Below are 72,089 nucleotides of genomic sequence, written 5' to 3'. Positions count from 1 at the left end.
AACCATACAGCCCCAATCCTACACAGTTAAAAAAAGAACATTTTGGATTTAAATCTTGGATCTTTTGTTGAAGCAGAGCTGTCTGTGTCTTGGTTAAAAACCTCCATTCTCCAGCCAGCATCTGTAAAAGCGGTCAATATGTGCAGAGGTGTGAATTGCATGTTCAATCTCTCCCTGCAGAGTGACGGATGCCAAATTGGGGGTGCTGGCGGCAGATGGTGTGGGGTGTGAGATTAGACTAGGCATTGACACATTGCAGGAGGTGGTGCTGGCATGAAGCTGCTGGGGGTGAGAGTGGAGTTCAGAGATCTTCTCCATGGGAACTGGCACGGGGGTTGAAGAGGAGTAGATTTACATACATGTCTGCATCACCAGCTCAGTTTCAGACAGTGTTTCTCCAGGTCCTCGGGAGACAAGAATGTTAAATGCAACTTTTTTTTTCATCTCTTAAAATAATCCAAACAGTCAGCAGAGAGAATACTGTATGCTTTGTATGCTCCATTTCTCCCTCTGGTCTCAACTGTGTGCCAAAAGTTTATATATAACAGGATGAATTACTAAGTAATCACTGACCGGCCCTACTTTGCATACGGCTGCAGTGGGAAAAATAGACTTCTTTATGTTATTGCCACCATAAAGCAGGAAGATACTGCCGCTGGAAGTTCATTAATAAGAATCTGAGCCCATAACTCTTGAAGAAATATGATGTGTTTTATACATACAGGAGCGCATTGGAACAACTGTATTTTTACTGGTGCAATTAAGGACAAGAACCTTGCTCAAGGGCATAAATACGAGTGGCTCTTTAGATTCATCTCCCTGGTGTTAAATCACTAGGTTATTGACCCTATGTAATACCCCCTGCTGACGCAGTAGAAAGGGGGACTTTAATTATATATTCAACAGAAAATGGTGGTGGGGGGGGGGGGGGGGGGGGGTAATAGGATACCCCAGTGGCAAGGGGAGCTCAAAGTCAAGAGGAACTTAAAAAGAATATTGAATTAAAAAGCATCACTTTTTTGATGGTGAGTCCCTTATTCCCTCTGCGGGCAAGTGTTAATAAATTATGATGCTTGATCATTTTCAGGCGTTTGACCACACAGACACAAAGAGATCTGGATATTAAAACGAACTGAAAAAGTACAACTCCGTGAGCACGCATGAATTTCAAAAGGGCCTTTGAGGGCACGGGATTTAGAGGACGGCTGGGTTCAAGAGTGTAGGTACAAATATAGCCAGAAGAGGGTGTCAGAGACCCCAATGAGGATTAATTTTTTTTTTTGTGCATCAGAATTGTAATTCTTAAACCTGCCAACAGAGAGAGGCAGAGGACAATTTTTGAAAGAAGTCTCAGCTGGAGGAAAAGACGAGACTGCATCTTGGTTTGTCTCATTAGTAAACATAATAACACAAGTAATTTGTACAGGATAAATGCAATTTGTTTTTTATTAAAGTTTCAAAATAAAAGCTCAAAATTGATTTTGAATATAATTCTATGTCCTCAGCCCATAGCTATACAAAAAAAATATTCAACAACAAAAAAATATCCTGTCAAATGAACAATTGTATGAATAACTAGAACTAGGCCTGTTTTCATGTGATGGTATGAAAAGCTTTGTTCTCCTAACTGCACAAATCACAACAATAATGAGTGCAAATCCTTATTCCCAGAAGATTGTTAGCTCGATGCCTGTAATTGGCCGCTTGCTCCATTATTCAGGTTGTGGTCAGAGAAATGGATTTCATGAAGGCTGTGGATGATTTTGCATTAAAGGAACACGGTGTTAAGGTCAGTCAGCTCACACTGGCACTGTGGGTTCATGGCACTTTAATGAAGTTTCTGAAGAGGATTTCAGTTAGAGTTCACGTAGGAATGAAAACCTATGACATTGTTCTGCTTACATATAGAGGTAAACACTGTGTGCCACAAGAAATAAATATGTTCAGTGTCTTATTTGATGATGTGTTGCCTTTGTGTGTAGGGTAATGTCTGCTATTCAGATGCTTACAGATGTTTGTGAAAATGGACTGTGGTTGTGCTACAAGAGTGCAGGTCTGCCGTACTTTACAGTACATTCACAATGTTTCCAGCCTGCTGAAATAATGATGTAGGTAGTTAGTGCAGCTGTCTACCTTTGCTGGTTGGTAACAGAGAAAACTTGAATCCACATTTTAAAATTTTACATTGAAAACATTGATTAAATACACCTCGATTTTGTATACTGCCATTTCCTAGTACACTATATATTGACTTTTTAGTTTGAGTGGAGAATTTAATGGTAGCTGCTGCATTTTACAGGCTAAATAAAATCAATAGATACATTGATAATTTCATTTAACCTCCTTACCTTATTTTTTTAAGCCTAACTTTAAGATCATTAGTTTTTAATGAGCAGGTGGGACTTAGTGATGATATCACATCAACACATATAAGAAATTACAGCAACACTCTTGATTGATAGAAACATACCAAATTCCATTAGTAGAGAACATTAAAAATAATATCCTCTTAATTAATTATTTGAAAATATGAAGTCATTTACATGAAAAATCTACCCGACTGCTAACTACGATGATAAATATTCATCATGTGTACTGAAGAGAGAAATAAGAAGACACAAACATGGTTAGGGGGGCGGTATTCTATAAGGAGAAGGGGGAGAGGTATTGTGGAGGGCTGACTTCATCAGAGCTTCATCTGAACACAAAGAAGCGAGACAGAAACTCGATTACTGGGAAATGGAAGTCTGCTGTCGTGTGACTGACAGTGTGGGGGGGCCATGACTCTGAGATGATACCATCAAAGTCCTTCTTTATTTTGCTTGATGAGGAAGAGATGGCGCATCCCTGGAGCTGCCAGAGGGCATGCTGATGTCATCTGCCTGTCAGACACAATGACAGGAAGCCTCGCTGCTGGCAAGAGGCGTTTGTAAATGAATGAATGGACTTTGCTGGTGGATTCATCAGGTCCTACAATGAAACTGGTCAAGGCAGTGATAATGGACAGAGAATGCATTAGCATTTTCCTGGATATTTGTGACCTGATATGTGCTGTGATATATCCTGTGCTGCTGATAAGGTGCGCACTGCCTTTGATGAATTCATATTGCTTTTCATTAGCGCTGCTGTGTGATGCTTCCTGGAATTCGTTGCAATATCATGAGCTGCTCTCCGGTGCATCTGGGGGTTGGTTCATTGGTGGTGTTGCTCGCTGCTTATGCTCCACCCTTGATCCTAAGAGACACAATAGAGCTGCAAGACAGGAAAAGCAAGCAACTTCTTCACAGTATTTTTAGAGGCTCATGCAAATCCTGCGTGTGTGTGTGTGACTTTGTTGCACAGACAGATTTATCAGCAGGGCCTTTTGTGACCGTACCCCCAGCCTCCAGCACCTTTGGCTCCAGCACAGGGAGTGGAGACAAACACATGTGGTCAATCTAGATTATACCTCATTTGAGATCAACAATAGGAGCATTAGAGCATTTAAATGGAGCCCGAGTCGTCAACCTTCACTCTAGTGACAGGTCACAGATGCACAGATTGTTAAGTGACCGCTGCCTGTTAAAGCAAGCGGCGGGATAAGACACCCATGAATGCTTGTGAGAGTAATTCTCCCTGATAAAAATAAATCCCCACCTCAACTGCTTACCTCTGCCAGACTACACTTAATGAGATGCAGGCAGTTTGCTAATTGACTTCCTGAATTCCACATAGCCTATATCTCCATGGCAACTAAACCAGCCATCTCTTTTCATTCTTGTAAGAGAAGTGGAAAAGTTTTTGTAAAGCCTCCATTCACTCTGTTCTCCTTTCTTCTCTGCATAATACATTGATGATTACATTTCAACTCTGTACTCATTCCAGACTGTGAACTGCTAATGTTATTAGTGGAATAAAGAGGTTTAATCAATGCAACACATGATTACACAGATTATATCTGTTAGGAGCATGAGTATTAATGATTCAGATGTAGATTATGAAAGAAAGGCACCGTGAGGTGAGGCCATTAAAAAAAGACACTGTAGTGCCGGGAGGAGGAGGAGGAGGGGGAGGTGGAGGAGGCTTGTCTGGCTCCCCACTGACACCAACATGGCCCTCTCTGTTCTCTGTCAAAGTGACATAAACCACTCCTGAATCACTGCTGCCGGCCTCCCGACGGCGACTCTGTGAATCTCTCTCCCTCACTGACACACTGACCCCCCATAGATCAGATCATGTGTCTGCATCAGACGGGTAACAGGATCCAGGATGTCTCATCCTGCTGGAGGGACACAGGAAATAAGCAGTGCAGGAACATGTTGTAAATTACCCAAAAGCCGGCTGCAGACACCAGCTTCTCCAAACAAACTCTTGATTTGGTTTTAGTTTAGTCTGCATCAGTGTAAGCTTGTATTTAACAACATATATTACATTTCATGCAGACTTTCAAAGTTGATCTCCTCAACCCACGCACCTTGATCTCATTTAGGGTCAACAGATAAGCAGCTTGGGTCATGGGAGATTTGCAAATCCCTATATTTAGAGTTTTAATATCATCTCTAGCTATTTATTATTGTGCTTTGATATCGTTGAGAATAAATTAAATGATACACACACAGCAGAGGCCAAGGTGTACAGCTAAAATCATTGGATTATATATAGTGCATGTGTTCTCCCAAATCATCAGGGGTGACTTCATAGCCTTAAGGATTTCTGTTGCATCCAAACAAAGATAGTAGAACAGAAGGATTACTAATTTCTCAGCATCCTAATTGTGTCATGCAGAACATATCCTGCAGGACAAAATATTGTTGCTATAGTCTTAAGGTGAAGGCTTCAAAGGACTAAATGTTCCTCTAAAGATACAAGAACCATCTGTTAAAAAGTTGGAACAAAATCATCAAAAATTAAATAATCAAGGGCTATCAATGACATACTTTTAGTTGGGTAAATGCTAATGTGCTGACAATAGTAGAAATGAGTGCAGAATAAAATGAGTCCTGTACTGCTCTCTTGGATTTTTTTGTAACTGCAAACACAATAGAGGTACTATTGATGAAATATATATATTTCATCAATAGTACCTCTATTGTGTTTCTATTGTGTGTGTGTGTGTGTGTGTGTATACACTCAACAAAAATATAAACGCAACACTTTTGTTTTTGCTCCCATGTTTCATGAGATGGACTTGAAGATCTACACTTCATTCCAGATACACAATATTACCATTCCTCTCAAACATTGTTCACAAATCTGTCTAAATGTGTGATAGTGAGCACTTCTGCTTTGCTGAGATAATCCATCCCACCTCACAGGTGTGCCACATCAAGATGCTGATCTGACATCATGATTAGTGCACAGGTGTACCTCAAACTGCCCACAATAAAAGGCCACCCTGAAATGTGCATTTTGTTTCTGCTTTATTGGCGGTCTGGGGACTCAGAACCAGTCAGTATCTGGTGTGACCACCATTTGCCTCATGCAGTGCAACACATCTTCTTCGCATAGAGTTTATCAGATTGTCTATTGTGGCCTGTGGAATGTTGGTCCACTCCTCTTCAATGGCTGTGCGAAGTTGCTGGATATTAGTGGGAACTGGTGCACGCTGTCGTATACGCCGGTCAAGCACATCCCAAACATGTTCAATGGGTGACATGTCCGGTGAGTATGCTGGCCATGCAAGAACTGGGACATTTTCAGCTTCCAAGAATTGTGTACAGATCCTTGCAACATGGGGCCGTGCATTATCTTGCTGAAACATGAGGTGATGTTCATGGATGTATGGCACAACAATGGGCCTCAGGATCTCATCACGGTATCTCTGTGCATTCAAAATGCCATCAATAAAATGCACCTGTGTTCTTCGTCCATAACAGATGCCTGCCCATACCATGACCCCCCCACCACCATGGGCCACTCGATCCACAACATTGACATCAGCAAAGCGCTCACCCACACGACGCCACACACGCTGTCTGCCATCTGCCCTGAACAATGTAAACCGAGATTCATCCATGAAGAGAACACCTCTCCAACGTGCTAGACGCCATCGAATGTGAGCATTTGCCCACTCAAGTCTGTTACGGCGACGATCTGGAGTCAGGTTAAGACCCCGATGGGGACGACGAGCATGCAGTTGAGCTTCCCTGAGACGGTTTCTGACAGTTTGTGCAGAAATTGTTTGGTTATGCAAACCAATTGTTTCAGCAGCTGTCTGAGTGGCTGGTCTCAGACGATCTCGGAGGTGAACCTGCTGGATGTGGAGGTCCTGGGCTGGTGTGGTGACTCGTGGTCTGCGGTTGTGAGGCCGGTTGGATGTACTGCCATATTCTCTGAAACGCCTTTGGAGACGGCTTATGGTGGAGAAATGAACATTCAATGCACGAGCAACAGATCTGGTTGACATTCCTGCTGTCAGCATGCCAATTGCACGCTCCCTCAATGCTTGTGGCATCTGTGGCATTTTGCTGTGAGACAAAACTGCACATTTCAGGGTGGCCTTTTATTGTGGGCAGTTTGAGGTACACCTGTGCACTAATCATGATGTCAGATCAGCATCTTGATGTGGCACACCTGTGAGGTGGGATGGATTATCTCAGCAAAGCAGAAGTGCTCACTATCACACATTTAGACAGATTTGTGAACAATGTTTGAGAGGAATGGTAATATTGTGTATCTGGAATGAAGTTTAGATCTTCAAGTCCATCTCATGAAACATGGGAGCAAAAACAAAAGTGTTGCGTTTATATTTTTGTTGAGTGTATATATATATATATATATATATATATATATATATATATATATATATATATATATATATTATATCATCATGAACCTCCTGAGAAAAGTCCTAGCATATTGTATAGTTTATAACTCACCCACTGAATTTATAACAAGGCTTAAAGTTATGTATTTTTATGCATTTTTATGCATGTGACTGCTTTGAGTGACAAGCAGGCGCTATTACAGGTCGCTCTTGTCAGCTGCCCTAAGTCAGACCTGTCAACCTATGTGTGGTTTTCTTCCATTTAGTCCATGTCCCCTCTCCTGCTTCAACCCATGCCCACCCCACCCTCTGCCCCTTGCCAACATTTTCAAATTAATGCAGGCATCATAATTAGAGGGCAAAAACATGCTGAGGCCTCCCCGAAACCAGTCACTCATGTATAGTGAAATGAAATGCTCCTATAAACCCATGCATGTCACCAATCCATATAACAACCCTCCACACTGCTGAGCTGTAAAGAATGATGTCTTAGCTTCTGCACTAATTCTACCATTAGCTAAAAATGTTACTTGTCACACTTTAAAATGTCATGACAACAGTGATCGTCACGTTGTGTGCAATATCTGATGTGAGGCAGCTTTTAAATGTATAAAGACAATACTAGATGTGTGAATCTTCACTCAGCTTAATGCTTTAGAAAATGTGAAGGATTATTCTTATTGATTTCCATTGTTTCTTCTTAATTAGCCCCAGGGCTTAGGACTTGATTAGATGGGGTTCTGGATCTAAAGTTATTGATTTGCAGTAGGCTCCTTTAAATCCACTCTGCTGGTTATTACCTATCCCTCCCTCTCCCCTGTGGCCAAGCGTTTGCCCTGCTACCAAACATGTAGTCGCCCCCCACCTTTAGATGGCTCCCCAAGACATTTAATTGAAACAGACAAAACAACACCGCTGTTATCCTGTGGGTTCGATTCTATTAGCTGCTTATGCACCTCCCCTGAGAGAGGTGTGCAGCCACGACGCCGGAGCATCGCTCACTCCTTCAGATCTCATCACAGCATGATGGTTGTGCATGCAGGGGCAGGTCAGGTGCTCCAGAGAGTATTTCCCATTCTAATAAAGCCAGTGTATGACATCTTCCTTATCACAGAGCTGACGATGTTTATCCATTCAAACAATAATGAATTAATACACAAACATCGTTGTGTGTAAATGTGAGCTCCCGTCTGTGTTCCCGGAGATCGGATACGGCCATGCCTGGTGAACTATCTGCCGAGGAAGGCAATTATTTGCATGATCACACAGTCATTGTGTTGCATCCAAGCACACAGAAATTTAATTATCTAATGGTAAATTCTTTCACAGGAGTAGAGTGATGACCCAGCCCATCCTTTTCGATGGTTTCACTGCACGGCAGTCAGTCACATATTTAATTCTTAAGTGAAGATAATCTGCTTCATGTATGCAGTTCAGGTCTAAAACTCAGTTCATTACTTGTTTTGATTAATACTGAATACAATATGTGTTAATATTAAGGGGACAGTTCACCCCAGAATAAAATATATTCAAACTTTTCCTGTTATATGAAAAGCTTTTTATCCATCTTCATTGGAGTTCTGTGTTAACTTCAGAGATCTGGTGATTTTGTCTTTTGTTAAATATAACAGAACTGCATTAGGTGTTCAAAGCCACCTAAAGAATCCCCTCTGTCCTCAGCTGAAGGCTGAAATCTGTTAGGTCAAAAACAATAAAGAGCACTGTATGCCAATGTAAAAATTACTTGATTATTAGGGGTGATCTGTCTCCTCAATTGCTCACAAACTCCTGTGCCGATTTGCCATAGATCTTTAAAAGTAAAGGATAATAGATTTGACAAAAGATTTGGCTCCTGCTGATGTGTGCTCATAGCTCACATCTAACGATAACACTTCATCTTTATCAAGTGGCACAGCAGTTGTATTACTCCAGGAAGAGAGAAGATGCTTATTCCCCATTTCCTCCTTTGTTAAATGATTGACAGCCTTTTGGCACCTATCTCCCATCTTTGCTCAAATTTCGCCGCAGCAATATTTGGATTGCTATGGAAACAGCTTTCATACTCTGAGTTCCCTACTCCTCCTCCTCCCCCCTCCTGCCTTCATCCAGACACCACGGTATCTCTCAGCCTTTATTGGTTGAGAGGATTCTCCTTGTCGCTCTCATAAGGAGTAAATGATTCCATGAAGGCACATGATGAAGCCCTACTAGCAGAGCAACGCGCTGTCTCTGGGGAGAGCGCCTACACACTGAGCAATCTGCTACAGGAAAACGCCCTCTCCCAACCTGCTGCTGATATTAATTACGTATCGAAAGCTACGACTGTGCCTTCAGCGCTTCCTGTGCAGCAACGAAGGGGGGGCCAACAAAGAGCCGCAGGAAAGCTACAGATGTTGTTCAGACGTTCTTACAGTAGAAAATGGGAGAGGCTTTTGTACTATTGTCATCTCATTGCTGCAGGTGGATTGGTAAAAGCTGTGAGTCTGAGCCCTCATACAATAAATCATAGCTGCCCTCAATGATAATACAGCATGTGTTCAGCTAGTGATTTTTTCTCATAATGTATCCCAGGCAATATAGCCTGCAGCATACTGTAAATAAGAAAAAATATTACCCCAAACCTTCAGTGTTTACGGAAGAGGAAGGATCTTTGAGTGTGCAATAGTACTATTTTATTCAACAGTCAAACACATACAAGGTTAAAAATGATGCATTAATAAATAAAACAATATATTTGCAATAGCTGCAGCCAAACTTCTGCAATCTGTATTCTGAACCAGTTCCTTTGCTCTCAGACAACACTGTGAAACACAGAAGTGAGATGAAGAACTGACACTCAGGATGTATTTAGCATGAAGACTGAAAGTCACCTAAAGATAACGACATCTCTACATGTGGAAAAGGTTATCAACCTTCTGCAACCTTCTCTAAAAGTAAACCCACACCAAGAGGCCAGCCAAAATATCTCATGTTTTAATCATAACATTAAACTTGGAGCTTTGGACTAACACAGCTATTAGACATTTTTCTGTTTCTCAAATTGTCGACTGACTTCTTTCTGTGTAATGCCCATTTACCATCACTATTGTAGTGGGTTAGCGAAGTGTTGCTATTTGGTGTTGCAAAGCTAACATAAAGAGCAGCAAAGCCTCACAAACACATGGATACACTAATGCTATGGCACATATTGACTTGTTTCTTGACATACTAAACCTGTTATGTTTAGATTCGACAAAATATGTGATTGTATTGTCCGACATCATCCAAACATTGGACCGATAAAAGTCATAAACAAAGTGTAAGGAGGTAGGGTTGGGTACATGTTTGGGTACAAGCAACATGGTGGACTTTCACTAATGAGTTCAAGGCTCAAGTCCCCCTGACACCACCAACTGCTTTTTTTCAGTTTAGTGATCAGAATGGGCATAACAAACAACTGGCATTAAAAACAGGACATGACATTAAACACATTTTATAAGGAAAACCATCCTCATCCCATGGTTAGAATGCTTTATTCAAATCTACAATATATATACTGTTCATATAGTGTTTTATATAGTCTTTATGCTAAGGTAAGGTAACATTTTCTTAGCTAAGTTTTAGTTCCAAATGTGATTGGACTCATATGCAGACACAAGCTGGAAGCCAGGAGCTGTCTGACAGGAGAGACTGTTCCAGAGACAGAATAAAGTCAGCATTCAGTCTGCAGTGTGAGCAGACAGGCGGCGTGTGTGCAGGCAAGCTGAAGGTGCAAAGCTGGTCGAGCAGGCGGGGCCAGCAAGGAATCATAGAGCAAATGGAGCAATCTGGCAAAGGCTGGAAAATGCACTCGTGTTTGTAGGCATCGATGAGGTGTTGAACAACAGGTGTGCAAGCTGTGGGTGCAGCGGGAACCGGAGGATTGCTCTGGCACAGAAAGCCCAAGAGTAGACCATGAATATGATATGAACAATGACAGTGGCAGACAGCAAAATGGAGCTCTGCAAAAGCAACATGTTTTGATACTCAAAAATACTGTTTTATAGAAATGTATAGCCTCACAAGCCAGGACATTTATACCTGAAAAGAAAATTACCACTTTTCATCCAGAGGGAAAAAGAAAGCTCGGAACGACCATTGGAAACCACTGAAAATCAAATTATCCAATTAACCTTTAGAAAATCCTTATTCTTTCTGCCATTTGTCTGTGTGTGATTGAAGAATTCAATTTGCTGCATGTCCTCATCACAGATGTATGATTACTGCTGGACCAAAACAACTCACATCTGATAGCACAGTATTTATGAAGGAGAGTTTCTCTGAGGTGCTTTTCAATGCATCCTGTGTTTAATTCTCTGCTGAGTGAGTTTTAACCTCTGCAATGATATTTAAATTTATTATTCAGTTTGTGTTCATTATATTGGACATTAATAAACATGTTGGTTGTATTTCTGCTGAGTTAAAGGATGACTTAAAATGTGCAGTGTGGCATGTATTACATATAATAAGGCCACCAACTGAGTTTACAAGAGGCTGGGGGAGGAGCAGTTGACGGAGTTGCTGGACCACCACTGCTACATAATATGCAATGCCCTACTTCCCCCTCCTACTGTGATAAAAAAAACACATGTTAGCTGTTTGCTTGTGTAAGTGTGAAATGGCAATGCAAATGCATTTTAACTTATTGGATCATCACCATCTTACTCACTTCAAATAAATATCAGCACTGAGTATAAAGCACATGTAAACAAAATGTTCCAAATTGGAATGAATGAACATGTTAAATCCTTTGAAAAGGCCTTTGAAATTCCGCTTTAGATAAATAAAACACTGCACAGCATTGTTATAGGCTTTTGGCAACACAATCCATCTTCATTTTTGATGAAAGCCTATGGGCTGTCTGGTATAGAGCGGCAAAGCAGCACACAGCCTGCATATTTACTTCCAGCTCATTTATTCTCATTATGCAGCCCTGCAGACGTCAATGAGGGGATTTCTGCCCCACAGTGATATTCCATGATACAGAAGGAGAGCGAGAGAGAGAGAGAGAGAGAGAGAGAGAGAGAGAGAGACGGGGAAACACATCAGGAAAAACAAGACGGAAGCAGGACGATGGGGGGTGCATTCATTCATGTTCTGCCCGTGAACTTTGACACCTTTGACAGAGGTACCCTCTGTTTTCAGACTCTACGTTGACGGCACCAGCTCATTCTTTTTCCCCTCCCTCAGTCTCCATTGGAAATTTTTACATTCTGCTGTCACATAATGAGGCCCTGCCCCGTCTAGCTGGGGAGGTGCCATGATTTCATATCTTGGTTTTACTTCCCTGCTGTAATTGCAGTTTATAATGCTAACAGTGTGCCACCTGTGAAATGGTGCAGTCTGAACATGTTTTATTTCTAAAAGAAAGGAACATGGTTATTTTAAAACACCGTACAAAATATAGGTTCTTATTGGATGATGTGTGTACGTGTTATGATTTATGGTAGTCAGGATGAGCACATTTCTATATTTATCCTCAATCTTCTTCATGCAGCTATTAGAATAAACAGTGAAGTGACTACTGATTACTTGTTTACAGTGCATTTTACCATACACACTAACAGTTAGTGCCACCCTGTGAGAATTATATTGTGTTTCCTGTGACTGCCTTGCAATAAAAGCCCATTGATTAGCATGTAAACAGACCAAAGAATATAACACAAATGGCCACGTATTTTGTGTGTTTAAAGGGGTAATTTGAATCAAGCATTGTGTGACTGATGGTACTAATATACATTAGGTAACTGTGGAATGTGAATACATCGTGTGTATGATGTGTAAATGTCATCACATGGGCTGCATGTAAATTTTTTCCATACAGGGCGGGGCTTATCTCCATGGTAGCTGAGATGATGGCAGAGAAGTATTATAAAATGTGTCTAACCTAACTAAACAATTACCACAACAAAAAGTAAATACCTTGACACCAAACACCAAAAAAAAAATCTGGGAATGAACCTATTCTGTGGTGACTGTGGTGAGAGTCTGATTTTAATAAATAGGCTTGCAGGGAACCACATGGTACCATCTCAAAAACAGTGAATTATTCACATAGTGAATCATTTCCAGCTTTTAACCTGGGCCCCCTGAAAGGTCAGCTGACAACTGGGTTTTAAGCTACTGTATCACTTTAACACTTGAAAAAGAGGAAGCAGATGTTCCACCAAATCTAATTTGATTTGATAAGAGCACTCACTGTTACATGGAACACCTCACAAAGGTATCTTGTTACATTTATTGCTCAGGCAAGCCATTGTGTAATCCATTCAGCACGATTATGATACCCTAAATCAGGTTATTTGGATTTATGTCAATCTGTTCATTTCCCTCAGTCTCGTTTCACTTTGGCGCCAGTTGAATGAAGATGAATCCACTGTGGACCACGCAGGAAGAAGACCTGGCCCAGAACCCAGCAGTTACTGACTTTGTTGCCTTTTTTTCTGTGACTCATCACAGCTCAGATGCCTCTCTCTTCTTTTTTAGTGTGGAGACAGGAGAGGTTGACTTTTCATTCCTCCTTAGTGTGGCCAAACTATGAATCCGATATTTTTAAATATTGTCACTAAACATCCTCATATAATCCTTCATTTTTTATTTATTTTTTATTTATTATTCAATCCTGATAAGGAAATGTGTGGACCACAAAACAACTAAACCAACACACTAATGATAGACAAAGATCCATACAGCTACGTAAACATGATTTCACCTATACACATATAGTACAGCAGAGCTCTATGGGTGAAAAAAGACTGGACAGGCTATAGATGTTTGGTCCTGAAACTCATCACAGACCACAGCACAAGTGACAGGTGCATCCTGACACTCCATCATAAATAAGACTGGAGAAGATAGATGTGAGCAGAAAGGAGGGGCTCCCCTGAGAACAGAGGGAAAAATATATGTTTGTCCTCCATTCTGCCAATAAGTGAACATGTTTTTTTATGTCTGACCATGTATCCAGTCACTTTAACATCACACTACCTGAAAACGAGCACATTTACATCCCAGACTGATCCACTGAGTCAGAGTTGACCAAAAAGTGAATGTCTGTCTGACTGGCAGTGGTGAGAGGCTCTTCCCACCTTGTCATTTTCAGGTTAGAAATGTGCTCCATTTGTGTCTGTGGGTCTAGAGGTTATTGGATAAATTGATTTCAGGATGACCTTTCCTGCCCGCTCCGCTGATGCAAAGAGTTCTTAATGATCTAGTGCTGTCAGAGGTGCTGAAATCACAGATCCCCGCAGACGCTGTTAGTCTACAATACATGGGCTGGCATTATGATGAAAGGAGTGGAAACAGCTGATATACAGCGGGTTGACACAACAATGTGAACACCTGTTAATGAATGCAATCTGATACCAAAACAGTCACTGGATAACAAAGATGTTAGTTCAACCTAAATTTTTTGTTCATTTCAGCTTTTCCCAAAAACACCTGTATGTCAAGGTACGAATCAACACTACAGATGTGTCATCATTTCAACTTTTGTTGTATTTTTTATTGTTATTGTTGATATTGACATCATTTAATGAGTGTTTTTTGTTTTAGTTGTTGTTGTTGTTTTTAAGCTGCACATATCTTCTATCAATAACCAAATTCATGTGGTCCTTGTAAAACTGTTCACAATTCACTTTGATTTAATCTTTTAAGACGTATTTGTTTATTTACTGCATTATTTTACATTGCTAAATAATGTCTTTGTAGTTTTTATGTTTGCAATATGAATGCACACCTCATCCATGTCTAAACACTTTTTACATAACATGTATTAGTCTGTATATAGTGTTAGAAAAGTAAGAAAAGTAAAAGCAGAATATTTTTCTCTTGACAAATTATCTCTATAGTAAAATAGAGATGATTTGAGAGAAATAAAATAGAGATAATCTCTTATCTCTATGGTAAAATAACAAAAAGTGCTCAGTTGGGACCAACTGGAATAAAACTGGTTTGGTTGCTGCATTATTTAGGTACCCTAAAGCAAGATGCTGAACATATAACTGAAAACAGGAAATGGGTGAATGGCTAAAGGGCTGCTTACAGTGGCCAGTGGCAGAACCTATGGGCAGAACACGTGCCAGTCTCTTTTTCATTAGTGGAGCCGTGACATGGCTACACACCCCAGACTGACAGAAAGCAGAGGCAGATGTTACTGATATGCATATGCATGTTTGTTGTGTATGAAAAAATGTCCAGATCAGCACATTAAGATAGACCTAGCAGTCGCATATAATGTAATGTGTATAATATACAGAGAAAGTGTAAATATACGTATTATTTATTAGATTTTTAGTTGAAATAATTTAAAAAAATCATAGTGGAACAATCTCAAACAATGTGCTGTCATAGGGACTTTTTAATTATGGTTAATATAATTGTATGTGTAATCAGTATAGGCATTTGAAACACCTGCATTACTGTACACAGTAAAATGTAATTGTTATTTGAAGAGCATCCTGACCAGCAGAGTTTAGTACCCCTCTCCTCTTCCTCCTCCTCCTCCTCCTCCTCCTCCCATTAAAACCTGCTCACTCCGGAGCGGAGGAATAATGTCTGTCACTGTTCGGGGACTGGGAGGGCGCTTTAACCCGGTCACAACGTGGGGAAGTTGCGCACGGTTTTCTGCGTTGCCATGGGGTTTTGTGAAACCTATTGACTGCGATAGGGTCCCTTCTTTTCTTTGAGTCTGTCTTTGTGGAGGAGGTGGAGGAGGAGGAGGAGGAGGAAGAAAGCGCTATTACTTTTTTTCTCCTTACAGAGGCAGAGGAAAAGGAGGGGGGAGCGATAGGAGCATCCGAGGGAGGAGGAGGAGGTGCTCGCAACCAACAGAGAGTGGAAGTGGCGTTACGTTCCCAGTCAAGCCTCCCTCTGCACTGAAAATTACAACTTTGTGAACGGCTGCCACGACATGAGTTGCACCTGAGGGTGAGTTTCCTGCAAATTCTGCCTTTTATTTCTCGTCGGAATGACACATTTTCTCCTCGCTGAGTGTTGTTAGTTGTTGCACTTGTTAGAAATGTTAGCTAGCTTTGAACACGGAGCCCTCACTTATGATTAGAGGAGACACCTGCACCGACGGTGTGGCAGGTGGTTGGAAATGTAACTTTAAAAAAAATACCGTCAGAGAGGAGAATTTGCTGCGTGGAAATGCTGTCACGACTGCTGTGGGGATTTATTTTGAGTTTCCATGAGTGGAATAATAATAATTTCTAGAGTTTAGAGATAAGTCTCAACCACTGGATGGCTAACCTAGCTTAACAGGCTAAATTATTAGAAATAAAATGCTATTATGAACACGCACAGTTTCTCATATGATGCAGGGGTATTAGATGTGATTATGATTTAATGTCATCCTGAGATAAAAGTAGTTTTTTTTCCTTTTACATGTCTCCCTCTGTTCCCTGATAACCATCACTGTCAGTAAACATCACTCCATCCCTGTTATTTACCACCACACTGTTTAATACTCAGGAATGATCTCAGCCTGCTTATCACCAGCTCACATGCTCAATACTGAACCGCAGGTCTGAATCATACCTTGTCATCCAGTTGGTGAATAGCACTATCTCATCCAGTGCTGGCAATAAATGCACACATTTTGTTTTGGATGTGATGTGACAGGCACAAAGAGAGTTATGTGGAGCAGCAGATATGAACGTTTAGAAGCCGGCTGAACTCCTGTAATATGTTCTGTGCCGATTTGATTGTAGTGAAATGCATTTCAGCAGATTTATTCTTGCGCTGTGAAAAGGTAAGTGGTGTGACACGGCGCAAGAGACAGTCGAAAAAGAGCGTGAAATGTAACAATGCATTTAAAAATGCTGTGTTCACGGGCGGAATACTTTCTTTAATCCCTTTCCCCCACTTAAGGAAATTTCTCTCCATTAGGCGCGTTGATGGTGAAGTGTAAAACATGCGTGCCACAAGATTAGGATGACTGATGAGACTTAAATCTGGGTGATTAAAATCACATTACAGTGACATTTTGAATCAGAAGATTGGTATGGTGGTTGTTATCTCTAGTTATTGTAATTGATGGGGAGTTAGGAGGAACAGTTGTTGCTTGTGTGCTTGATGTGTTGCATTTATAAACCTGCTACATCTCACACAGATTCCCTCAGTATGAATATTTACAAGGTATGCAAATTTATCACACACACTGTGTGGAAGTGGTGCAAATTTAAATGTTGGTTTCACTCACTGTTGTTTTGTGGTGTCTCATAACAGATGATGCCTTTGAGGGAATCCCATGAAACAGAAATGTTTCCATAGTTTATCCATAATTTGATGTTTGTATTCTTTTTGATGCTTTTCTTGTATTGTTCACAGCACAATCCACTTGGCCCATATTATCTACAACACCGTTTGTGGTACATTTTGCAGAAAATGTGAAAAAAAGGAGAAGGCGGCCTATTACATTAACCATGCTGCTGTCACTACCACACTTGCTGGTGTTTGCACTGTAGTGCTGCTACTTGTGAAAATGGTTCTGCTGCTGCTTAATGTTAAACACAAAGACCTTGTGAAGGTCAGATGGCCATTAGTGAGTTTAATCATCTCAAGCTGCAGATCCTATTTATGTTGTCCCCAGTTCATCCCAGCAGGCTGTGCCAAAAGTGCATAGGTTCAGTATTCATAGCTAGAATTACCACACATCAGGTAAGTTGAATTTAATTTCTAGGCCAAAGACAAGAGGCTCTAATGGCACTTGTCATTACACGTGGTCTCCAGCCTCTTTGTATTCAGGGCAGTGGTGCTTTGTGTCCAGAAGTAGGTCGAATGCTTCTCACCAAACAATTTGAGCGAGAGCCAGTAATTGGACAAGCAAAGTGTCGGCCATCTCCCAACCGGTCCATGTCAGCCAGCCCTCCCAACACTTAATATGCAGCTCCGACCTGCCGCATTTCATGGACCTTTTTCATCCCTTTAATCACTTAGATTACAAAATGCAGCAAACAGGACATCCTTTGTAGCTGCAGACAGACTCATTCTTAATATGTTAGTGGTCCCTTGCACACTGCTGACTGTGAGTTCACAATGAACACCAAGATACTGTTTTGTAACTGTTTAAATCCAACTTCCGTCTTCACATCAATGAGGATCTATGCAGTACCTGCTGTTGTTGAATGAACGATAAAAACACCTGAGCTTCCAGCTTGCTTGTGTTGTTTTCATCTATTCGTTCAAACACGGCAAACTGGCAGCGCTGTCAGAGGCAGGAAGTGCACTGTAGATGTGAAAGATGCAGACAGCCTGTGATTTTCTCTTAACCTGTTCATACAGGTGTGCGTTTGCCTTGCAGCAGAGATGTTTGCACTCACAGCATGTGCATGCACTCACTGTATTGTCCAGTGTACTGCACTGAGAGAATTGGGAGTTGAGAGTGGAAAGAAGACAGAAACAGAGAACCCTTTCTTTGTGGCCAGGCTGTGTACACCTGGCCTTTTAACAGAGCAGACTGAAAGATGCATGCATAAAGATGCTTTTGGCTGAGGCACCATTCTCGGTGATACGTGGGTGTAAAATGAGCCAGGGATGACTAGGAACTAGGAACTAGGAACTTTCCATATTTGATTGAGATGATTTTGTATCCTGTTAATTTCGCATTTAAACAACTGTTTCTCTGGCTCTTATCTGTATAGTATATGCATTTATTATCAGCATCTAAAATGTATTTTGGGTTATAGTTCAGCCTGTCAAGTGGGATCTGGGCTATCAGATGGCGTTTAGAGATTAGAAAAAGCAGCCTGACAGCATTGAGCAGGAAAGAATTGTATTAAACTTAATTGTCCATTTTGGCTGCTATACTATCACCCCTTATCGCCCTTTGATGTGTAAACAAGTTCAGTAGACTGATTTTGTATACAACGCGTAATCTTAAACTGTGATCATGACAAACCTGCAGTGATACCTGGTGGAGAGGAGATGTTTAAATGTTTTCCAGAGTGGCTAGCAGACAGGTTGAGAAGGTGTGGAGCCTAGCAAGTACCCAGACCCTTATTGAGGTTCAGCTCAGGCTCCAGCACTACAAGCAATTACAGTGACGACTCATGCTCCTTATGCTGCAGGCACAGTTGAGAGTGCTGCAGTGTAGCCGTACCTGAGCCCTCGTCTTTCATGTTTGTTACCAGTGACAGCCGGAAAGGCACATTCCAGCCAGTATGTTCTGGAAGGGTGTTTGGCAACATGAAATATTCATTTCCTTCCCTGCTCTCTGGCAATGTGCATATTTATTTACCAGATTTTTTGTGATACCTGTGACTAGTTTAGAGTTATAGAGAGTAGTATTGGAAATGATTCCCTCCCCATAGCCTCCAATGGGGGATGGAAGGAGAGCAGAGGTAGGTAGATAAAAGGTGCTGATCATCAGAATCAAGGTTTATTTCTTATTTAACAGGCCACTGCATCATCAGGGCGCTGGGTGAACATGATCAATGGCTTCTTTTGCTGCACGGACAATTAATCAGTGAAGTTAATACTGAAGGACAAACCCCCAGTGAGGTCAGTGTTATCTCGCATGTTCAGTGCTTCTTTTCCCAGCAGGAGGGGATAAGAGGTTACTAGCCATTGCTGGCTATGTGCTACGCTCAAGTCACTGCCTGAGCATGTAGTTCTGTCAGTGTGCTTTCACTGTGCCACTGTGGCTGTTTTCACAGAGACAAAACATTTTACCCAGACATTGTTATTTGCTGCCAGCTACAGAGCTTGCAAGCATTTCACGTCTCTCATAACGTTTTGTGTTTACATGTCACCATTAAAAAAATGAGTGCATTGTTACGTTCAAGTTACAACACATCTTCCACTTGTTGTGTTATTATCCTTACCTCCAGGCTGTTTGTGTGCTTGTTTTTCATGGGAATTTCCTTTTCTCTGCTGCATTCAGTGCAGACAGTGATATGTAATGTTATTCCACATCATCTGGCTTTAGAATGGTAATTTTGATGTTTAATTAATCAGCGTAGATTAGGCTCACATGAAAACCATGACCAATAATGAAACCAATAAGGGGGATGTTTTATGAGAGGCTTTCTAATCCCACTGTGCTTTGCAGTCAGCTTCAAACTCATTTTCCTACCGTGCTGTCCCAATTTTTGCATGTCTGCTCATATTTATAACGCTGCTGTCGGATACATATCCTCTAAATTCAGTGTTTATGTTAAAAACCTCGGTGAAAAGGGCAACAGAGCTATAAGATTCTCCAAGGAACAACAAACATGACAGATATGCCTCAAAGAGTAAGAAGTTATTGCCCTTAAGTCACTGGGACACAAGGATGATTTCCATTTCAATGGCGGGCTCAATTTGGGATAACTCATGCATACAGAGGTAAGATGAACAAAGAGCACAGGAATAAAAGTGACAAATGTAGAGAATGGAACTGAGAAGCCTGGTATCACTGGTTTTGTGTCCCATGAAGGGTATTGTGCGTGGCTGCATGGATAAGGTTACAAGGGGACCCTTGGGACATGAAAGTGAAGGGCACCAAGGATGAGGGAGGACACATTTGACAGGCAGGGGACACAGAGGACACTCTCGGACAAAAATGTAACATGCTTTATATAATTCTCCTATGTTTGCTAATAAATTTGCTTTCACAATTTATAGTTGTTTGTAATTGTTTTGGCTCGCCTGCAAGCCAAACAAACAAAAACATTTAGTTTAAAAGAAATCAGCAGCTAAATTTGATGAATTAAGACCTAACATTTTAATCAGTTGATTCAGCAGAAAATTGTTATTCTAGGTGACAGAATTTGCACAGATAAGGGTAGAAGCTGCTTTATTTTGAAAATAATGTGCACATATGTGCAGATAAAAGACGGTAAAGCTGAAGTTGCACCTGCAATCTTAGGATACCTGTCATCCTTAACCCTGTGCTCGTCTGCTCAACCCACTAAAGTATTGAATGGTGTAGACTTGTCACACTGCAAATGTCAAACCATCCAAGATTTTTTTTTCAACTACCAGATCAACATCTGTCAGTCACACTATGGTATGTAGGCACATTCAGGTCAGCGAGGTCATTTTGTTCTCTGTTTAGTAAAGCCTCATAGCTCCAGATTGTCATTTGCATATGTATTTTTTTAAATCCACTTTCAAAAATCTAATGTTGAATGATTCAAATCTGTACTGGACTGCTTGTCTGAGATAATGTGTCCCCAAAGTGCTGTAGAAGTCTGTCTGAGAGTAGGTGAGTATGTCTCTGTATGACAAGGTCTGCTGTGAGGGCAGCAGTGCTCTGTGTCCAGAGGCTTCCCCTGGGACCTCATTACATGGCGCTGGGCTCCGTTGGGTACTGTAAGTGGACTGTCGGGAGGCCCACGCTAGTGCTGCTCCATGTATGTCGATTTGGTGTGAACATGCAAGCTCAGTGTCTGCTCTGCATGTTAAGAGGCTGTTTACTGGTCCATTAAAGAGCCCGGAGTCAAGCACAGCAGTGTCATCCAAATGGAAGATTAGAGAGCAGATCAGGCATGATTAGAATCATGAAACAAAGAGTTGAGTGGTCAATTTGCTAAGTGGTCTAACACTAAATTAATCCTGTTTGTTTTTTATTTGCAGCACTAGCATTGAGCTCATTTTTCACATCATCATTCACATTTGATTAGAAGTGGAGAATTAGCATATAGTTTTTTCATCCTAATAGAGATTTTATGGACATTGGTTATTGGCTTTTAGGCATTCTAGTATATAAGTCTAAAGCAACTCTCCTGATTTTTTTTTTCAAGATAGCTGTTATGTTTCTAAACTGTCTAACACTAAATGAATCCTGTTTGATTTACTTTATAACTAACATTTTCAGCTCTGGTTTATGAAAGTCTTTGCAGTTGTCCTTTAGGGTCTTCTACAAAGAGCCAGAACTCAGCATGTCTATTTCTTAGTGTACACTCCCCCAAATGAGCAAATGTTGAGTGAAAGACTCGTGCCAAGCTGGTACAATTCCAAATTAATTCATCAGCTTGGGGGAGTGCCGATCTTCAATTTTACAAGTGTGACCCTCAGACCACCAGCTATGAACCATAGACCTTGTTGACCTCATTATTTTTACAGCACCAGATTTTTTTTCTGGTAGAAACCAAGACTTCGTGCTGAATGTGTTTTTATGGCCTCATCGGGTTGCACCTTGTAACATTTTCTGAGGTTTACAGTGGAGTTCATGAGTATCAAGGGATGACTTTAGTAGCAAAAAGAGACCGATCATAAGGTCTTATTTTGGTCAGGCAGAGCTGTTAGACTGTTGAGGCTTAAAGTGAATAGCTTAATGCTAAATCACTAACCATTTTAGTCACAAATTAACTCATTTGGGGACACAAGAGGGCAGTGGTAGGGCTAAATACTCTTTAATTGCATTAGCTAATCAGTGTTATGCAGAATTTACTGAATGCAACTACTAGAGTGTAGTGCTCATTATGAAATGCCAGCCACATTAGGAGCCACTGTAATTGGAATTATTTTCTTTTTCAGACAACAGCATGCCAACACTGTGCTGTATCTCTTGGAAGACAGTAGAGGGAATTTGTTCTGATAATTTTTTATGTGAATTTTGACCATGGCTTTGTGTGAACCTTTGCTGAATTATAAGTAAATAAATCACAATTTTCCATACAAAGCTCTTGAACTCTTTCCAGAAATAGCATCCATGCTTTGTTCTTTTACAGAAATACAGCTGCAGGGTCTTTCTATCAGCTGTGATCCCACGAGAGAGAAAATACTGTATTTTCAGGCATTGAATGTTGCATGAACTGTGTATTTCCTTCACAACCAGGAATATCTGTAATAATCTATTGCCGTGCAGCTATATGCACATCCTTGAAGGAAATGATGACGACGTTCTGTCCCGAAAGCAATATGTTATGAACAGTGTCATGCTAATTTACTTTGATAGGGAATTACAGATAATTTTAGAAAGAAAGATGTTTTTACTAATACTTTATAGATAATAATATTGCCCTGCAGCCCAGTAATTCTTTTGGCTTGGCTTGCTTTCCTATAATTATTGGTGTTGCATTCTTCTTTTATACACATTTATTGCACTACCTAACAAATAGTTCCTTTGTGTACATATTTTGCTTAGAAGATATTAGTTCAGAGCATAAAGGTCAAAACAATATTATGAGTCTGGACTAAATGGTTTACTTTCATTACATTCTGCTGGCTCAGGTCAGGTCAAGAAGTATCCAGTCTGTCTGGGCCAGAATATTCTGTGTATGAGCAAACCCTGCACCATTTCAGTGCTCTGCCAATTTGAAATGGCTTAAAGGCTTGAAACACTGGCTTTGAGAAACAAAAACAGATCAATAGAGGCGATCCACGAAAAATCCGGCTTTGATACCCTGGGCTTCAGCCTGGAAATGCTCCCATCACTCTTCATGTGACATGCAACACAGGCTTTTTTGTCTGGATGGATGCTCATATCTCTGTGGCTTTCTGCTGACCCTTCTGGTTTCCTGTGGTGTGTCACTAACCGGGGGCAGTGTGTCATCTCTGCTGGTAAGAACATCTGGGTGTGGGTGGTCTTCAGTTGTACCGTTCACCTTCAGTACCACAACTCCTTGAGATGGAGTACCGCTGGCAGTTTGTTGTCCTACACATTTGCATTAGCATTTAAATTGACTTCATGCTGTTGTGATTTATTTTCTTGAGAGAGTGACAGAGTTTCGTCGACGGCTTTGCCTCTAATTCTCTTGCATCTGCCACAAGTATGATAACCGCAGCAGGATTATTATTCAGTGAAAACGTGGTCTTAACTTTGTTTCATAGCTTTCTATAGCTGCACACCAACCACAGACCACTTGTGTCTCACAAATTCTTATAAAACCGCAGATTTAATTCTGGTCAGTCATGCATGATTGCTTTTCTCATGAAGGAATTGTACTAAAGAAAAAAGTATTTTTTTAAAGTGAAGAGAAAATTGAACTCAGAATATTGTGCCTATGAAGTTTCTTAAATTTGTATGAGGAGCTTTGCCTCTATACGTGACTTTTCAAAATTGACTTATAATGCAAAGAGACGTGTATTTTTGTTGATTTTTATTTGCGTGTGCTAAAGCTGATTTTGTTATCCTTTGTAGCTTACCTATCTTTAAAAGGGAATAACACCTGTTTATTGTACATTTATTAATCCAAATCTCTTTTAAGTCATGCTGATGTCACCTCTTTTATTTATACACCTTATAAAAATAGGCAAACAGGAGCCTGCCAGCTCTGCAGGGGTCATGATAATTCAGGGGGGTTGTGGTGCTCATGGCATGACAGTTAGACACAGGATGTTTGCAGAGATCACCACAGAAAGCCGGTATAATTGACACTGTTAGCCTTGAGGTCTGTCAGTTTTCTGACAGCTGATGAGTTCACGTGTGTCTTCTCTTCGCTACAGATAGCAAATTAATACCTACTGTTTTTAAAGCATTTTACACCTCAGTAATCCCTCTCCAAACAGCCACTTTCCCCAGCTGAGCCACAGTTTGCTCCTTGTGTCATGGATTTATGATTATCCTTTTCAGAGTGTGAATTGCAGCCCAACACACCCTCATGAAAGACAGTCCACAGGTCTGATTCCCCCAGGGTGTGTATTCTTGTCTTTTTGTTGAACTGGTGCTATATGGGCCCCTTGGCGCTGCTTTGTGGTGTAACTTACCTGCTGTTGAAACATTTGGATTATATCCCTGAGCAGAGAGCAGCCCCCAGTTGCCCATTTGCAGCCAAACCAAAGTTACAGATGGCTTTGCTACTTCCTGTGGTTCAGGAAGAGGTGTAGAGAGTTTGAAGGTTACAGGCAGGTCTTCCTCTCTTGTTCCGTGTCGAATGTCATTACTAACACACTGAAGGCTCTTTAATACTTGAGCCGCTCTTTTTCTTCACCACCTGCAGTGTGATGGGGTTTTAGCTGGGGGTCCAAAGTGTGCCAGAAGCACTGCTATTAACCCTGTGTATTGTGTCTTTCTATGAAGGGCATTCCACTGGCAGACTCTTCCCCCTTTTCATAATAGAACAGACTGCATTCCTTCCAGTCAGCTCGGACATAGTTTGCTGGCTCTCAAAGAACTTTCATGCAGATTTTGCAACAGTAGAAGCTCTTTTCTTCCCATTTACACAACCCTCATTTTTCAACACTATTTAGACCAAAGCTGCTCCTCCTTGGGATTGGTTCTGCTATCTCAGTCATGAAGTAAACAGTCTTCCTCTCATTCACTACACAACAGTGTTTAGAACTATTGAGAAACAATGTCTTCTCCAGTGTGTGTGGGAGTGTGTCTTAACTTTACAAAGAGAGACTGATGCTCTGCTTGTAAGTTGACAGAGGCATGCTAGCATCACAGAGAAACGAGGAGGATTTTAAAGCAATCACAGCAGTCTCCATTTGATATGCTGCCTTACAGAGATGTAAAGCACTACAAAGAAGACTTCATCTGTTCTACTAATAATAATAGTGATAGTAACACTTATGAGAAAGATCTGAACTTCTCAGACACATGATTAAAATATGTTAATAGTTCTATTTTAGCTAATTACTTAGTCCAGAATATTTGCCTGTTAATTGTACACACTGATCATTGCCGGCATTAAAGCTGTAATCTAAATTATCTACATGGTACTGTAACACAGATGGTAGAACAGCTGCAATTGAATGAATTAGTCTAAAACAGATAAAATAATCTACTGTTCATGGTCCCTTCTACATCATTTTGTGACTGCATGCTTACTACCCCAGAGGGATGGAAAAGCACTGAATGTGTGGCGTGAGTAATGGATATTCATCTCCAGTGTGGAGACAGCCTGTGAGGTGATTCATATTGTATGTAGCTAGAGGACCATACTGTCAGTGGAAATGTGTGTATTGCCAGTGGAGTCACGTCTGTCTGTCTCTTTTCTTTGTGAATTGTGAAATGGGGGCCAATACTGATCAAGCCAACCGTAAGAGCAGCGCTAGGTGGGGGATTCCATTACGATGCTCAGACCCCACACTGGTTTAAAAGGAACCAGAGGGGGGATTTGTTTTGCTCAATAAGTGATGAAAATGGTTTAAAATGCTTTCTCCCCCACACACAGGCTGATTTATATGACTGCATGTCTCCAGTTTCCTGCTGCTGTGTTAAAGCAAGGGGTGGGGCCATTAAACTGATGGTGTAGATTTGCTTCTCTGTCACCATCAGTTAACAGCACCCAGGTTGAAGGCTGGAGTTGGCTCCTAAAGTCTAATGCTTTCATTTGCTTAAATTGTTGATGCCTTTTATTTTCATTATAACAAGAGCTTTTAGAGTAACTACCACTGAGAGGTATTTACATGAAAGGGGAAAGAACAGGTTTCATCAAAGCTGTTTGTGCTTTAGTATATCAAAGGGATGTTGTTCTGAGCTATTCGAGCTATTCATGTCTTGACCCAGTAAATGCAGCTGCTGTCTACAAGAACGTATGTAGGGGAATCCTTTCCTGCCTGACCAGAGCCAGGAGCTCTGGTGCCCAGAATGCAGAGCACAGCAAGTCCACAGCCATCATCATTAGAGCTGCACTGCTGTGGACACTAATGGCTGTCCCCGTTCTGCAGCCTCGGCACATTCAGAGGGCTCATCTGAGACTTGAGGGTGTGAACACATGAATTAATTCAGAGAGATGAATCCAGTCTTCCTGTTCTAGCTTTAAAGCAGGGTCTAAGATGTGCAAACCTATGTAGCATGAGTGGTGAAGTCCTCTCTGTGTGCCACCCTTGAATCATCAAAGGAGACTAATTGGGGAGTTTGTCCTCGTTTATCTTCATTTAAAGGCTGGAAAAGATGGCGCTGTTTACTTGTTTCAATATTGAGAAGGGGGGTGCAGCAAGAGGAGACAAACAGTGGTGGCAGTGTTAAACTGGGGGATGGGGCTGGTTAAATTATTGTGCAGTGGATGTGCTGTTCCTGGACTCCTAATTGTGTTTTAAGATTTGATATAAATAAGCATCTTCCCACATAAAGTACTCCAGCATCAGGGGGTGATATTGTAATTCTGCATTCATATTTTAGTGAAAAGAAGATTTATTACATACATTTCCTAAGAAAGTGTTAAAAACAAAATTTGAAAACCAATATACAGTCATGACAAGGCACATTCATCAAGATTGTTCATTACTTCATGGTAAGAAGCTTTACATGCAATTACATGCAAAGGTGGACATAGTCAAACACCCTTTGAATCAGTTTTGCACTTGGCAGTATGGATTTTCAGCCATTCAAACAAACTCTTCAGAGCCTGCAGTCAATGTGGTGCCCCTTTTTCTGGTTTTAGCAACAAAAATTCCCTCCTCCAAAACAACACTTTAGAAATCAACAAGCTGCAGTGCATTAACTGAGAGCCCTGAGAACTTGCAGTACATTTACTGTAGTATATCATACTTAGTATTAAGTCAGTGTGGTTCCCTGTTGTTCTTGCCACTTAAATGGCTTGTTAATGGATGTTGTGGCATGGATAAATAGTGCAGAATTTGTCAGGATTTTACCCCAGACAGTTTGTGATTTATGTTTTGACTTTGGAATCCAGTATGATTCTGGTAATTTAAGTAGGCCATTACTGATGGTGATTGGCTCAATGATTGTGTGTCCCTACCTAAAGATGATCAATACTCATATTGGGTGAAATCTATGTCCTATATAGAGCAGTGGCTGTGGACCCTAGTGCTGCTTTGGGGTTGGAACCTGTTAAAACTGGACTTCTGAGGCAGTAACTATTCCCAGGGACATCAGATGATTTTTTTTATGTTGCAAGTAGTGGCAGTGACTGCACTAAAACAGGGTAGTTTACAGCTGAACAGCCTATATTTTCAGTGTTCATATCAGTGATATGCTGCCCTGCTCAGTTGTATTCCGATACCAATCTGTCTTTGTTAAGCCAATATCTGCCATTTATAAATGGCTGGCTCTAATTTTTTATTTTAATCATATTACATTGATTTCTGACTAAGGCTAGTGTCATTGTCTTATCGGTACTGCGGTGTGGAAATGGCAAAACCAAAAATATGTAATTGACAACAAAACACAACAATACAGGAACAATATTTAAAAGCCTTATTGTAAATAGGGTAAATAGGAAAATATGACCAATCCAACACTCCAAAAGCAAAATCTATTGATGTCGTTTAATTGCCAGTTGGACTCCAATACTGTATCTAGTTCACTTGCATTTTGATCAATTCTGTTTTTCTATAACCTCATTCTGGATTAGCAGCTGAGCACTCAGGCAACACCGACAACTGGCGAATCAAAGCTGTGCACTGAGAGGTGTATGCATGTTGCTAAGATGCAGCGTACTGACCATTGTTCATCATCACACACAGCTGAGCAATATGCATTATGGATGAGGCAGTCTTCCTCACATAACACATAAACAGTTGAAGGTTGGCAGATGAAAGCAAGGATGCCAGACAGGGAAGAGCCTGCCTCACACTGACCACAGATCCTGCTGTGACCACAGCATGAGACAGAATCAGAGATCAATCACAGCCTTCGTTAATGGAGCCTGCAGCGTAGACGCATTCTGCTTGGTCTATTACCAGCTTCCTAAGAAGCAACACAGTACAATCCATTAAGCACTCGTGTCTTCATGACACCTTACATCTAGAGGTATGTGAACAAAGACAGAGGAGCGATTGAAGTGTAAATATGAACTTTTTGGATCTGTGAAAGGCATACATGCAGTTTGAGGTCAATTTTGGCCTCTGTCACAGATAAGGTCATAAATGGCTGCTCTTATTGAGTTGTTCTACTTAATCTAAACCCCTTTAGCAACATAGCCAGTATCACAGTAGTAGGGCAAGCAATATTATCGTATTAGTATTTTGTATGTCTACATTTATTAGTAACTTCTATCTGTCTGTATTGTCTACATACAGACAATCACAAAAGAACAGCATTGTGCTATAAAAGAAAAACAAAAAGGAGTTTTCTAAGAAAATCTACTGTCAAATGTTCTCTCTTTGCTGTCCCAACTTTAGTATGTCCAAAACAGAGCAATTCCTAAACCTCCCTTTAATAGAGTCTTTCAGGAGGCACAGGAAGAGGAACAAATGCCTCTATTCACTAGCGTCCAAAATGCTAATGCCTCTGGCCCTTAACACGTTTATAAGGGTTCCCATGTCACGACATGGAATAGTCCACCCCTAATGCTGGCTGTGGCTAGGGACTGCATGAAAAAGCCAGACACGTTACAGAACATGAGAAATATGACAACAAGCCCAATGGTTTTCTGGGGAACAGGGCATCTATTCTCCTACACGCAAACATGTTATATCACACTGGACATTCGTGTCATTCTTTTCTTCATCTTCAATCACTGAAACATCTATTAGCAAGACAGACTAGACTCGGAAATTTAAAATCTCTAAAAAGTAACTGCCGTGTGTTTTGTTACTGTAAGAGCACACAGCATTGTGGGCATGGGCTTTGTGGACTGGTTTAAAGGGAGTAAAGAGGCAGTAAAGTGACCAATAGCACAGGTGCTGTCATTAAACTGTTGGCTGTTCCAGTGGGCTATATTGAATTCCACATGTGCTTCCACAAGTGAATGATGGCTCTGCACGTTTTGTATTGGAAAAACTTTATGCAAGCAAATAAATGAAGGGCAGGCAGGGTGTAGTGATCGCTGGGGAAAGTAATTACTCCTTATCTGTATGGATGCTGGAAGGCTGCAGAGCCAGGTTCCAGCCTCCAGGACCTTTTTGGATTGATATTATGTCAACTGCTGAAAAGATATTTCTCCAGTGACTTTCTGATCAACCTGTGGAACAGTTCCAATGCGGTATTGACCAGTTTGAATGATTAGACAACAGGGCATGTCAAACTTAACTCTTAATCCCATTTTCAATATGTCATTTCGCTATCCAGAGTATACAGGCCTGTTGGCAAGACAAACATTGGATTGACACTATGGAACTGCTCAGTGTGTAAACTGTAATCTTGCAAGATTTACATAGAAAATACACGATGAACACTAATGTAAAGGGCTGTACAATGTAGGACAATGGACACACATTGGTAGAGTCAAGTGTTTTTCTTTCGGTGTGCTTTAGAAGAATATTTTGGTGTAAAAAAGAATGCTGTAAAATGCCATAAAATGCATGCAAAATGTTATGTATTTATTCTTGTTTCATAAAAGCAAAGATAAGTTTCATGATATAAATTTAAGTCAGTTGCCTGCATATTTGCCACCGTGCCCTTTGTTCACTCACATATTTGTGCATTCTGCCTTCAATAGTCTGCTATTGTGCCATGATAAAAAACATCCCTTTCATCCTTCTATTGCTTCAGGGATTGCATCCTTTTTGATAAATCACCTTTCCATCGTCCTTTTCTAATGTACTTTGTATGTATCATCATCGCTGCGTCGTTGACACTGCTTTTAATCTGTTGACATTATCGGAAGGCTCAAAAGAAATATGTTTACACTGAGGTTGCAGGTATCTTTGAATCAGTTCTTTACATTTGTGTTGTTTGCTTTGGCCTGCTGTATAGCTCATAATGCTGTGTGTTCAATCATCAGTTAACCTGATTATCCAGCCGCCACATGGAGCTAGAGGGAGATCAGCTGCATGCCCCGCTCTCGGTCTTCCAACCTGATACTGGGATTCATTCCAAACCACAAAACAAATCTATATTGCACCAGTGTTTGTAGCAGCATGCATGATTATAATACACCTCTTATCTCTATGGCTGCTCTATAGATACAGATTGCATGCCAACACTAATGATTTTAATCTCCATTTCCTTCCCTCATCCTGTACTGTAATATGTTCGATTTTATGATTAAGCAAATTGGATTTTATCCCACTCATTGCAGACCACAGCATAGTGCCTAAATGATGCTGCTTCATCAGCACTTGAACATATACTCACACACCGTCAAAGCCAGTCTCCTCTTGCTCTAACCACTTGATGCCTCTTAAGACCTGAATGAACTCCCTCTTTGCTCATTTTAAATGTAGTGCTTTTACTGCCACCTTTCAACTTCCCACAGTTTAAACCTTTATGCCACATGTAGCAATGAAAAATGAATATTCTACATGGCTTAAATAGGCTGCATAGCTATAATGTTTTTGTGTGCTCTGGATTCTCAAAACTATAATGTTTGGGAAATGAAAATGTAGCAGCCAAAGTCAACATAAAGGACACACATAATTGGCACCTCAGACTATTTAAGTGCGTCAGGTTTGGAGATGCAGTCTGAAGTTGTCTGGAAGGGCATGGTTTTAATTTGCTGTGTTATTTTGTCATTGTGTACAATAAAAGCATTGTACTTTTTTTTTTATTAGGGACATCATAGAAAGTATTTCTTCCCCAAATCCTGTTTTGGATAAGTAAATATTTAATATATTTAATTAGAAAGTAACATCAGGGTCAGTTTGAGAATTTGATTTATTTGATGATAAATACATTTCTTTGTATTGTGGTTTAATTAGAAAAGAATTAGAAACAAAACAGCATATCTTCTTACAGTAATACTGTTCAGAAAAATTTGGCTTCTAGGCTCAGCTATAGATCGTTGTGATAATACATGTCTGGGAAAAAAAAACACTTAAAAGCAGATGGTTCTCCTCTATGTGACTTGTAGTACAACAAACTGCAGACCTCCACCCACATGCAGAAAACACAAAGCGATATTCTGTCTTCAGGCAGAGCTTTTGATGTCAGACTGACAAAGGCACCAACTCAAAGTCCCTTTACTGGATTTTTTAATGCCCCATGTGTCCTTTCAAGTTGTGAAAAGATAACTTTCTGGGTGTGCCTCACGTTTCAGTTTGAAGCAGGCAATTGTTTCATTTGTTTGAGCCTCCTTTCAAGTGGCAGCAGCTCTTAGAAACACTGAGAGCTTTAAGCTCTTGATTCAGTGAGACATTCATATCTATCATTGTGGTTGGATGTTGGGGCAGATATTTCCGCAGACACATGATATTGTCCTACAGTTACAGTTCCTGTTTTATGGTTTGTTCAACAATGACATCATTCTTCTTTTGCACTGGTGCACATAAATAGCACAATAGGGATACAAACCTGCCATTTTTATTGGCAGGCTATATTACACTTAATGAGGAACCTGTGTCTGTATTGCCCCAAATCCCAGGTGCTGCTTTATGCACATCCATAAATTTCTCAGGTACTCTGTAATTTATTAAGCTGTGCGTGTCATGCACAGGGTTGTAGGCAAATGTCAGACTCTAGCACTTCCTCAGCAGGCCCCTCTAGACACAGTGAATAATTTAGATTGATTTTAAGTTTTATAAGTCACTTCTACCCTGAGTCCTAGGTATCCTGTGCTAGAACATATGTATTATAAAAATATGACACTGATAAGTACAATCCGTCAACTTAAGCCAGCAGGGATATTTGCATGTTAGTGCAGTTCGTGATGTGCTTTGTAGAATTGTGCCTGTGGGCTACTACACCTAACGTAGGCTAATTGGCTATCCAGAGAGCTTCTGAGAATGGAATAAAAGGTTTCCCACCACTGCATGCTTCCCATGGTCCAAAGTAGAGACATCTAAGAAATATGTGATACTGCTGTGTAGTTTGTTGTCCTACACTGACATATTTTAAGGTAAACATTGGAGAAATCAAGGACTTTCCTGCTGTTGCTAAGGCAAAGTATCATCTAGACAATATTGTCAGCCCACACACTGAAGGGGTGTTCTTTTTATGTGCTCAGTGAGTGGCCATGAGGATGTAGACTGAAAAGTTGTGCAGCCAGCCTATTGACGAGCATGTCTGCACAAAAAACACACATAGACGAGGCCTAGCCCTTGAAAGCCCTCACACACACACACACATCCTTTAATTCACCTCAAACATTGGTCCTGCGTCCTCATCTCTTGCTGTGCGCCCATGTGAGACGGAGCCCACCGACATTTTCCACCGCAGGATTAGCCATGTAGCGCGACGGGCTGCTCTGCTTCAGTGGTCCTAAAGGGCTGACCCTGAGGTGTGTGTGCAAAGAGGTGGCCAGCAGGACACTCCTTAAAAGGCTATTAGATCCTTGCTGCTTATTATGAGTGGGTGTGTGACTAAATTATCTGTCCCTGCTTTCCCTTGTTATAAGACTATAGGTGGAAAAAAGCCTGTTTTCCGGAAATAATTAATCCTACTTGTTGGCATAATAAATTTGAGGAGAACACATTGTGCCTTGAGTGTTTCCTGATGAACCTTTTCTCAGGCAGGTGGGCTACTGCTGATGGAGGTGATCATCTTCTCATTTGGCTTCCTCCCTTCAGGACCTTTTCATTAAATTACAGCTGAGCCGCTCTCTCTGGATAAAGGGATTCTATTCAGACTAGCATGTGAGCAGGTCTCTGCACATGTGAGTTTATGTGTGTCTGTTTGTGTGTGCACCCCTTGTGTGTATACTGATCCCTCCAACCATTTGGAAGGCTGTGTGTCCAGGGTGTATCTCAAAGCAGAGCCAAGCCTTGTTACCATGCCTACACATTTGGCTCAGAGACACTGCATTTATCTTAATGAATTCATTTTCAAGCTTATGTTTGCCTCTGTATTCTCCGTCAGCTGTGTACACACTCTAAATAGTTGTGGAGTAGAGGCCTTTTCCACTGCTAAAAGTGACCTGGGGGAAATGGCTTATTGATTCTGGGGGGGGGGGGGGCATGATTAAATTGAGTTCTAAGTGGACACTTCATCTGAACATGTCTATAGCAGTGAAGATAAGGAAGCATGAAAGCCCGTTTTTTTGTTTTTTTGTCCAGATTCTAGTTCCCTCTGTGGTGTGATAAATTGCTCCATTTTAAAACTGGTTCAAATGATCATGCTCACTTACTACTCACTACTTTTGATTTAAAAAAGACGACAATCTTCACTATGTTTGCATTGGAATAATGACAAGATAGTTGTAATTAAAGCAAGTAAATCCTAGATTACTAGAATTTTTAGAGAGATTTCATACATTGTTTTAATGTTTTCTTGCTTACGGTAGGTGTTGTGCAGTCAGAGATGGAACAGACGTTGTTGTGCACATTGTGTTCAGTAGGTGTGCTAATCAGGAGTAGAGATCCCCTGATCACTGCCATGATCGCTGCACGCACCATCTGTGCTGCTCTGATGGCCGGCAGTCTGGCTGAGAAGAGCTGGATAACAGTCTGGTACAGTGTTTCTCCTGTGCTGCTGTCAGCTCTGTATTGTTTTACTAAACTTGAAAGACATGGTACTTAATTGACAGTGATTTGCCGGCACTTCTTAGGCTACACTACTATTACAATGCTAAATATTTAATATAGTTCAGATAAACTACATGATGTGTGCAGCCCCCCTCAGATGTTCTTTTTTGATTTGTCTGTTTTAAGGTGTTGTTTGATCTGTGTCTTTGTAGTGTGCCGTGCTGAATAAACCAGCTGTCAACACAGATCTGGAAATAATTGAGGGGACCATTTAAGTGTCACAGATAATGGAGAATTGCACATAAATGTGGGTAATTTCATTGCTGGAATTTTGTCTGGTCATAAACATTAGCAGCCACATCTCTGGCAGTAATGTGCGGGTTCTTCCGGAGTTCAAATGAAGTTGCAGCTTGTTTGTGACAACATTCCCAAACTGTGAAATAATCGCAGAGGCAGGCTCATGTAACCCGCTGCAGTAAGCAGCTGCACAATGCATCAGCCCAGCAGAACTTTCAATGCCTAAGTGATGTCTATGAAGATAGGGGCACCTGTTACCATGACAACCATACACAGAAGTGCATTGGTTTTCATATTGATTCAGAGTGCAGAGAATACAGCACTTGGTATCAGCCAAAGGCAGGTTCCCCTGCTTCTATCTGTGAGTGCCAGGTTAGAGGCTTATTGACCGTTTTTGACAGACTGACTAACAGACGACTTTTTGGTGCAATGGGCCATATGCCCAAAGTTCAATTAAAAGCCTCACTCTGTGTGCAGCCAGCATATTTGCCAAATGGTTAGAAAAGTGTAAATCAGTCTTCATGCTTTCTCAGCAATCTGGTTGTCCTTCAAGGAAATTGATGGCCCAGCCTTAACTCATTTATTAAACTCTACAACATTTATCTTATCCTGACAGACAAGGAGATTTTTCTAGGTATCACACCAGTTTTTGAGTTTTTAGTGGGGCCATGAACTGCCACCTGCATTTTTCTTTCTCTGCTCTCTCTCTGCTTGCTTCTTGCTCAGCTGTGCCCAACAGGGGCAGCAGGTCAAGAGATCATTATTTTAATTCCACCAACATGATACAGCTGCAGACTTCCATCTTGTAGTGGTCAGATAACGTTTAGCGATTGCTGCTGTGGGGAGATAAGATATGTCATAAATTAAAGCTCTTGTAAACATTTTCTGTGAGGGCGCTGTGGATTATCTCAATTTAAATTGAATTTTTGAATGAGTCACAGCATATGACAATGACACATCTGGTGCAAAGGAACATGGTGACAGCAGGAATTTAAAAAAAAACACTTGAATTCATGAGGGTTTGAGTTGCCTCATCTGCTTATACTTCTTCCCTTGCTTCTTTTACAGCATTTTGCATTTAGTTCAAAGTGTGAATAAATGTTTGCCTTTTTCTCCGCTCTAAGTCATGTCCAAATCAGTGAGTCAACTGCACTGGAAGTGTGAATGAGCCAGAGTGGTGGAGAGAAAGGGGAAGAGGCTTTCCCCGGGGCAGTGTCCAGGACAATGTCAGGTTTGTCTGGCCCGGGTGCATGAACATTAAGCTTTTCGGAACTGGCAGCTCGCCCCAGTACCTACCCATCTCGCCCAACTTCCAGAGCTGTCCAGCCCCGGAGCACTAAGCATTTGTGCAAAGTTCATAAGGCTTCCTTCTGTTTGTGTGGCCATAATGGAAGCTCCATCCTGTTGTAGCTCAAAGAGTGCTTATAGCCTCTGAGGGCCTGGCGATGGTGTTGCAAAGGCGTGTGAGTGTTCTCAGTTACTGACTTTGGCTGACTGCACTCATTATGAAAAGACCAGTGTCCCCCCCTCCCCAATACCCACCCATTCACAGTTTAGAATCTCAGCATCAGTGTCAGCATTTTCTTCAACCATTTCATCGTCTGTCTAGTTTACTAAATAAAAACCTTTAGCTTCACAATATGAAATGTCACTGATAACATTATTCACTTTACAGCTACATTTGTAAGTCCAATTTAGATATATTTTCAGTAACATTTAATGCAAGCAGTGTAGGTTAAAAATGATTACAATCTTAGATTGCTGCCGACGTTTTACACATTAAAATATCTCATATGAAATGGTTGTATTACTAAATATGTCTGGCCAGCCCAATGAAAGTATACCATCTTACCATTTCCCAACTGTCAGCATTTGTGAGGCCCCTGTGATAACTACCTTGTCATTTGTGGCTGCAAGTTCCTTGGAAGCAGCCATTGCTTTGCTTGGTTTTTCGCTGCGGTTACGACCCACATCAGCATAATTCAACCATGACCCTCCTCCCCCTTTCATTTTCTGCCTTTCTCCCCGTTAAAACCCTAGTGTCTGACGAGGGTCCACATCATACATCATCCAGACTGGGGGTAGCTTCCTCCCTTCCCCCTCATGTGTCGTGGGAGAAAGACTGCCTTTTTTTTCCTGGGTTGGTGGAAGGTTCTTATCGACAGTCTCAGCACACTGAGCTTTCCCTTGACATGTCATCCAGCCTCCTCTCCATCTGTATGATTGTGGAGTCCTGCTCAACAGTGTGGAACAATCAGGTCCAGTTGAATCTAGACACAACCTTAAAAGAAATTGAAAATCATCCTGCTTACAGCAGGGCAATAAGACAGAGTAGTGCGCTTTAAAAGCTCCAACAATGCCAGACTAATGCTGGGCGACATTCTTCAGAAGTATTAGCAATTAAGGAGATTGTCACTGGCTGACAGAAGAAGATTGCAGCAGGAGCAAAACTCAACAGATTTTTACACAGCGGGTGATCTGTGCTCCCACCCAGTGTGCTGCTTTATTTTTTCCATCAGCTGATTATTGTAAATAAACACTTTTCATTGAGACTTCAGGTGCTGCAGACATCTTTTATGGCAGTGAAGAGGGGGGCGAGATGGAACTTGCATTCCTTCACTCTCCTTTGTACACACCAAGTGAATAGCCTTTAGATCGAGCTTTGTGGGAATGATTGTCAGAGGCTTAATGAGCGTCTTTGCCAAGCTTGACGCTTGGGCAACATATGTGACTACAGTGCCTCTGTACGTCTTCCATCTACAGCCTTTATGACACAACATATAACAAGCTCAGCACTTTCAATCCCCAGTTTTCACAACTTATTGTTTCCTTTCATTCTGGATGTTATTACCTGGAAGCAAACTGCTACTACTCTCATGGGGACCAGAGCATGGAGCGGTGTAAAAGCCTGTAAGTATCCAGTAGACTGTGAGGGATTCTCTTCAGCCATTATATTGTACATATTACATGTGCTGTGTTTGGACTTTTTTTTAGATATAAAAGCTATTCACTAGGCTGAAAGCTTTTGTTATTTGCATTGTAAAGTGGAATATAAAGCAGCACTGCTTCATCAGTTTGCTTCTTGCTTTTTAATTACATACACTTAACTTTAGAAAGTGATGTGTTTATCCTATTAGTGAAGTAAATTGCCATTGCATTTTTTTAATAATTAGTTTTTAATAATTAGTGAAAATTAGAGCGAATCAGGTCATCACAGCAAGCTGTTAATGTTGAAGAACGAAGCCAAATCATTTACATTTTTTCCCTGTTTAAACAGATTTCAGTTGTAGTTGTGAATGATGATAATAATTATAGAATACAAGCACACATACTGTAAGTCATGTGGACATGTGGTATTACGCAGGTGGTATTTGGAGATGTGTGTGTGTGTGTTTGTAGCCTATGATGACATCATTGCCATTATTTGAAAACATGTATAAATATTTTACTAAATCTAATACTATACTATATAAAGACTATATATTGGCTGATGCTGCATGGCATTCTGTGTAAGGCTGACTCTAACTATATAGTATCAGGCCTCACAGTTATTACATGTCATGCTTTTACACAGCATTTGACTGCAGCTACAATACAGCATGACAGAATGATTTCCAGTGCTCTCACTATACAAATACGGACTGTATCCACATTCACTTTCCTTCACTGTACCCTTTGCTTCTTGCCAAGGTAAATTGACATTTTTAGTCTGTTAAACTGACCTCCGTATGCTTCACTGCAGTCCTCCAGTTAGGGTCATTTACTATGCTATTTATCCATTCAGATGTGTTGTATTGTTATTGAAGTGCTTTGCTTTTATCAGTTTGATAAGTAAAAAAGAAAAAAAAATCATGTTAAAGGCAGACCGTAATGAAACTGTAGCAAATATTAGCTTCAAGTACAACACAGAGAACCAGGAGAGTAGAATATGACAGCTTCTTGTCTTTTGTCATATCTAATATACATTTGAATCTGTTGGCAATTATTCAGCTTTGAAACAGCGGCCATAACATTCCTGCTAGCGGTTAGCAAATCCATTACACTGCCCCTTTTTTAAATACATTAGTACTCACTCACTTCTGGCTTTTGTTTGTCAGGAGGAAAGTGTACAAACAACTTGCTCCAAGGTCATGTGAGTTTGCAGTTGTCATGGTTATCAGCTCCAGCTCTGTCTGAAAATGATGAAAACATGACATGCAAATTTTTGCTCTTTTTCTGTAGCAATGTTATGACATTCAATCAGAATTTCCATTCGTCTCTGTTCAAGTTGCAGTTAAAAATCTTTCAGCTGGCGTTGAGTGTGAAGAGAGTCCATACCCTGTGTAACATCACTTGATTTAGTGCTGCTTGTTTGTGTAACTTGTAATGACTCACAGGCAGTTAAGGGATTCACCACTGGGTTATAAATTGCATTACAAACATTTTAGGGCTTTTTCTGCTGTTGCTTATATTCTGCGTTGTCATATTGAAAAATTTTGTGTTTGGTCTCAAGCTCATTCCATCCGATGTGTCTCAACACAACCTCAGGTCGACCTTATTAAGTGATGGAGAGGCGCAGGAACTGGGCCACATATCCGACAGCTGTGTCAAACAGCTTAACCAAAGTAACGCTGTCCAGATGCTCAGCTTTAGCACGAAACAGGAAATCAAAATGCAGAGAAGCTTTCATTTCACAGATAGAAATTATCACTTAGACTGTATGTATATCAGACACCTGGAGGGATTAAAATGGATGAAGCAGCACAGTTTTTTTGAAAACATGGTTTCCAGCGGCTGAAGGAACATCAGAAATTCTTGGTTGTTGGCAGAAATAAATTGCTTCGGGGTCTGATGGAGGTAAGGATTTGGAATATAAGAGCCATCGATCATGTCTTGCTGTGGCACAGTTTCGTCTGGGGAAATTGCCAGCATCAGTCAGACATAGTGAATGAATGTGAGGAGGAACATGCTGTGTTAGTTCACACAAAATAATCTTCCAGTCCCTGCAGTCCAACTTGTGAATTCATCTCTCTGCCGGCTACTCAGTGAGGATCACACGCTAATGTGATTATTGTCCTGGGCAAGGGGACCTCCTGTGGGACTTCAAAGAGAGCAGATCAGAGGGAAAAATGAAAAAAAAAATCTGTAAGCTGTGATGCAGACAGGTGCAGTGCACTTTCTGAAGCCTTGAGCTTTAATCAGGTTCAGAGTGAGGACTGACAGCATCTGCTATGTAGTTTTAGCATCCATAGCACATACATCCTGCATGATTTATTACTGTGTCATATGACATGCACTGGTGATCAGTTTTCATTAAGCATATAAATTATGGAGCAAGCCATCATTAAAAGTCATAATATGTGTAAGAAGGGCTGAGTTTCATTCTCTACATAACATTTTTTTGATTATATAATACTGTAAAAGCAGACCTCATATTTTACTGAGACAAGCAGCTTTCAGACACACAAAGAGCAGCTAGTCAGGCTGGGGAAGGCCTTTTGTTCGTGGAATAAGTGAAGAGAGAGCTTTCAGAAAAATGCACATTACTGACAAGATGAAAACCTCTAGTGGTTGACAGCCTCTTCAGTTGTTCTTTCTTTTTAAAATGATTGAGCTTTCTGGTGAATTTAGCTTGTGACAGGATTATCCTGTTGTAGCACTGCAGGTTATATGTAGTGTATTCCCCACTCTCGCTGGCTGTGAGAGGTCATGTAGTGTCGTGAAGGTCATTCTTCATTAGTTCATACAGGACACAGAGGTCACACACCCCACAGTTCATCTGTAACGCCTCCCTATTTTTGTCCCCAACTAAGCCGCGTTCCTCCACACATCATTTTTCCGCCATTAGCCTCCTCCATCCTCATCCTGTCACTCCGTCACCCAGCTATGCTCCCCTATAGACCGCCTGAAATGTTGATAGTGTAATAATTGGAACTGTCATGCTTTCTCAAGTTCAGTAAAATCAAGCAAAATCTCAATTAAGCAAGCATATTATCTTATATTGCTTCCAATTCCTAATCTCATTTAGCATCTTGTTTCTGTTTTTTTCTTGCCACTAATATTTTAATAATGGATGAATGCATGGCCTCGCTTTTAGAAGAATACTGATAGTGCTTATCATTGCCAAAGGTTAGAATACAGTCTGTTTCATATTCACAAGAGCGAGGCGACATAAACAGAATTTGTAAACACAGAGGGAAATTAATTTGTACATTAAAAGTTTTGGCTATTTATACGTTTTTTTTCCCTCTGAGATCTAGACAGTCTGTGAGAATTATAAAACAAAAGAGCAGCATGTTGGACAAAAACAACAAAACAACTATCGAAAAAAAAAGCTATGCACTCATTAAACACATCAGAAGCAATACGAGTCAATGGCTGTTTAGTGTTAATCAGCTCGGCCGCTGTTTTAATTGTTCTTGAATGATCAAATGGGAATCAGTGTGGAGGCATTATCAGGACCGTGAGAGGAGTGTGGAGCTGTTGTCTTCCCGTCGCAGGTCTTTAGCGAAGAGAATATTTTAATCCTGCCTGACAAGACGAGGATCTGCTTAATCCTATTACAGGCTTGCACATTAAAACTACAGTAGGCCCACACTTCTCAGCCTGTTTTCTTTGTGTGAGAAAGGAGCAGATGGTGCCAAATTGACAGCCTACTGTAGTGAACTTTGAATGGCTGAGCTTGGACCCCACCCTGTTACTAAACAACACATCCACAAGTATAGAGAATGCCCTAGGAAATGAGTTGCCGATGTGGCCCTTTTTCTGGAAATACCTATACATTCTTGACAGTGTGTGATCCTTTTATGTACTGTATTTGTACATTTGTTTATGGGTAAAGTTCAAGTGTTTGGATAGACCAGATGGCTAATCTACAGGAGTGAAGAAACAGACAGAGCCTGCCAGTTATCCTGTGGAGCAGTGCCAGAATTGTTTCTTTAAGCAAAACTCAGTGGAAGCTGTGTTACCATATACATACAGTACTCTATGGAGTAAAGTTTCAAGACACACAGTGAGAGCTGAGGTGAAGAATGTGAGGATATGCAATATATGTATATATATTTCCCTTCCCTTTTGAACAAGAATATTATTCATTAATTATGTGAAAATGTTGCAATTCTGCACCATTTGTTTTTAGTTAATTAAATGTTGGGGATGATGTGCACAATTATTTTGTTACTAAATTAATCTGTCACATATGTTTTAAGACACATAACTGCTTATTTTTTTGTTAATCATATAATATGTTAATTGGGAATTAATAACTCATAATGACCTGTTTCTCTACATATTGCCCCAGAAAAGTTCAAGTTTGAGATTTAAAAATTTAAGTACCGTAGTCCTTTATCGTGGCATTTATGATGATTGTGAAATGAGGTTACAATGCCTTTGTAAGAAATTGGTCTACATTTGAAAGTGATTTGGTATTGTTGACAAGAAGAAAGTTTCGTCAGACAGTGCTCTACATCTGTCACTCAGAGAGAGCTTTAAAGTACAGAGGCAGATTTCACTTGGCCCACATCCCTTAATTTCCCTCTATGTGCCTCTTCTGCTGCAGAGCTTCTGTCCCCTCTGAGCCTTGGCTAAGTAAGGTTAGGGTTCATACTGGCCTTCCCACAGCAAGCAGCTTTTAACCTCCTGCCAGCTTCATCAATCTCAGGCTGGTGTGATCGCTCCTGAAAGGGGCGGGGATTAAGAACAGTCTTTAAATCAGGCGAGCTTGAAGAGGCTCCTCTCTCTCTCCTGTGCATCATATAGGTACCAAATAGGCACCATACCCTGTGAGCTCAATGTAGACATTATCACTCGCAGCAGTTAAGCTCTGAGTGGACCTCCCTCAGCCAGATGGCCGAGTTTGTTCTCAATAAATGTTTAACGAGGGGAGAACAAATTAAATCAGAAGGCAAATTATCAGGCACAGTTTGAACAAAGTGTAATCCATCTAAGGTGGTGCTTGGTTGGTAAAGGATTTCGGCCAGCACAATAAGACAATGAGAACACATTCCCTTGTGGGGATTGTAACCTCCCACCCTTTCCTCTTAACCAGGCCAATCTTACCAACAAAGCACAAGCCAATTAGTGCAAAGCCCTTATGTTTTGATTTTAATCTGTGTTTAGCAACATAAATCACCTTGTCTGGGAACAACAGAAACAAAGCACAGCCTGGGGCTCTAGATGACTTATAACTTCGACACACAAATCTTCTTTTGGCAGCAAAGTCAATAGGCATGAATTATGATTGAGTGGGGTGGATGTATATTATGTATAGCGCACTTAGCTTCTCAAACCATGGAGGTGATGGTGTAGCCAGGTGGGGCAGAGGTCACTAGTTGGTTGAGAAAAGCCGGTATTGAGTCATAGACAGAGTTAATACCATTACTGTGAGACATGGTTGAAAAGTTCAGAGTGCACGGTGATCTGAAAACAGGCCTGCATCCAGAGAATGAGATTGACTCTTTTGTTCTGTGGTCAATTATTCAATTACATCTCTCGAAGAGGAGTTTGACCTCAGTGTTGCCTATTGAATTTGTTAAGGCAGCAAGAAGATTAGAAAAGAGCAAGAGTTGGACTCAAGCAAGCTCTTTTAAAGACATTGCACAGCTGGCTGAGCATGTGCTAGTTATTGTACAGCTCATATCTTGCCCACTGCTGCTTAACAACACACACACGCCTTCTTTGACATTAATTGGATTTCCTATCAACGCTAATGCAGCAATTGCAATTACTGGACTTTCCGTGTGATGCCCCTTGCATGATAATCATTTCTGTTTTACATGAGTGCCACCAAGACTCCCTGTAGTCCAGCAGCTTTATGATTTTCACATTTTCCACAAACTTTAGTTTTGTGCTATTATTTCTCTGTTTTGTTATTAAGGTGGGTGTTGGCTGTTGAGCTAATTACTCCAGCATGACCTGCTGAGCTGGGTCACAGCCAACACGAGGAAGACTAATGAACTGACACCCCAGAGGGTTTACAGAGCATTGCTCCAGACATTAGAATTCCCATACATCCTTCCTTTTCATCCTTCTCTACCTCTGCACCCTGGACCGATCATGTGCTCATTACAGTCTAGACTCTGTTCTGTTATCTGGAAAATGATCCAGTGCTCTGTACTCTGCAGGCTGTCAGTGTGTGAGTACAGACAGCTTACTCTGTCTGACTGTTAACTATGTATGCTTTTTATGTCTCACACCCCTCAGGCAGCAATGTTTGCTGCAATAATATGTAGATAAAATTGTCGCTCCACTCCTAATCTTAGGGACTCATTGTTATCTGAAACATGCAGGCGCACATCAAAATAGCAGAGCGATTAAAACGGCTAAATAGTATACCAACTTTGATAGAAAATTTGATGTGATTTCAATCTCAGCTTCATTTCTGAATAAATAAACGTTTTCTTCTGTTATGTTGAACATCTGCTATGCATTAATAAATCCACAGGCTGCCTCTTTTGTTTATTTATTTTCAGTGTCAGATGAAAAATATACCTTCTGCTGCACACTTTCACAGACTACAAAACAATCTGAATCCCAGGGGGTGGGGGTGAGAGGAGACTTTCCTATGATTTTTTTCTCTGTCACAGCAAAATTTAAACTAGCGCGAAACATAGTTGATGCAAATGAAAATGCGCGGGGTGCCTGGTTATGCTTGTCTGAGCAGGGAGCACTGGGGCTCCCAGTCACGGGGGATTTGTCGTGTTTGGGGTTTGCCTTTCTGTCTGTCACTGCGTGGGTGGATTCATGACGTCTTCCCTGTCTGTGCTGTTTCCACAGGTACCGCATCTTCATCGCACCAGGGAAATGAACTGAGGAGAGCACTTTTTGTTTATTGAAAACATCAAAGATCTTCATTGAAACCATGAGGTTACAGAGGAGCCCGGGACCGCTGGCAGTTCTGGCCGTGGTCACTTGTATTTGTGCCTTTCAAATGACCGCAGCCTTCGACATCCCACTGGAAGGTGAGTCCCGAATGTTCAGCACAGCACCAGCTCATGCATAGTGTTAAAAGGTAATTTTACTCAAATTTTTGTTGAGGAGAGAAAAATACTCTAAAACGTTTGTGAAGTAGCTCTAAAACTACCTGGATAAATGGAAATTTTACCACTCATTATCAAAAGACCTTAACATTTAACTTTTTTTTTTTTTAGCCTGTTGTTTACATTCCCAGCCACAGCTGTTTCAGTTCTGTTTTACCACTTTAATAGTGTCATTTTCCTGTGCGGCAGGTCACAGTTTTGGAGGAAAAAGCTTTAAAAAATGCTGTAACACTTTCCTGCTCTGTACCAACATAGCAAAAGCACCTAAAGCACCAGATGTTTTCATAAATAGTGTCTGGAGACCGAAAACAGATCTAAAAGAGTGGGAATATTGGATTTTTTCAGGTCACCTGAAACATGACTAAGGCGCAGCTATGTGTTGTGTTTACATGCTACTTTTATGTTGTCAGAAAGCTCTTTATTATTATTTTTCTTCATCCTGTAATGCACATAGAGTCTATTAAAAGTTGTATTTATGAATGGCGTAAGTTAAGTTAAGTTTACTAAAGGAGGTTTATGGTAATTACATTTTGGATCCGGCCTCAAGAGGTCATTTGAGGAAGTTACACTACATTAGCTAAATTAAATTGGATAAATCTTAATATGATGCCTGATTGTGCTGTACACATAAAACACATATTACAATTTACTCTTAGTAAATAGAAGTAAGGAAATGTCACATGTGAATGGTTCTGTCTATCCTCCTCTACAGAAAACATGTTCATCAAGTGCTTCTATCAAAACAGTGCTGAATAATTTAGAGGGAAATAAATCACACTAAAAACTGTTACAATTGTAATGCATTTTGTAAATTGAATATATTTACAGCAATTATTATTTTGTGTCTTTTTGTGTTGGGTCTTTGTGTATCCCAGTTTCCTTGGAAACGCATATCAAACCTCTTCCTCTGAATTATCCAGAATATCTCTAAAGGGCTCGATAAAGAACACTTCTAACAGGTTCTCTGAAAAAGGCAAATGCAGTTTTGGGTTCACTGTCAAAAATGTTTTTAATTGTCTGCTGTTTGGTTTTATTATTATGTATGTGTTTAAAAGGCGTTGTGTATAAGTCTTACAAGTCGACACAAGAAGGGATTATTCTCAAACTGCTGACTGGTTTGTGTTTTGTTTGTTTTCCCCCTGCTGCCATGGATTATATAGTTTTAGGTCACGTAAACAGTAAGTTCACTCTGCTGTGGTGTAGCCAGTATTAATGACGTCCTCTGGGCTCAGTCTTAAGCTCAGCCGCATCTTTTACTTATAGCCAGATCTGTTGGATCTGAACCTCATGTGTCATCAGTCATGACTCTGGGACTTTTGGCATTTGCTTTTCCTTTACCATCAATATTAGTGCTTCAGTATGTTGGTCATTTTCCATCCACGCCTCATCTTCGTCATTAAATAATTAATTAGTCTAATAATTATTATTAGAAGAATTAATTCATTGTGAATATCTAATGTTTTGGGATAGAACTCTGCATAAAAGCTGTGTCTTAATTGAGGATCTGCATCCTTTGAAGGCTTCCTGACCTTTATATGTGTTAATGATCGTTTATAACTGTCACATAATGCCATTTTTATCTCTTAAAAGTTCTTTTTGAGCTGTAAAGCATCCACCTGTGTCATTATTTGCCCTCAGGGCAAAGCAGGTTGTATTTCTAGGCCACATTTGAATGAGACAGCTGTGTAACATGCCACTGTGACACTATCACTTTTTGGATGCAGCCCCTGCACTTAGACACAGCTGGACACACACTACAATATAATACATTATACAGTGGTTTCAACCTCCTGGTCAAGACACTCCAAATGGTCACTATTTAAAGCTGAAAAGCCACTAATTTATTTTTTAGGTGTTCTTTAGGTTTTTCCTCATTGGACTTTCTAAAATGATTTTAAATGCATGTTTGCTTTAATGTATGTATACTAGTATACTACTATACCTCAAATTAAATAATCTATTAACACCATTGTCCATTCTGAGTCTAGAAACAGTCAGAAGCCAGTCGGAAACCACTGCAGTCATATCATATGTGAGATACTGTACTCTCTGTTTCAAGGCCTCCGTGTGTCTCTCATTTTCATGCTTGTTTATTTGTGTGTTGCCCAGTTGAGCAGCTGCCCACCATCACGGCACAGTCTCCCAGCTCTCTTATCGCTTTCCCTTTTGATGAGAGCTTCCCAATGACATGCGAAGCCAAAGGGAATCCCGAACCAGAGTGAGTACTGAAGCTTGTATCACTTCAGTTAAGAGCGTGGACAGCTTGTTAGCAGCCACTAGTAACTAACACTTTACCATGCACATGTTGCATTTGGGACCTTTGAGTTTTGAACCTGGAAAAAGAAGCATGTTGTGTTAGCCAAAGAACCTAACATCTCTATACTGGCTTTCGTCATGTAGATTCAGATGGATGAAGAATGGGCAGGAATTTGACCCTTTTCTAGACCCCCGCCTGATGAAAGAAGAGAATTCTGGGACCTTTGTGATACCCAATAATGGGAACCTTACAGAGTACCAGGGAACCTATCGCTGTTATGCCTCAAACAAAGTGGGGACTGCCATATCGAGGGAGATTGAGTTCATTGTGCCCAGTGAGTAACCTTCATCAATGTTTGTGTGTGTGACTGTGTGTGTGGAGTGCTCCGTTACAGTGCTTTCATGGTGATTCAGCACCAGCAGCCCCATATAATGACTGCACCTCTCTATTGTGAGCTATTCATTGTAATGGACATGGCCGAAAGTCATTGAGGCTCCAGAGCACTCATCTATAGCCCTGTGCTGGGGAAAACACTGAACGTGATCTAACCTCTCCATCAATTTGCTTGCTACATTTTTCATTTGGTTCTCAAGCCCAGTCCATAAATTGTCAAAGAAAATCTACTCCACAGGGGACTTTGACTAAATTTGGCTAAGTTTCAACTGCTCAGCAACACTGACAGGGCAGCGCACAATAGTTGTTGTAATGTCTGTTTTCTGTCTGCAAGCCAGGAGCTGAAACAAAATGCCACAAGATTCAATTTACTGAATGATACCTGGTCCTCACATAGAAATCAAGAATGCTAATACTGCCATCATCTGGAGGAGAGAGGAACTACACAATTTCTTCTTCATCCATATTTATTTAATTCACTTCCTGTTGTGTTTGTTTGTTTCCTAGATGTTCCCAAATTCCCTAAAGAGATACTTGATCCTGTGGTGGTGGAGGAAGGCCAGCCTTTTACTCTAAAATGTGACCCACCTAAAGGCATACCTCCTCTGCAGATCTACTGGATGACTATCAGTAAGTAATACATTCTATTTAGATGAATTTAGAGTGGTTTATGTGCCTTTTAGAGGTAAGTAGGTAAGATTAGACACATGTTATTATAATAACCACCCACTGACCTTTTGTAGATGGGTCAGTTTAACAAACAAAAATGATTTTAAATATTTCACTGGAACATGTTCACACAGAATATATAGTATGGTATACCATCAGACAGTATAGTCAGATTTTTTCAAACACAAAGGCATGTCCTAGCAACAAAGAGGCATCTAGCTCATTAAAGTCATGCATAAATACATACCCAGATTTTCCTGTATAGCTTGTGGGGCTTTAACATTTTATACCAGTCTAACCAAAAAGAGGAGATCACTAATTAGGTATCAACTAACTAAATTCTGCTACACAAATTTACCTTTAGACCAGGGGTGGCCAAACTTTTTTCGGGGAGGGCCAGATTCGATAATGCGAAACTCTCCAAGGGCCAACAGTCCCCGATGTCATTATTTTAAACAATAAAAACTGTGTATGCTGTTTTGTAATATGTTATATCTTACACAACAAACAAAATAACGTCTTAGCATTCAGATGAACAGATCAGAAAATGTATATGAATATACAGCATATACGCGGGCAGGAGCGGGCAGCAGGGAGCGACACGATGGACAGGGAGAGGGACGCTCCGCTCCACTCCCCTGCGCTCCTGGAGCCCCCCAGTACTCCGGCACGTTCCCCAGAGAGGGACGCTCATTGCTGCACGGGGAGGTTGCTCTCTGGCCGGGCAGCCTGCTCCCATGCGCCCGGTCCATGAATTCTAATAGGGCTACTATACTACAACTAATAATAACAATATTTAGTGCGCACGTTATACATAATTCGTGGCCACAATTTATTTCTTTTACCATGTCACAGAGGGGCTCCGTAGTTTTGGAGAACGTCCCTTGTACAGACGCTCTCTGATAGCAGGTTGTATGCAGAAGCATGTTTAGTCTCGTAGTGAATTGTGTGGAAGTGCTGAACCGGTGTTTTGCACCTTCGGAGCCCTCTGCAGAGCTGGAACCAACAACCAAGCCCTGCAGCACCGCGTGACGCACCACGATGCAGAGAGAGAGGGATAATGTTGTGCTCAGAGAATCATGATGCAAACGTTACACAATGAGTTAAAAACAAAAATAAGAATTGCCTGTTGATTTTGTATGATTTACTCTGTTTGGCTGGCGGGCCAAAAATAACACACTTTAAGATAGAAGCCGCGGGCCATAGAAAATCCGACCCCACCCCTCCACCCCTGCTTTAGACTTTTCTCAAATACTTGCTGAAGTCTCAGAAGGTTTGAGTGGAAATGTTTAAATGCATTTAGTTCTATAGATGTGACTAATAATATAAACATTTTGTGTGTAAAGTATAGCGAGCATTATTACACCATTGCATTCTGTCACTGCTTACAGAAGATACAACTGTATGGCGTTACAACATGTGTTAAAATAGATTTCTATGTGAAATCCTCATCATTACGATATGCTCCTGTGCTCAGATCTCCAGCATATAGAACAGGATGAGAGGGTGTCTGTGGGTTTAAATGGTGACCTTTACTTCTCCCACGCGGTGGAGAAGGACAGCAGGAGAGACTACTGCTGCTTTGCCGCCTTCCCAAGAATACGAACCATCGTTCAGAAGACGGCCATGTCTGTCATCGTCAAGACAAGTAGGTGTCGCTTTAGATTCTTTGTCTTCACTCTTTACCTCTCAACCAGCATGATGCAAACTTTGATTTGTTTCCAGAAGCCACAGATCATTTCCAGCATATTCACTGATATCGCACATCCACAGCCACACTTCAAAAGCCTTCCTGGTGTCATGCTGTCTTGTTTATGTGCTTCTCCTTGGTTTTATGTTGTGGTTTTGATCTTGGTGATATTTGTCACTACACATCCACATTGTCCTCATGTTCATTGTGTCTTTTTTTTTCTTGGTCTCATCCACCTCCATTTTAGAAAAAAGTGACAGTCCTGAAAGTGGTAAGTGTGAAGAGTGCTATGTATGTGCATGTAGTAATAGCTGTGTGAACAGGCAAGTATGTGAATAGGGATGTATGCCCTTAATTTTTACTACACAGTGTAATTCTCTGTTATGGTTTCTTAGCTAATGCCATTCTGGAGAGAAGGCCCTCTCTTCTAACGCCCTCTGGTGACCGTTCTGGGACACAGCTAGTCAAAGAAGAGGACTTAAAATTGGAGTGTATTGCTGAAGGATTGTAAGTATCATCATTGTCATTGTCTATTTTTAAAGAATTTCACTTTAGATCAGTTTTTGGACATTCTGAATTATTTCTGAATTTGTAGATTTTAGAGTTGCATATCTTTTTTCTGTCAATTTTCCACTTATTATTTGTCTCCAATCTGTCAGCCCAACTCCTCAGGTGGACTGGGTGAAGATAGGTCATAAACTTCCTAGCAAAGCAAAACTGGAGAATCATGGGAAATTACTGATTATACCGAGAGCTGAACAGGAGGACAGTGGGAAGTACATGTGCAAAGCAAAGAACACACTTGGAGAGGCCGCCCATTTCTTCACAGTGACAGTCGAAGGTAACACCAGCATGCAGCCAGGCATTTAGTCCTATTACTTGACATGTCGTCACCACAAGTACATGCATTAAGCCAGGAGGTGAAAACAACATAGATAGATACTTTATTGTCATTCATGTACACATAAGAAAAAACTGTGCACTTTGAACGACATCTTATGCACATGATGACAAGTAAATAAATTGCCCATGTCCAAGGTAGTTGAATAAAGTTAAAGATAAAAACAAGTAATAAAATATATTAAAAACAAAAACTGTGTCATGTCATGTCAACAGCAGATTATTGGCAAGCCCAGCCCATCTGTGTATGCATAAATGTGAGACCAGCAGTTCCTAATTAGAGTTCAGCAGTCTTATGGCTCAGAGGATGAAGCTGTTACAAAGCTAGTTGTTCTGGTTTTCACCTCATTCTAGAGTTTAGCAGCGACAGGAGGCCATGGCATGGGTGTGTGCAGTCTCTGATAAGGCTCCTTGCTTGTGTCAGACAGCCTTTATGTCCTATGTCCTGGATGGAAGGAAGAGAAGTCCCAATAATTTTCTCTGCTGTCCCCATCACTCTCTGAAGGCACCTCCAGCCTGCAGCTGTACAGCTGCTGCAGCACACAGAGATGCAGTGATAGAGGTGGCTCTTCCTGAAGTCGACAATAACGTATTTTGTTTTGTCCACATTCAGGAGAAGATTGAGGGACTTCTTAAGTTCTTAGACAGTGTATTCCTGTGTGGAATATGCTAGCTGTATGAGAGGATGCATGTGTTGTTTTTCATCAGATATACTGTAAATAATTATTTATATAATCTTAATTCCTTTAGATTATTTCATGGCTCTCTGTCCTCTCCAAAGCATTATGTCTTCTATCTGTGGTGGTGTTTATAAAAGCTATCCCTTTGAGCAGAGTAATCCCAGTGCAGTCAGTGAGTCAAAGCAAATTACGTACAGCATATTGCCTACTTACTATATATTGTGCTGACTGGGATGACGGTGGGAGCAGGCAGCTGAAGTGTCTTTTGTGGATATGTGTCTGTATACTATGGGTACTAAATGAAACACTCATTTGTACTGAATAATACATTGCATAACTGTTCCTGTGATTGTGTCTTCCCCCTCTGTAAACGCTTGGTGTCTTCCTTACACTGACACTCGTCAGTTTGATAACATCATGCTGACTGTGTGTTCCCAGAGCCTCCAGAGTGGGTGGTGGAGCCAGAAAGTCAGCTCAGTATGATCGGCTCAGATGTGCTCATCAAGTGCTCTGCCAGCGGGACTCCTCAGCCGACTATTACATGGAGAGTGAACGGAGTACCTCTGCAGGGTCAGTCCCACAGCTCTCACTTCACTGTCTGAATCTTTTCTTTCGAGAGTTTGTCATGATGACAGGACTCACAAAAATGCTAAGTGGTGATGTTTTGTTTTGTTAAAAAAAAGCCAGAAAAGTATTTAATACTACATAATTACTAAAATGTTATTCGTACCAGATCAAATCTACTGGGGCACGGCTGTGGTATCTGTAAGCAGACATGACATATCTCTAACTACGTTGTCACTCCTGGAGATGGTTGTGACTGTGGAAGCTTTTGTCAGACAGAAATCATATTAATAGAAGCAAAAACATATGCATAAACTAGTAAATGACCAATGAAAACAGTGTTCAAAAGATCAGCACACAACCCTGGCCTGTTGAGAGCTCTTGCTTCTGCCTTGTTGTTAAGGATTCCTCCTCTAATGATCAATAAAGTCCAATAAATGTATTTCTTTTATGTAAGATTGTGAAAGAAACGTTATATGCCACATGCTCTATTAAGTACTTATATAGAATGGTATAGCTGAGTTAATTCACAGTTCTTCACTTAAGAATAATTGCTAGCTGGTGCTGCAGACTACAAGGTTGCATTAGCCTTGACTGTATTTGCTCAAACTGCATTATTAGTAATAAACACTGAAGAGTGGGATGTCAGCCATCTGCCATCAACAATTCACTTACAAATCAAATATAAATATGTTTTTCTGTGACCTTTAGTGCAGTTTGGGAGGCATTTCTTAATTCTTTCCAAAATAACGGAGCTAGTTGGTTCTTAGGCCAAAAACTATTGAAAAATATAGCAAACGACAAGTCCCAGTGGAAAATCCATAGACCTTTTTAAGAGCAGTTTCATGTAGAAGCTATTTTCTATAGTATCACTGCACAGAGGGAGTCATGCAAGTATTCATGCATCTCTCAACTTTTCTTCAAAGGGAACACAAGCCAAGCACCACCTAGAGAAGGTAGAAATCTCCACAATGTAACATGTAACTCACACCAGAACAGTGTAGATGGATAAATAGCACCAAAGGAAGCATTTGGGGTGAACTGTCTCTTAAAACTGAGATTGTGGGCCTTAACTAATTAATGGTCTATCTAAAACTTGTGTGTGTCCATTACAGAGTACCCGGCAGTCAACAGGAGGGTATTTGATGATACCATCATTCTACATAACGCAAAAGCTTCTGACAGTGCAGTCTATCAGTGCGAGGCCTCAAACAAACATGGAACACTTCTGTCCAATGCAAACATCATGATCATGAGTAAGTATGCCAGCTTTTATTTCTGTAAGGCTGCAGTTTTAATCAGCCCTCTTCATCATCATTTTTTTTCTCCGCTGGGTAGAAACTCAATCTATACAAAATATTTGTTTCACAATTTTTGTAACTAGTGTGAGACTGCACTGAGTCACTGAGAGACTGCTGACTGATGTGTCAAGCCTGAGAGCTGGCGCCGATGCTGGGATATATTCCCATAAAGCAGTGTGGAGCCCAGGGAAGGAGAGCTGTCTACAAGCTGTACTGCTTCATTCAGACTAGTGTTTCTCCCTGTGGAGCAACAAGCCCTGTTCCCTGCCATTTATATGCTAACAACTTCCTCCTCAATTCCATACTGACTTCAGTGCCATAAGACAAACACGTGCTGCTTTACAAGCACTGATAAAAAAAATCCCAAAGACAGAATGTTGCTTACTGTCATTCTGCACAAATGTAGGGAGTCTGTTGTCAGTGACACAGGAGTTAATAAAGCTGGACAGTCTCTGAATGCTAAGTCCCTGCGCTGCCTTTGTAAACAATTAGGAGAGGACAGACCATTTTAATGGGAGGCTTTGGCTACAACAGATAAGGTGCATGCGCCCGGCTAACTCATTATTCCATTGTTTTCTGCTTTGATTTCATTTTCACATTTGCACATTTGTGACAACCTGACAGCTGAATCATTTTTTCACACAAAGCAAGTACAGTTAACGCACAGGTAAGGCAAAAAATGTTGTCACCTCATTTAACTCACAATTATCTGCCTCTCATTCCAATCATGTCTGGCTTTAAAACTGCGCACCCAATCTGTTTGACTGGTAGTGAAGAGTCAAACATAGTTTACTATCCACTTTTTGCTTTGCTTCTTTTCTTTGCAGATCTTCAGCCCATGATTTTAACCAGGGAGGGGGAGGACTACTCCGCTGTGGAGGGGAAGGGAGTGACGATGCACTGCAAGGTTTTCAGCTCGCCTCCTTCCACAATCTCCTGGTAAGTCAAAGTCTCTTCCTGTCCTCTGTACACCAGCAGAGAGCAGTAGATGTCAACTGGTTGTTGTATTCAGTCCCTCTCTACACTACCTGTGTTTGTGCTCCTCCAAAACAGTGACCCTGCCACTCTGCTCTAATTAAGCATGTCTTATCTTTTTTAACATCTGACTGCTGCTGTGTTTTGATTTTGATTTGACATGTGACAACTTTACCTAAGATCTTTTGCTGAATATTTTCCAGGAGCAAAGATGAATTCTCTGATTCTGTAGAGGGCCCTAGGTTTACAGTCCACGACAACGGGTCACTGGAGATCTACAGTGTAGAGAAAAGTGACATGGGACAGTACACATGTTTGGCTAAAAACACAGAGGGGTTGTCTGCCATTGTTGCCATACTTTATGTAAAAGGTAAACAGGTTTACCAATAAAACCAATTTGCAGCAGCTCACAGTCCTTGAAATGTAACTAACTGGGTCCTGCTTGTGGAAGATCCCACTAGAATAGTCACAGCCCCGGAGGACCAGGAGATCTTAATAGGTACCACGGCCCAGCTCTCATGCCTGGCAGAGTACGACAAGTCCTTCAGCAACGACTTTGAAGTCCTGTGGGAAAAAGATGATATGGAGATAGCTCTCAACTACACTGAGAATTCAAGGTAGGAGACTTAATCCCAGCTGGAAAAGTCATTTTACTTCCTAGTTTTGTCAATCAATATTGTGTCTCCATGTTTCTGTCAACAGATACTTTGTGGAGGATGGCATTCTTCACATTACCAATGTGAGCCAAAGAGACCAGGGTGTGTACACGTGTGTGGCAAAAACTCCAGTGGACCAAGACGTGGCCTCAGCGCTCCTCACGGTGTTAGGTGAGCTAGCATATGACTGCTCTTTCTGCTCCAGGCCAAAGCCTCAGTGACCCCTGTTCCTACATTAATGTGTGACACATTCATGAAGAGATCAAAATGTCAGGAAGCCAAAGCAGAGCATGAAAAGGCAGTCCATGGCTTTATTAGTGCAGGGCTGTGTCTGACAATTGCCCTTTGGAGATATTGTTGTCATTCTAAAGTCCAAAAGAAATCAGTGGTGGCCAATTCAGCGATGCAGCTCGTTCCACATCCTCCAACTCAGGGTGATTTGATTGAACAGTTGTTCTCTTGGCCTTTTCTTGCTGTAGAGATTGATGTGTTTGGCTTTTTTCCAAAGTCATGCTGTTGTGATGATTTTCAGATGTCCCCGATGCGCCTGAGAACTTGGTGCTGTCTGAGCACAAGAGCAAAAGTGTGAAACTGAAATGGATCCCAGGGGATGATCACAACAGCACCACGACAGGTAAAAAGGGGGCATCTGTGTGCACAGGTGTCAGCGCATACATGACATACTGAATCAGTGCTTGTTACTGTGAATACTATTAATATGACACACACATTTTTGGGCATCATTCTGCATGTAAATAGATTTGATACCATCATGTACAATATCCATTATTGATTCATCCAAGCATGAATTATGATTATCTCCCTGAGGAATGTACAAGCCCAGAGCAGGGTTTAAGGAGTTTTCTGCACAGCTGGTGGTTAGATAAGCAAGAAGCATAGTGGCGAGGGGCCACTCTGATTGTCTTTATGCCTGTCAACAGAGTTTATTGTTGAATACGAGGAAAGCCAGAGGGAACCAGGCAACTGGAAGGAGCTGCTCCACATACCTGGGAACCACAACTCAGCCATCCTTAAGCTCCATGGGCACGTTGACTATCGCTTCAGAGTGTTTGGTGTGAACAGCATCGGGAGGGGTCGCCCCAGCGAACCTACAGAGAGATACAAAACCCCACCGGCAGGTCTGAGGTTTCTTCCTTTCATTGTTTATTATACTTTTTGATAAGGTTCTCCAGGCTACTTGAGCTGCCAACACTGCTGCTCAGTGAACTTTAAAACACTCAGACCTGCTTCATAATTGATTCCACTCTTGTTGAAAATCTGCTCTCTTGTGCGCTTATGTCACTGGAGACTTCTTCCACTAACAATGCTGACAAAATCTATATTCCGTCTTTTCTACAGCCCCTGACAAGAACCCTGAAAATATCAAAATCGAAGGTCATTTGCCACATGAAATGGATATCAACTGGGAGGTGAGAAATAGAGTTTGGTCTTTCATTATCTCCTTGCTGCAAAAGTGGCCTGCCTTTACATAGTGAGTCATTCAACTCACCTAAAGGTTTTGACTTTAAAAGAATTTTTTTAAGGAACCAGAACTGAAGTTTTATCCACGTTCCATAGGCCATTATCAATAGAATTTTGAGAAATAGAAATAGCCCACTTTTAATATTCATTCTTCAGTTCAGATCTTTAGGGGAGCCATTTTCTTGTATCAACGTGAATGAGTTTCTTTTGAAAGCTGCTCCTTTCTTTGATTAGAAAAAGAAAGGAAGGCTGTGAAAGGGAAAACGTTCTTTTAACACTCATTGTAATATATTGGGCTTTATTGTAGGAAGATGAATCTCTCTTTCACTTATTATCTGGGTGTCCTGTCATGGTAACATAGCTCCTGAATCCTGGATTCATGAGCTCTCCCACTGTTAATGATTTGCTTTTGTGGATAATGGTATCTCATTCTATTTCTCACAGTCTGACTTCTGTGAGAAGATGAATCTTTTCATCTGTAATGCCCTAGCAAGCCCTATATCAAAGAAAAGCCTCACTGCTAGACCAGGTCAATTGTTCCATTGTTTTATTAGATAGTGGAATCAAACATTGCCAGTGTTCGGTTCAGTGGGGTAGCTTGTCATTTTAATCCCACAGACACAGTGACATTGACCAAGGGAAATACAAGAACAATCTTATGCAACTGTGAAAGTCCCAATGACACCCTTGACACTATTGTTCTTCCTTTTTACTTTGGACATTCCTTTCTTTCCATTATTCAGCCCTTGTTACCCATTGAGCACAATGGTCCCGGTCTGGAGTACAAGGTGAGTTACCGAAGACAGGATGTAGAAGACGACTGGAAGGAACACACAGTGAAGAGACACTCCTTTGTGGTGAAAAACACACCCACCTTTGTGCCATACGAAATCAAGATCCAAGCCAGGAACCACCAGGGCTGGGCACCTGAGCCCAAGATAGTAACCGGCTACTCAGGAGAAGACTGTGAGTAGTGATATTTCTTGACCATTGTTCTGGTTGTGTCAGTTCTTGTGTCATCAATGTTTAAATGTTTATATAGTAAATCTGCCATATATCTCCCACTTAGAACCACATAGTACACAGCGTAAGCAACAAACAATCAAACATCCAGAAGGTTCCCAAATATTTCCAGCAGGAGTTTTGAGACAGCACAACAGTGCTAAAAGGAGGGGTAGTAACTGCTGCATAGCAATTAGTCACCTCAACCTGTTCTTTCATGATGTTTCTTTTACATATGTCACTATACTGCATGTTTGGCATTATCATTTAACAGTGCAAAGTAAAGTTGTCAACAAATGTCATAATAACTAGACAAGCAGTTTTAAAAAGTCAAGTAAAAGGTGCATGTACATCCAAAACACTCTTGTTTTTCAGTCAAATGATGATGATGTATTCCTGGGTAAAGTGATTACATGGCCTCCAGTGTATTGACATGAACTCAGTGTGACATGAGTATGATTTGTGGGTCTTAAAAGATAAGAGTTCACAAACTTCCCGCTCACCTCATGGTGCTATTTGGATGACGCATAGCTGTGGGACATACAGTTTGAGGTGGAAGGTCATGGTTTAAAGAACATTATTTGATTCAATTTAATTTAAATTTTTTTTATTTCAGCCACAATATTCAAGTATATATATGTATGTATACACATGTATATATGTATGCAAATGCTTTGTGATTTTTTTTGTTGACTGTTTTACTTTCCAAGCCTGCAATTGCAATCTGTGCAGAGGTGTACTGTGTTTCCTTTGTTTAGCTTTCTTCTGGACATGTCCCAAGGAGGTCACCTCAGGTCATGACACTTCCTCACTGTTGTGTCAGAAGTGGTTTTAGGGAGTGTAGTATTAACAGTACCCCTTTTAGCCCAGTGATTGTATTACTGTAGTTTTGTGACAATAGCTAGCCAATCCCCTGGAATTCAGTAGATGAAAGTATTCTATGTTTTTGTTTTGGCTGATTATTTATGAATAATTGTTGTTGTTTTCAGAATGAGTCAGACTGGTCCTGCCTCACTGCTGTTTTTCCTTGACTTTCTTGCAGTTTACTGTAGATTGTAATGTGTGTTTGCCTTTGCAGTTCCCTCTGCTGCGCCTGATGATGTAGCTGTGGAGGTGATGAACAGCTCAGTGGTCAAGGTTAGCTGGACACGAGTACACAAGGACAAGTTACATGGACATCTGGGAGGCTACAGGGTAATACCTCAAAAACAGACCTTTGCTTTTAGACACAGTTTAAAAGGAATGGCCCTGACCTTGCTCTAAACGTTTGCTTCTCTCACCCCACTCTGTCTCCTTTACATGTCCAGCTCAGTGTTTTCCTACTCCAGAAAAAAAGAAACCTTCACAATAACTCATTCAGCATTCTCTTGTGCTTATACATATGTATGATGTACACAGTTTGATGTCTTGTAGCCACTGCTGAGGATGATTCTATGTGTCTCTTGGTGACGCAGATAAACTGGTGGCGTCTGCGCAGCCTTGTGGACACAAAGAAGAGCCACGGAGACAAACACACACTGACGTTCCCAGGGGACCGGAACCGCGGCATGGTACCAGGACTAACACCCTTCTCTGAGTACAGCCTCATCGTCATGACCTTCAACGGGCGGGGCAACGGCCCAGGCAGCCATCCCGTCAACTTCAAAACCCCAGAGGGAGGTTAGGATTGTAAAAAAACAGCATGGAGTGTATTGATTCACAACTACTGAAGGGAAAATCTAATAATAGCCATGAAAACTGGGTTGCAGAATTCGAGTGCTTACTGTGTGTATTACCTTCTTTGCCCCTACAGTCCCGGAGAAAAATCCTGTTTTCAGGGTCACAGATGTACAGAGGCACACTGTGTCTCTGGTCTGGGCTCCGCCTTTGGAACCTAATGGGATTCTCACCGGGTACCTCCTTGAGTACCAGCTCAGTATGTATCCCTATGCTTCATTCTTGTATGTAATTAATCATCTCGCTGGTATAATGGTGATGCTCCTGCAAAGCTGCGAGGAGATAATGTTTTTTCCCCCTTGTGTTTAATAGCATCCCTTTGTTTCTTTTTCGCATGCACTGTCTAAAAAAGAAAACTGAAAAAATAAATTGCAAAAACTCACAGGTCATATATTTCAATTTGAAATATGTGACTGCATACAGTACATAGTAGCTTCACTGTTGTATTAACGCTCTGCAGTGGTACAGACAAGTATGTGCTGTGCTTCGAGAGTGTCTTGGGAAAGAAGGTGTATCTTTGCTGATTGTCTAACCCATGATCCTCGGCACGGATAGAAAATCTTTGTGCTGCTCTAATAAGGCCGGGGTCAGAGTGTCTGTATAGGAAACATGTCAGGATGATGTCTTCTGGCCCGCGTGTCACGATCATGGCTCAGGTAGTGCTGACCAAGGCCACTGTGTCACAGTCTGTTAAGGTCCGGTTTTACTGACCCCATCCTGTCTGCAGGGGACATCTTCAGCATAGATCACAGTCCCAGGGGATATCATCACTGAACACGTCCCATGAGTGTCCACACTTTGCTGTCCTAAAAACAAAAGTCATAACGGAGATAATGACTAACTTCCAACAGCGTCTTAGTGCCACATTTCCGGGCTAATTGAGTTTGATTTGGCGGCTGCGCAAGAGGGCCAAGCGTCACATAGTATTTCAGGAGAGGACGTTTTCATTGTGCCACTGCAATTAAGCTGATGGACTCTTTGAAGTGTGACTTTTTTTGAAGTCCCCTTGAAGGAAGTCATGTGTGAAATGTTGAGGATAATGCAGCCAGCTGTCAGTGTATCATCTGTGACACAAGTGCAGTCTCAAGCTACAGCACAGCTGTTTGAGGGCCACGCCCATCTTCACGGCAGCCGGTAATAGCATCACATCTCACAGGTTTTCATAGGAAGGGCTGTCGTAACGTGTTGTTTAACACGCGCAGCACACAGGATTACTAGAGGCTTTAAACAGGCATACTAACGTGCATTGAAATCACATGCCTTTTCTGTAAAAACCTTTCAATTATTGTGTCACATAGTCACTACAGAAGTAATGTACAGTGTGCACTGAAAGTGTGTAAATACTCAAATACTGCATATGCACATAGAAAATATATAATGTAAATGTAAATATACCTATATGGTATCCTAGAGTTGCCCTCACCAGTGGAGCAGGTGGCATACTGTAGTCACACCACCTTTAAGAGCTGTTAACCTGCCCTAAAGCCTGGGGCACAGTATGCTAGCACAGACTAAACAACTTACAGGGAGCTTGACAAGGCAAAGATAAGTGTGTCAGATGGGCTCACACTCGATCTGTTCTGTCATTTGAAAATATTTCTCCTGTTTGTTTAGAGCAGTTAGTTTCTATGCACTCAAAAGACACAATGCGTTATCCTCACTTAAAATGAAATTGTATAATTATGTGCATATTGATTTAGGCAGCTATTTGAATACTGAAGTCAATTGTAGTGAAGTCTGGACTGCACTGGATTGTAGTATTGACATGAGTGGGAAATGACCTTGGCTTCTTCCCATTCGAGATAATCTCACACTTGCTGTTGGGTCATACGCAGATTTCAGTGTTGGTCTGTTTCTCACTACATAAGGCCAGCCCTATTTGGCCCACTAGACTGGAGACTATTTGGACATATTGTTGTCTGCAGTGAGTCTGCAGGCAGCCTTCAACCAGTTCACTCCATGAGATGACATCCACCAGCTGTCAGACCCAAGTGTTTCCAGAAAAGTGTACAAGTTTTCTCAGAAACACGTAGACACATGTTGCCTCTTCTCTGCCCCAGCCTGGGTTGAAGCAAAAAAAAAATGTCCTTAGATTTTTTTGTCCCTTGAAACAAAACACAACGCAAATAATATTAAAAAAAGTCACAATGACTGATAACAGTGGGCGGTGTCCTGGCAAAAAGAGAGGCAGACCAATACATTCTTGTCATTGTTTCTGTTGCCTCCTACCACAGAGACGTAGCACCTCTTTCACAGCAAAGGTCACCTCAACACCTGCTGTGTTTGTTTTTGTTACAAAGAACATAAATGCCACCTCTCTACCTACTGCGCTGCTTTACGTAGTGAAAAATGAGATCCTATCAGAGTTTAGACACAGTTCAGACACCTACAACACAAGTACATTCTAGCTATAAGTGTGCAGGGCATATACTGTTTTTTTAATGCAAATAGCATTTTGAGGGGGATTAATTTGACATGACAAGTTGTCTTTGCTACAGCATAAAAAAAAGAATATGCAAGACAACATCACAAGTGAGATTTGCTTTCCTGGTATAGCTAAAAATGTCCCATGATTGTCACCACATACAGACATGAATCTAAATAGCAATTTGACTGGCAGGTGGAGGCACACAATCACAAGGCTGCTTTTTCTAGTTTCACCTTTAAAAGTACTTCCAGCTGAGGTAATTTCAGTCTCATTTTAGAGACATGAAAAAGTACAAGTAAAGTGTGCATTCTGTAAAATCAAGAAAATAAATCACTTCTTCATATCTTCTTGCCTATAATCAGTAATCATAGACTTGGGATGTTATTATGTGTTCGACTTCCTTTGTGTGATGATGCAGTGGCGTCAGGGAGAATTCAAAAGCTTTCAAATTATTTTGTATGTACTTCATATGTTCAATGTAACCAGGTCAGGTGGTCATCCTTATTATATAATGTAGTGGTGTAACATAAGGTCAAGACAAAAAAAGAAAACTACCTGTTGTCTGTGAATGCCCTCATTCATCCAGGTCATAGTCATTTCCAAGAGTTTAAATCGAGGCAACTGGACTCAAGGATTGTTTTTTGAAGACGTCTTGCCACTCCCCCGAGTTTAGTTCTGCTAGTGTTGTGGTGTCCTTTCATCTTTTAGAATACTTTTCCCAGCAGGTTTCACCCCCATTCAAACCCTAACAATGGGCTGTTAACTAGTCCTGCTCATGGCCCTGGCACAGTTTCTGGTTGTTAACAGACCATTAACCAACAACAGGGATCTTAGTCATATGAATCCTGCAAGATCATATGACCACAGGGGTCCTGAGCACCTAAAAGCACAGATTCCCTACCAGAACAGGAGCGAAACATCTTCAAAAAACAATCCTTGAGTCCAGCTGCCTCGATTTAAACTTATGGAAAAAAAAAACCTAGCTGTTATTACAGTGTAAGTATACAGGCGGTAATATGCTCTTTGTTTTCCCCCTTTTTCTTTACCCAGCTTCCTGGATTATTTACACTGTTATTTTTGGGCTGTAAACTAAAGCAGTATCTTTTACTTTTTTTCTCTCGCTATTCTAGTCAACGACACAGAGGAAGTTGGACCACTGCAGACAGTGGACATCAGCAAACCCGACACCACCATGTGGATCCTGCGTGACTTAGAACCTCTGAGCAAATACAAGTTCTACCTGCGTTCCTGCACCACAGTGGGCTGCGGGCCTGTTGTCACCGAGGAGTGCACTACCACACTGGAATCAAGTGAGTGATAGACAGTGCAGAGAGCCAGCTGACTAGCTGGATAAGCTTGAGTGTGTGTGTTTGAGTAAAGAAGACAATAAGAACGCATTCCTTTGGAGCAGAACTGATTCTGAACTGAAGCAAAACAGGTGACAAAGTCATTTCACTGTTACAAAATGGCATTGAACTAGCACAATATGATATATGCGTGAGCAGCCAAGCTTTTCATATCTCCATGTAAGTAATTTTTGTGGATAAACAATTTCATATGGCTGTAGTGGAGCTTTTCATTTGTCACTGTCATGAGAGAGCAAGTGCTTATTGATTGGACAGAGAGTGTGAGCTATGGAACAATCATCTAAGAAAGAAAATTGCTTTGAGCAGGGAGGGAAACTGAAGGTTTTCATACTGAATTGTGTAATCATCAAAGAGTTGGTGGGTAAGTAATCATAATGAGCCAGCTTGTAGCATGTAATCTTTTCTTTTCAATTATATATCATTTATGGAGGACTGCATGCCATACTTCAGCTGGCTCAAACTCAACTTGAGCTTTAGTGATTGCAGTCGGCGCTATGAGCGATTGGACAGGAAATGAAACGGGAAAACTATACATGGATTACCTAAATGGACTACAGCATCACAAGCCGTCCACATAAATACACCAGTGGCACTGTCATTCAGGCTGCGTTACGTAAAATTAAAATGCCCACTTTAATGTTGCAACACTCTGCAGGTGCTGAATATGTAGCCGATTACTTAGTGTTTACTGGAAGAATCCTTACAATCACAGAAAACAAAACAAAACAAAACTTAATTGGCTCTTAGGGGTTGTTTGTTTGCATTCTGAAAAGCTAGAGAAATGATTACTTGGAGAATTGCAATTTTGTAGAGATAGTACATGTGTGAGGGGGAGAGACACAACATTCGAACATAAAAGCTATCCATGGTACTGTGTGTTTACATGTCAGTGTTATTTCTTTTAATGGCCTGCTTTTTTACATGCCACTAAAACAGCTCATTGCTTTGAGAATGTGCTTTGATCATGCAGAGCATATTATATATGTGCACATGTGTGTAAATGTGTGTGTCTGCTTAGCCATGCAATGTTTGTCCCTTTTGTCTTTATCTTTCTGTTTTTTCCCTGCAGCTTCCACTTTGGCATCCACTGTTGGCCTCAGTATGTCGATATGTGTGTAGAAACTGTGGCATGTCATACTAACACCCTCACAGTGCTCTGACAAACTTTTTCTTGAGACATTTAGTCAGTCCTGAGCATTCATTTTAGATAGTGGTTGCATGCTTTAGATAATTAGAAATGTTATGAATGCTGTGGGTCTGAATTACATGATCAGGCTGGACACATCTTATTTGTCCTCTTCAAAATGAGCAGCCCTAAACACCCAGCTCCTCCACACATCATTGACCTTGTCTGCTGTTTGCCCTTGCCATCAGCAGAGAGCACTCTGATGCCTCCTTTCATTAGAAAATTGTCAACTCCTTAGATAAAGTTTGTGACTTCCTCTCTAATAGCAATGGCAATGAGTAATCTGATTATAAATTCATATTAATCTTGGCTCATTAGTGAGTGTAAACGAATATTGACTTTTATCCTAGCAACATCAGCCCCAGAGTGCAACACTCGTCTCAAGCTGAGGTAGTAAATGAAGCTTTAAGAGCAAGATGTGCATCAGACACGTCACACAGCCATCCATTTAATGATCTGCACACAGGGAATTCATTAGCTTTTGCTATATCTCACATTGTAAAGAAACATGTACGTCTGATGTAGATTTTACACTGTAGACCATGTAGTTACTAATTTTTAGCTAAAAATAGCACGTGTGCTAACAGTAGAACGAATGTAGCTCCTCCTCTCAGAGCTCTTATCCCAATTTAATGACCACAAGATCTGTCTTTCTTTTCAGGCAAGTCAGCTTCCCCCTCACCTCCAAGCACTCCCTCCAAGCCCCCAGTGACCAAACCCACTCGTTCCACCATAGGTAGAGCTGCAGCTCATTCTGACACAACACACAAAAAATGGATAAATATGAAACAAGACATTTGGACTTGTTAGCTGCTCGGTTGGCTGTTGGCTCAAAGTGAATTAATAACACCAAAACAAGAATAGCCCTTCAGGTATTTTTCTTTCATGGTTTATATGGTTTCCACTAGTAGGGAGCTGGAATGAAAGGTAACAGCTGTATTTTACTGTTAGCAGGGTTTAATTTCTCTGCTGCACCACAGGGAAATCTAGGATACTAGATCTATATCCTGATCCAATAGTGTGGCTGTAGAGTGCAGTCACTTGAACATGACAAATATGTCTAATTGTAAGTGATTGATTTGTTGGGCCCTGGTCCCCCCTCTTCTACACTGCAGTGTATTGACCCAACAGTCACCTGACATTTCCATGTAATCTTCAACTGTGTAAACAGCAACACGGCTCTGGGACACAAAGTTGTCCAGGGGCGGCATCTGAACGGAGGGAAAGCAGAAAGTAGAAACATCCTCCTGGGCCTTTGCTGGGAGGTGTGAGCTCATACTGAGAGGATGATATTTACAGGACATTGAGATAAGTGGATAAGTGGAAGCTGTTGAAATGCCCTATATCAGAATATCTTCTTGCCTCTGAATTAAAAAAAAAAAGGGAAAAAAAGCCTTCTGACTTTGAAGGGGCGTCTTCCAGGGCATCAGCTCCCTGCTGTTTGAGCAGCTGCTTTCTGCAGCACTTAATAGCAAGCTGCGGAGTGCAGCGACGACAAAACACGGCAGCCAGCCTTGGGATATTTTTAGTTTGCCGAGTCTATGTCAGACGAAGTCATCTCGCAGTTTCAATGACTGGAATTACCATAGTTGCAGACTAATCCATCAATATTAGTCAGAGAGTGTCATTTGCAGTGGTTGAGACGGACAGCACAGATGCAGGTGTCCTTGTGAACTATATTATCACCTGAGCAAATAATGCACCTGAGCTGGAGACACAGCAGAAGATTTGCATGTTTGCCATGGTGAAATGAAGTGGATTGTGCTTTGTTGACTAGCTTAGACAGCTGCTGTCAAACCGTGCCTTCCCCATACTAATGATGCACATCACTCATGCCATTAGCCCTTTTTGTCGTCCCTTTTTTAGGCATTAGATTGATTCACCTGTGTGTCAACGAACACACATAAAAGATATTTAGAACATCATTAATTCATGTATAAAATTTGAAAAAAGACAGGATACTTCTAGACATTTTCTGGTATATAAAAATTTTAGATGTGCAGTTTAATCTGATTTTTGTAAAACAGACAATTTCTTAACTGTGGAGTTGTGTAAATGTCCATCATCCAAAGGTCTTTGATGTTAAATCTCCCTTAAGGTCTTAGTAGATGTTCATTTAGCTTTGCAGGCTCCACCTGTGGTTCCATTTCCATATCCACATTACTCTTGTCATATGTGCTGTGTAGTGAGAGTGACCCGATGTCCCCTCCTGTCAGCCGTAATTGATGCCTTCTTACAGCAGAGTTAGGAAAGAGCACACTCGCCTCTTCCATAGAAAGCGACGAGCAGCATCCTTCATCACATAATGACAACGCTCCTAAACACTCCACGATGGCTTTCATCTGCTCTGTCCTTTACTAACCCTTCTTTGTCATTTCTCTCTCTTTCTTCACTTGTCTCATTTCTCTGTCAGCCCTGTTGAATGTTAGCGCAGCTGTTATTGGCAGCTTTGCAAATATCAGTTGGATGTCTGGAGGAGAGCACACAGAGTTTTACATTGCATATATGAACAAACGTAAGCTCATATGATTTTTTTTTTCTGCAGTAGCTGAAACAGCTGTAGCTTAGCTTGTCATTTGTTTTCAATTATTTCTACATTAGATCATGAGCTAGTTGGACTAACCCAGCCCTGATCATTCACCCCTCTGCACAGGTGAGGGTAACTGGAAGATAACAGAGGCCTTAAACACCTCTAACTCTTTCCACATCATTGCCGGGCTCGAACCTGAGACTGAGTACACTGTGCGCCTTATCCCTAACAGCTGGGTTGATAATTCTAGCATATATGAAGAAGTTATCAGCACGGGCTCTACAGGTGAGGAGCAAAACCAAAATAACTCCAACAATAGAAGGAGAAAAATAAGCTAATTGACCTCACTTTGAAAGAGTGCAAGTGCACCCGGCGTGTCCTTGAGCAGAGACTGAAGCCACGGTGTGTGGTCCTTTGCAGTGTCACTAGGATTTAATTTAGCTCACTAAGAGGAATTACATTTGTACAGCGTTCCTCACTTGATTAATTAGACAAGGAGGATTAGCTGTTTAATATTAATATTGGACCGTTTCCATCAGCTGTGCGCCCTGCCACCTTCTGCCTTTGCATCAGATAGGCTTTGTCGATGTAAACATTCAATCAAGTGTCCTGATGAAAAGGCCAAGGCGAGTCAAAGTCACTGGGTATTGTTCTCCATAGGTCTGGCCAGCATCCACGGAGGAATATCCACCCAGGGCTGGTTTATCGGCCTGATGTGTGCCATCGCTCTCCTCACACTCATTGTGTTGATCGCCTGCTTTGTCAACAGAAATAAAGGGGGGAAGTATTCCGGTAGGTGCTCGCTTACAAACATGTCACCTTGCTTGAATACTAATTGCTGTTTGGAGCATCATTATAATTCCATCTTGCTGTTTGTTGCTATGAAAGAAATGATCAATCATCCATTACAGCCATTACAGGAGTATGTAAAATATGTGTCTTTTTTTTTTTTTTTAGTTCACGGGCCACAAAATTATTTTAATGCAAATTCATACATAAAAAAGCCTGCTGTATTGATAGGAAAATGAGCATTGCTACTTCTATGTCCAGCATTTGAATTTTGCATTATTTAGATGGGGAGTTTTTTTCTCCCCTGCAGCACACAATCCAAACAAAGTGCAGCCCACAGCGAGACAAAATGCAAATGCTGGGCGTGAGGTGGCTGCGAGGGGGGGAATGATGACATAAGCCCTGTGGTATCTCAATGTTATTCGTCCTGTTGGGGATGTGAGAGTCCTTATCGGCTTTATTATTCACAGCTAATGGCCATCAGGTTGTCATCTGGGCAGTGATCGCTTCACTCGTCAGCAGAAAAAAGAGAGGCGCAGCGCTGTCCTTTGTTTCTTCATTAAGTTCTCATTATCACTCGCAGTTCCAGCAACCTTTCATTTCTTGGGCCATGTGTTTTTAACACCACATACAGGCCTATGCAGTGTAGAATGTTATATTTATGTAACACACACAAATCACAAATCAAGATTCATATTTAGACATTTTGCAATCACTTCTAAAGCTTGCATGGAGAACAGTAAATCAGGGGCTCACTCTTCAGACAGCGTTAACAGTCAGGGGACACAGTGATCTTCACTGGCAGCCGTCTCTTGGGGAAGTCACTGATATCTTCTCTCCATATTGTGAGCAGTAAAAGAAAAGGAAGACCTTCACCCAGACGTGGAATCCCAGGGCATGAATGACGACACATTTTGTGAATACAGGTAAGCGTCACCCTCAGAGCACTATTTCACCACCATAGTGCAATTCACACGCAACAGCGTATCAACCTCTGCTAGAGGTCTTTTCCATCTTAGTAATTCTCTTTGCATTTCTCCTCTTACTAAAAAGACAACCCAGTATGCACGAGGTTAACACGGAGCCTCATGCTTCTTCCGCTGAAGACATTTGATGGACTGAGTGACTTGGAAAGTATGCAATAAACAGCAGTAGCATCACCCAAGCTGTTTACACATCAGTGTTGTCGGAGTAGTAGCATCCCTTTATAGGAGGTTGTGACCTTAGATACGATGTCGTGTTGGTGTGTTTTTTAGAGACGGGGTCGCTCAGATGTTGCCATTTTCTGTTCGGATGGAGCTAAACGCAGCACTGCCCAGCACACAGCAGGACCCTAAAGCCAATCAGTGTAATTGAAAGCAGCTCATCTCCAGAGCAGTAATATCTGGGCACATTTCATTAATCCTTTAGTGGTCTAATTCATAAGCCTACCACAGTATGAGTCCCAGTGTAATTCTCCAATCAGTGGGATCTGCACAGCACAACAAATGCTGATGTGATGAATTCAAAAGTGGCTCAGTGTGACAGCATTTATATTTCGTCATGTTCACTCCAGGAGACAGTTACCCAAGCTTTTTGTAAATATGTCACAATAGTTTCTAGTCATTACTACCAAATTGGAATCTAGTGTCTGGTTGCAACATTTGAATGTATCTTTAGCATAGAATATACTTTCTGCTAAGGAGTTACAATAGATTTGAAAGATTGATACCACGTTCTTGTTTGTGTGGAAAATCTGAAGCTGCTGGCAGCACTGAGTTAGCTTAGCTCAGTAGACAATACTTGGAGGTGTAGATTTTGCTCAGTTCAGATCCAAGCTAGCTGTAAACCATTAGCTGCTGGTTGTAGCTTCACACTATTCACACAAACAAGGCAAATAGAAGAAAAATATAATAACAACACATATTTCCTGCATGTGTATAAACAATGTACATGGTAGTATAGGCTGCTGAACTGCACTCATGAAACTTATGAAAGTTACTTTTTACACGTGCATTGAAATATTCCATGTATGAATAGAGCAGGTGAGAAATGAGAGTACCTGTCTCGTACTTACTGCTTCTGTCCTGTATGTTGCTTTACACTCTGTGAATATTTTAGATAACCCCAAATGCAGCCCATCAGCGCATCAGTCATACTAATGAGCCCAAGAAACTAAACTAAGTATTTCCAGTAGTGAGACTGGACCCCTGCTGTGTGTTTCATCTCCAGACAGTATACAGGCCGTATTATCCAGGGCTCAGGATTCATGTGAATGAAAAAAGGCTCAAAGCCGGTTTAACTCCATTCATTTGCAGAAAAAAAACAACTTTCACATTTATGTTTTTTTTGTTCTCACACAAATCACTGCTTGAAGTTGGTCAAGAGCGACTGACAGGCTTCATCGGCTAGCATGTGCTCCGACACCCTGGAAACAACAGCAGTAACACTAAACGGTCCTTTGTGTTGTTGGCTTGACTCTCAGCACGGTGACAGTTACCAATAACTGTGTTGACCACATTCAGTGCCCAACACTGTGTAATTTGTCAGATGGTGCAGGTAGGCAAACAGCTTGTTGGTGCAACTGGCTCTTCAACAACTGGCAGTACAGTTCAAGTACTCTGTTGTCACCAGGGATCACACAAGAGTATTACATAGTGCATCCTATGTAATAGTCTCACAGTTAGAAGGACCACAGCATGTGTAGCCTCACTGGTCCTCCTCAATATCTCATTTGTCTTCCAGTTGTTACTTTGTCAAATGCCTTGATGCACGTACAGCACACTCCTGACTATTAATTAATTTTGTCTCAACATTAGCATCTGTGTGATTAGTTTCCATTGGTCAGCCGGAGCTAACGGCTAACGTCAATCACAGAAGCTCACAGTAGAGGCAGTGATAGTCCCAGCCCGTACCCCCACCTTCTCCAATAAACCACAGAGTGAAGCCATGGGTGAAATTAGGTGATTCTAAACCCACTGTGCCTCTCTCACAGTGACAACGATGAGAAGCCACTGAAGGGCAGCCAACGCTCACTGAGTGGGGAGATCAAAGCGGGGGACAGTGGGGACAGCCTGGTGGACTACGGCGATGAGGACGTTCAGTTCAACGAAGACGGCTCCTTTATCGGCGAGTACGCAGGGCGAAAGGAGAAGAGGGCGTCCGCTGAGATCAAAGCCACCATTCAGACCCCGGCATGAGGAGCAGAACCACCATCCATCCACCCCCCCCCTTCCGCCTGGACACCGTTTTCATTAAACCTGCTGGGAGGAACAAATGAAAGAGGAAACAGACATTATCCATACCGAGCACAAGTTTTGTGTCAAACGTAATGCGTCATTGCCAACTGCACACTGCCATTCTCATTTTATACAGCTCTGTTTTGTCAAGTTGCAACAGAATGACCATTACTAAATACTGTGTATATATATAGTGTATATTGTACGTGCGGGTTGTCATTTTTTTTATAATTATTATTACACAAAAATGTAGAGGGCTTGGATTTTCTTTGTGTTTTATTTTTCCTTAATTCAGCTACAGTACTGTTTGTACTCCATTGCACATCATTATATGCAGCATTGTCTCTGATGTCACTTTGGAGCAGGCCACAGTGGTGGAGATATCAAGCTGATATTTTTCAGTTGGAGCGAATTTTACTGACCTTTTATATATGAAATGATGATGATGTAAAATGTGTATAAAGGTTTGCTTATTAACTTATTTTTTTTTCCAGTGGTTTTCTACATGACAAGATAACAAAGGACATTCACATATCCCTGCATATCATAAATACTGATTCTTGAGTGATATATCATCCTGTGATGTTAGAAGAAAATATTCAGTTAACCTTTATGAGCTTTTTAGATCCATTAGATGGTCAGAATCACAAGCGTCTATATATGTTTGATGTAGCAGCCCAACACACATCTCTGCTGAAGCAGATTTGTTTTAAAATGTAAAATCTGTTACAGGTTTATTTCATATAGGCCAAATAAAAAGCTGCAGCTAGCATCCATGTTAGCTTAGCTTGACACAAAGATTAGAAGTGGGCAATCTAAGCTAAAATTATACGGATATAATGTGTGTCAATATAGTGAGCTATTGAGATGCTGGTATGTGACCAGCTGCACCCTTTGTTTACAGTTAAGCTAGCACTCTACTAGCATCCTATTTACGGAACAGATTTGAGCATGGTAGGCTCAAATCTGCCCTCATCTAATTCCATTCAAGAGGATACACCTTTGTTGAACAGCCACCAAAAAGAACAGGACAGGTTCCTACAATTCCCACAATGCATGCCTTCTATTGTAAATCTGAGGTCTCAACATACAAGCCGATGACATTATCAGGGTTATTTCCTCAGATTTGATTAAAAAAAAAAAGCTAAGGCTGCATACACGTGATGGATTATAAACTTTTTTTAATCAGTTTCTAGTTGCACAATAATTGACTCTTCAGTATTCTGTAGAAATGTTACATCGGTTGTTAACAAGCCTTACTTTCAATACACTGCCATTCAAAACACAACCTCTATATTTTCAACATTAACATTAGAAACGTGATCAGAAAAACTGCAATGTTTTGTAAAGACTCGGCCATTGCATTGCATGTTACCAATTGTTTTTGTTTTGTTTGAATGTCATTAAATTGCATTACTTTCATATATATCCTCTTTATGGTCTGACTGTCTGTCTGGTTACAACCATCACTGACAGTGTTAATGCTCTACGGTACCTGCAATACTGTTTGTATGTGCCCACACCTGACTGAATGAATCCTGCCTTTACCTCCAATCAGCTGTAAAATGTAAGCTGAGAGAAAGCGGTACCTGAAAATGTCCTCACTCTCTCTGAATAAAATGGAAGATGTTTGACAAGTTGTTCCCATTTGCAGTATGACTTTAACAAATGTCGCACCAGGGTCAAGTCTCTGTCTGAGCCGAGCGTCTTGTTTGATTACTTTGGCTGCAGGAGAGAATCAGGAGAAATCAAAGTAGTGGGCTCAGGCAGGCAGTGGATCAAGGAGCGAGAGCTGTAATCATGTCTGATGGTTGATAGCAGGGAGTGGAGAGTGTCAGCGTGAGGGTTCTGACTGTGTGGGTCACATCTGCCTCAGATAGTCTCTCATCACTCAGATAGGTTTGCCTTAGCTGCGGCAGTGAGAGCGTGCATCTTTCACAGATACAGTGCAGGCTTTAGCTGCTGATAATGGACCCTCTGGTAGCTGCAGTGAAGGTCCTTAGCTCTCAGGTAACCATGTGAACAGTTGGACGTGTCTCCACACATGGAGTCAGTGCAGGGGAAGCTACTTACATGGCTTTAATTGT

At 41.1% G+C, this 72,089-nt stretch overlaps 1 protein-coding gene across 3 annotated transcripts; it reads left to right on the top strand.

Moving 5' to 3' along the window:
- The first annotated feature begins 15,530 nt into the window (after positions 1-15,530).
- On the top strand, positions 15,531-71,544 carry chl1b (cell adhesion molecule L1-like b). Of its 3 annotated transcripts, XM_028406545.1 has the most exons (30): positions 15,531-15,691; positions 43,937-44,121; positions 46,309-46,417; positions 46,600-46,790; positions 47,357-47,479; positions 48,996-49,166; positions 49,456-49,479; positions 49,604-49,715; positions 49,868-50,049; positions 51,227-51,358; positions 52,468-52,608; positions 53,481-53,592; positions 53,832-53,998; positions 54,080-54,245; positions 54,331-54,455; positions 54,817-54,918; positions 55,226-55,423; positions 55,644-55,714; positions 56,510-56,732; positions 57,847-57,962; positions 58,223-58,427; positions 58,561-58,683; positions 62,043-62,222; positions 63,349-63,378; positions 64,127-64,201; positions 65,879-65,980; positions 66,119-66,280; positions 66,656-66,787; positions 67,638-67,710; positions 69,759-71,544. In XM_028406545.1, exons 2-30 carry the CDS (start codon positions 44,022-44,024, stop codon positions 69,961-69,963), a joined length of 3,852 nt encoding a protein of 1,283 aa, XP_028262346.1. In that variant the 5' UTR covers positions 15,531-15,691; positions 43,937-44,021; the 3' UTR covers positions 69,964-71,544. The 3 variants fall into 3 exon arrangements, with proteins under 3 accessions (XP_028262346.1, XP_028262343.1, XP_028262344.1); XM_028406542.1 differs by lacking the exons at positions 65,879-65,980; positions 66,119-66,280; XM_028406543.1 differs by lacking the exons at positions 63,349-63,378; positions 64,127-64,201; positions 65,879-65,980; positions 66,119-66,280.
- The last annotated feature ends 545 nt before the right edge of the window (positions 71,545-72,089 follow it).

Source organism: Parambassis ranga, chromosome 5, assembly GCF_900634625.1.
Source record: "Parambassis ranga chromosome 5, fParRan2.1, whole genome shotgun sequence".
Classification (NCBI taxonomy): Eukaryota; Metazoa; Chordata; class Actinopteri; family Ambassidae; genus Parambassis; species Parambassis ranga.
Note: the sequence above shows the minus strand (reverse complement) of the source record. Positions and strands in the feature narration are given on the sequence as shown.

Bases quoted from the DNA above. Each gene is read 5' to 3' on its own strand.
- chl1b (XM_028406545.1), top strand. From the start codon at position 44,022: ATGAGGTTACAGAGGAGCCCGGGACCGCTGGCAGTTCTGGCCGTGGTC. The intron at 49,167-49,455 runs GTAGGTGTCGCT...CCTCCATTTTAG, and splicing joins GTCTGTCATCGTCAAGACAA to AAAAAAGTGACAGTCCTGAA. The intron at 63,379-64,126 runs GTATGTCGATAT...CTTTCTTTTCAG, and splicing joins GGCATCCACTGTTGGCCTCA to GCAAGTCAGCTTCCCCCTCA.